The sequence below is a fragment of the Centrocercus urophasianus genome, unplaced genomic scaffold, assembly GCF_019232065.1.
Source record: "Centrocercus urophasianus isolate 14NV4802_14NV808 unplaced genomic scaffold, USGS_Curo_1.0 seq_15, whole genome shotgun sequence".
Taxonomy (NCBI): Eukaryota; Metazoa; Chordata; class Aves; order Galliformes; family Phasianidae; genus Centrocercus; species Centrocercus urophasianus.
The window spans coordinates 41,961,356-42,016,371 of record NW_024884697.1 but is presented as its reverse complement, the minus strand read 5'-3'; the positions used below and the strand labels follow the sequence as shown (position 1 = coordinate 42,016,371).

General features: G+C 35.4%; 2 protein-coding genes across 2 annotated transcripts; both read left to right on the top strand.

Annotated features, from left to right (window-relative positions):
- Window positions 1-13,730: 13,730 nt before the first annotated feature.
- Window positions 13,731-30,891, top strand: LUM (lumican). Its single transcript, XM_042816200.1, has 3 exons — window positions 13,731-14,102; window positions 17,238-18,134; window positions 25,769-30,891. Exons 2-3 carry the CDS (start codon window positions 17,249-17,251, stop codon window positions 25,921-25,923), a joined length of 1,041 nt encoding a protein of 346 aa, XP_042672134.1. The 5' UTR covers window positions 13,731-14,102; window positions 17,238-17,248; the 3' UTR covers window positions 25,924-30,891.
- A 6,664-nt stretch (window positions 30,892-37,555) lies between these two features.
- KERA (keratocan) lies at window positions 37,556-43,189 on the top strand. The gene is made up of 2 exons (XM_042816218.1): window positions 37,556-38,444; window positions 43,017-43,189. The coding sequence occupies exons 1-2, from the start codon at window positions 37,556-37,558 to the stop codon at window positions 43,187-43,189; spliced, it is 1,062 nt and encodes a 353-aa protein (XP_042672152.1).
- The last annotated feature ends 11,827 nt before the right edge of the window (window positions 43,190-55,016 follow it).

The window sequence follows — 55,016 nt, the reverse complement described above, 5'->3', positions numbered from 1 at the left end:
AAATAAGAAACGCCTTGGGCCCTGAGTCTGCAAACATTTACCCACATGAATAGTTCCAGTGTTCCCAGTTGGAGGAACTGAAAGCTACAGATGGGAACTCAGTTTTGGAAGGAAAATAAACAAAAAATGCCATCCACTGCCTGAATACAAAAAGCCATTTTTTAAACAAGCAAACAGCAAAATCCACTGACCTACCTCCATTCTGAACAGTCTGATCCAAAGGGTTGTCCCAGGTAGTGTATCTGGTTCAAGCCCAAAGTAAGGGAGTATAACTAGCAAATTATGATTTCTAACAATGCATATGATATTGTTCTTATTTTCACAAATGTATTTTGGAATTGGTATGTTTTGTCTCTTCTGGCATCTGGCAAAACATGCAGTAGAAGACTTACTGCTTTCTCTGCCTAAATTCAGAAGATTTTTATATGCAACCTTACAACAAGCAAAATTCCAATTTTTTACCCAGCTCTTTTTTTTTGGATACTCCTTAATGACTATTAAGGTGTATCCTTTAAGGTATATCATAATTACACCTTTTGATTGTTTTCATCTAATACATTCAACTATATATTGTACTTGTATGAAAAAGCCTTGAGGGTTTGAATGCTATTTTTGCCAACTTCAGGTTTGGACAACTTGCATTATTACTTCCATATGAAGACTTTAATTGAGATGAATTAGACTAGTGCCTCTCCACATACCAACTTTTTGAAAGTGTTCAAGCCCAATGTAAAGGCATGGAAAATAGGAACCATGTGTGTGCTCTTAAATACATGTTAGGAAGAGATCTTTCAACTGGAAAACTCAGAACCAATTAAACTAATCAAGTAGTATTCTGCTGATGAGTCCTTTCTTCCTTTAATTTCAAGGTATTCAATCTTTGCAGGAATCAAAAGATTACGAAGAATAAACCAAATTCCCAAGTACAGGAAAAAAAGAAGTGTAACTTAAAAATGCATAAAATAAGACTATCTTAGCATGAAAGACAGAATCGTTCTGAATATTTGTTGACTGTGTTAGGAACATTAGACAACAGAATTGCTTATAAAGGCTTATTTACTTCTGAGAACAATCCTTCAGAGTTTTGTCCATACACACCGTTCTAATGTGGATCTGTTGCAATGAACTCTTGAAACCATGCAGCATAACTGAAGTATTGGCTAATGAAGAATGACTGAGAGATCCTAAATCTGAGATGATTTAGAATTTCACTATGTCATCACCAAAATTATGTAAAAAGATTGACATGTTGGGTTATTTATATTTTTCTTGTATCTCCTTCTGCTTATTCCAGCACCAGGCTCATCTGAAGTTGTGCCAACCTCTTGGATTAGTTGCAGGAAGTTAAAAAAAAAAAAAAAAAAAAAAAAAAAAAAAAAAAAAAAAAAAAAAAAGTCAGAATTTCTGTAAAATGGGTAAAGATAATTGCATTATGTTATGGAAAATGTTAAGTAGATGAGCTCCTCACTGCAGTCAAAAGACTAAATGTCTGTGAAGTAATATTATTACCTTTGTTTCCTTTGAATTTTTGAATTTCACTGGCAGAATTCTAACTCAAAGGATTTTTTTTTGTCCCCTACATCTTGGGAAGTGGGACTGTATGTACACTGTAGAAAAATGGAACAGCTCAATGACTTTTGATTACTATGCAGAGCTGAGAAATAAAGAGAGAAAGAATAGAAAAAGAGATCTGGATTGTCATGGTCAGGGCTATCAGAACCTTCTGGTGTGCTCAGGGCCAGGTGCTCAGGTTAAGACACGTGGCATGCTGGTGCTTACAATCCCTGGAAAAGTCCTTAATCATTCCAGACAGCAAGACATTAGTGGGACTTCATGTGGGCTCCCTAGAAAAGTCACTAACCTGAGACAAAACAAGTCTTCTCTGATGGATTTGGACATACAGGACACAATAATGCAGGCTCACACTTATGCACTTGTGTTCTAATCTTGCTTACTCTTCATTGCTTGCCTGCCTCAAAAAACCTTTTTACTAAGACTCAGAAAGAGGGAAAAGTAAACCTCAGCAGGTTTACTCAAGGCAGAAGGGTCTCACCAAAAATCCTTTCATAGAAAGTTTGGGGCTTTCTGTTGTTTTACCCTGTTTATACTGCTACAAACTAACAGGGTTATTCCATTGCTATTATGATAAAAGTTTCATAGCTAGTGCAAAGGTTTAAACACTTAGATACAGAGTAAAATGCTTCTGTTTACCAGCAGAGCTACTATGAATGTGTAAGAGCCAGAGTTTTCATTCTACATTCATGATATTGAAAAAAAAAAAAAAAGGATTTTGTTATACAGCAACTAGTTAGACATTATTGAAGTTATCTATGGAGTATGAAAATGACTTAAATTACAGTGTTGTTCATTGGTACTGCTGTCACTAAGCCTGCATCAGCAATTCTATGTGAAACCAGCTTTTCCATTTAAAAATTATTACTCTGTTAAAATTTGGAATAGGATCTTATTTCTGGAGTAATTTTTTTTTCTCTTTTGCAAGTTAAAAGTAATCTGTGTATCTTCTTCAAAACTTCAGTGCAAGGTAAGAGTGACACATATCATCATGCACACATGGAAACTAAGAAAATTTGAGAAAATGATGAAAATTATTATTTGATACATGTCAAATTATGGATCAGCTAATGTTAGCAGACCTTAGGACCTGAATGTTGATTTTCTTATTCATGGTCTTGGTTATATTTCAGAGTCTAAAGCTGCGTCTGTTCCATTAAACTAAATCATTACTTTTGCCAATTGTGGACTCTAGCAAATCTATTGTGAGGATTTCTCACTCCACAAAAAATGATGGTTTCATGATGGTTTCATTTAAACACTCTGTTGAGAGTGGCAAGTCACAGATCATGACTAGGACTTGTTCTATTCAGTCTAGAGTTATAGAAAGGCTCATTATAATAAATTGATATTATAACAAATGTCTTGTAAATGCCAGAGATACTGTCTGATTTACTGGTGTAGGTACAGCCTAAATGGGAAATTTGATGTCCACCTGCTTATAATCAATACTGTTAGATGGGATGTCATTCACATTTTGTATGGACCTATCCAGATGTTGACAACCCTATTATCTACTCACTACATGAATGGTTTCCTACTTTTTTCTTCTCTGTCAGTTCTTCAGCAAAAGTTTACATCTATATCTTTTCATCTTTGACCAACAGGTAATATCATGAAGTTCCAATCTGATCAAGAGTTCAGTGCAGTTAAAATATTTGACTGTAGTGTTTTAGTTTCCATAACTATGATCCAAAACAAATTACAACTCAGTTTTTGAAGAGAGAAGGAAAGAAATTACCTCTAGGTTAAATGCATACTGTTGTTTCAAAAAAAAGGTGAGGTGCCTTTGAAAATGCTATTTCATTTTGTTGCACAACGCATATCTATATATGCAAAAGTAACTTCAAATATTAAGAAAATACAAAAAGATAAAAGAATGTTTGTTGATTCCAATTCTGAAGCCAAATTGGCTTACCAATTAGCAAATAGACATGCATGTATAGAAATACACAAATACATAATTACCTCAAAAACCTTTAAGTGTTTCCTGAAGTCTGAAAAATATGAAAATGTAAAGAAAAAAAAATCAGTCTGAATAGAGAGAGCTCTAAAATTTATAGGAGGTAAAGAAGAATACTTAGAAAGTGGTATATTATTCTCCATCAAAGTAGGATGAAGAAAATGTTGGTGTCACTTATCCCTTCCAAGGTTAGATGAAGAACAAGTTAGACCTCAAGTAGTTTAATTTCAAAATAAACCTATGAAAATCTATGATATGAATCTCAGAGGCTTCTAAAGTTGTTTTTTTTGTTGGTTGTTTCTGGCCTTTCTAATGTCTATGACTTACACTGACATCTGTTTGAATGCTTTGATTGACTAAACCAAACGAAAGCAAATCACTGACTCAAGAGATGACTTAATGGAAGCAGAGGACTGTTTTCTAAATTTTGATCTCACTTTTGAAAAAAAAAGTCCTCATTATGCCTTTTTTATTATAATATTTTTAAAACATGGTAAGAAAATGGAAAATACCTTTGGGTGATTATATTCTGTTTTCAGACTTGCACATCTCGCTTTGCCTGGCACTGTTTCTTTGACGTTTGTTTGCAGACATTGTGCTGAATACACAGCTAACAGAAGGTGGCAATGAAAACTGTTGGAAAGCACACGATTCAGACAGTTTACACAATGTGAGAATATTGCCTCACTTTAAGAGATTGTCTGTCTCCTGGTCTGGAGCTCCAAGTGCATGATCAGGTCTCAAAACATGTGTCTAATGTCATTTTGGATTACTTAGACATACTTGGCTTTCGCCACTATTTCAGAACAGTGAAAGTTCTTGTGATCCTAAGTCATAACAGCCAGTGATGTGGATGTACTGGACAGTCCAGAGCATATCAGACAGCAGTAGATGTCTTTGTATCACCAACTGACTGAGGGCACCTGATGTTATTAGTAATGTCAAACAGCTCATAATAAAGCATAAGTAGAATTTCTGAACACTGCATAATTCCTAAGACTAAAGGTATTGCATAAAACATGAGGTAAAACCGCTCTCAACCTCCTCTTGGTTAATAGAGACAGGTTAATCACTGGATTGGAATCTGGTGGTTGCCAAAGCTGACTATTTAATATAATCAAAAGCATATTTTGAGCCAATATTTCAGAAGAGTTAACATCCCCAAACAGGAAAAGGATGAGTAAATTCGTCTGGGAGGAAAAAATTAGAAGAAAAATAACAACTATACTTAGAAAGAATTTAAGAGATTGTCCTGAAATACCTTTTTGTCCTGTGATTTTGCAACTGAAAAAAAAGGAAAACTGTAACCATGTTTTTTTTCAGAAGTGAAATGCAATTAGAAGTGAAGGAAAATAAAAAGCATGAGATATGAAGAACGAGGAAATATGACGTATGTATAGAACCACAGAACTATAGTCAGACAATGGTTTGGGTTTGAAGGGACCTTAAAGATCATTCAGTTCTAACCCACCTGCCATGGTTAAGGCTACCTCCCTCTAGACCATGTTGCCCCATTCAATATGTCTTCGAACACTTCCAGGGATCAGCATCCACAGATTCTCAGGGCAATCTATTCCAGTATCTCACCATTTTCATAGCAAAGAATTTCTTCCTCATATCTAACATAAATCTGCCTTCTTTTTGTTTAAAACTGTTATATTTTGTCCTAGCATTACTCTACGTGATGTCCATCTCCATCTTTCCTATAGGCTCCATTTAGGTACTGAAAGGCCACTGAATAACACCAACTCTATCATTGAGTGAAGAGGCCTTAGGCCACATATAAAATATATAATATAGTTAATACATGAAAGTAACAAAACCAGTTTCATCTTTTAATATCTTTTTTTAAAAATCATAAGAAAAAGAGAGCAACATATACATAAAATGAGTGGGATTTTCAGCTTATTTTTGTGAAACATCTAGTTTTTGTGAACATCTAGTTCAATAGGATTACTTGCAATTCTTAGTAAGTTGTCAAGATCAGAGATTTTTAATGAAATTTTACTCTTACTTCATCTTTCAAAATACTTGTTCACAAATGTACACACAATGAAAAAGTGATGACATGAGTAAAGTGTGATTGTGAAGAGAGGGCTGTTTCTCTCTGGTAAGACAGGTCTTAAAAAGCCTAGTAAAGAGACATGATTGAATTTTTGAATTAATTATCTAATTGTAATTCTACATATTCAATTGGAAAAATCACAGCTAACGTATTTATGTTGACTTGAAAATGGAATCACAAATATACCAAAAAACTGATGATTTTTTTTTTTTGCAGTTTTGAAACAAATTCTCTAATTCATGTATCAAAATGGGAAGCTAGGCTGTGTATTTTTTGCTGTTCACAGAAGTGTGTGTTTAGCCGATGCATAAAAATGCATAAAATTATTTGCCATAATTTGAGTTTGTCATAATTTAAGTTTCATTTTGAACGCTGATATGGTTTGAAACATAGCACAGATAAGTTGGTTTTCATCTTGAAGATGCATGTTGAACTCATTTAAAGAAGAGGTCAAATCTGCCAAAAATCCTAAGTCTATGAGACTTCTTAGATCTTTAAGTTCTAGCACAAATTTTCCTTTTGAGTTATAAATGAATCCACTTCCTTTTGCAAATCATAAAATATTTTTAGCATTTTAACACCTTTCTTCAGAAAAGTAAATGATGTCCCCATGATCAGCATCCATATTTTTAAGGAATTCCTGGAACTGGTGATGATTTAATCCTTTGGAGTTTATGAAATTCACAGCTTTGATGGCAGTCTGCATGACATTACCAATTTTTAAAACTTTTGAGCATAAATCTTCTTGATGTATGATGCAGTGATATTTCCTCAAGTGTGACTTACTGATGGCAGTAATCTTAGATTTATTTTATAAGTTCTTTTTTGGCAACCGTTGCCAGAGTGCCAGTGTTAGCTATAGCAGATACATTGAGAAAGTTAAAGAAAATAGCTTTAGTGTATTTTTTTAATGTTTCATTTGAATCAAGAGATTGAGTTATGTCTTTTAATGGCATCAAGTAAGCCATTTCTTCAGTGATGTATTCAATACCTCTAGTGGAAATGGCATTTTAAGCCATATCAGTACTTTCATCTATAATCAAAGCATAACATTAGAAATAAGAAGCATTACTCTCTAAATTTCTTTTGATATATTTTCCTATTTCTTCATCTGGTGATAGTCTGGAGAGACAAACAGATTTAAAAAAAAAACAAACACTTTTTATCAGGATAAATTATATCTGCCATGATTTCCATACATTGCTTAATAAACTCACTGTCAGTAAATGGTTTTGATTGATTTTTTTTGGCAATCAAAGTTGCTACCACATAACTAGTTTTTATAGTAGTCTGTATCAGTTATAACTAAAAATATATATGTTGAGAAGTCTGACCTTTTTTCAGTTCCGTTATTTTGTCTTTGCAAAGGTTTCCTTGATATGCATTGAACTTGGCAGCATGATTCTGCCTATAATGTCTTTTCAAATTGTAATCTTTGAAAACTGATATGATTTCCTTACAAAATAAGCACAGTGATATATTATTTTTATCCTCTAAAATGTACTTATCTATCAATTTTTCATTGAATGCTCCTCCTTTTACAAGTTTTCCTTTTTTTTTTCTGTTTTGTTTTGAAATGATATTAAGTATGCTGAACTACTATAATCGGGTTTTTGACTGCATTTTACTCACCAGGCAGCACAAATGCATGTATTATGTAGTATATATGAGTTTTGATTTGACTGAGTATGTGTGGTGGATATGAGAGTGGAAATTGAGTTAGTTTGGAAGTACATGTCTTTCATAAGCCCATGCTGAGTGGGTCTGATCATTTGGTTCTCCTGTACTTACCATGTGATAGCACTACATATTATCTGCTTCATAACTTTCCTTGCTACTGAGGTGAGACCAACAGATCTGTATTTCCCTATTTCCTCCTTTCTGCCCTTCTACAAGATATTTAAGATATAAGATCTAAGATATATATATTTAAGATATATATAAGATATCATATTTGTCAACTTCCAGCCCACTGAGATCTCCTTATTTGGCCAGGACACTGAAAGTGGCTTGACAAGCACTTTTGCAAGATCCTTCAACATCCTTGGTTCATCCCATCTGACTCTATAAATTCATGGATGTTAAGCAGTGCAGTAGGTAGCTAACAGCTTTTCCTTGGATTGTAAGGCTTCATTCTGCTCCCTTAGACTGATGTACCCTATCTAACCCCAGTACACCATATTACTCAAAGGTAATCCCATGATCTATGTAACTAAATTCCTGGCTGCAGCACCAGCCCTGTAAACATTTGTTGATTCTCCAGATTTGACTGGCTCTTTCAAATCCCTTTCCTTTCACAGGAAAAATCGACGAAAATACTACCTGCACTCCAGAGTCCCTTGCTACTGCTCCCAGGACTAATAAAATAGAAGCTACTGTTCCTGAGCAATGCAGCAAATGTGCAAAGTTCATAAATCTAAATTTGCATATTGTTTATACTTAAAAGAGAAATAGAATAACACTCATGAAGTGGAGGGGCCTTAGGTATGCATAGGTCGAGCAGGTCCTCCTTTCTATCAGTCTGGGAATGAGCCCTTCACTTCTGGGTGTTACCTGCTAGAACACAAGGAAAACTACAAAAGCACTGATAAATAATCCTTACTTTGCTGACAGTCTTATTGTCTGACATTGCCTCAAGGTACAAACCACTGCCCACAGAAGGACAGCACTGAGTATCCCACTATAACTTGCCAGTTCATTAAACCAGTTCCACTGAGGAACTCATAATTTTCAGCAAGGAAATTCTCAGTTTTGATGGGGAAAACTTGATGGAAAAAAAAAAAAGAAAAGAATATACTCCTAAGACTATAATGTCACCAAAACAAACAAAACAACAACAAAACAAACAAACAAACAAACAAAAAAAAACACAAAAAACCCAGCAATAACAACAAAAAAAGTGAATTTTGAGTTTGTAACAAAGAATTATAAGGGATGGGAGGTGTTTTCATCTATGTGTAAAATAGTGATGCATATAGTTGCATCAAAACAAAAAAATCTTTATGAAGAAAAGCTAAGGAAGAAGTCTGATTTTCCTCTACTGATTTTTCTTTTGGTGACCTAATAAGACATTAAGAAATGACTCAGCCATAGAGGCATCTATGCTTTAATGGCGGCATCCCTAGTGGTTTATTATATCTACTCGCAAAAAGAATAAGCAAATCCAAAGGTTGCTATTTCCATTCCTATTTTTTATTTTTTAAACAAATGACAGATTTTTGCACCAAACCAGAAAACTCCCAAACTTTTCACACCTTTGATAATGGGTGTATGTTGTTTGGAGCAAAGATATTTTGTTGGACTTCATCCAGCAGTAACAGAATGGAGACTAATGGATTGAGATATATGGTAAGTCAAGTTAGATGCAACATCCTTTCTGGCCTTGAATGGTAATGATGAGAAGGAAGAAAGACATTGCTTAATGTCTACATTAGAAGATGTTTAGCAGTCATTGACTTTCAAAGGAGGTCTATGCTGATAGAGCACTATTACATACAAAGACTTGGCAATAAGCTAGCCAAGTTTGCCATGTCTTGCTTTTTATTTCCCTGTAAATCATTTGTGCCAGTTAAGATACAGAGCTGTTATTATAACCTACCAACCCCAACTTTCCCAGAACTTAGTCAACTCCTTGACATTCCCTCTTATTTCTTGTATTAGAATTATCTGAATTGGTTCATGTTCCAGGACCAGATGTCTTTATTTTATACATAGACCTGCACATTATAAATGTTAGAACACAGACTATATATACATAGGAATCTGTTTAAAAAGCAGTTACTAGTCTTAGTCCCTACAGTTCTTAACATAAAAGAGATCTGTTCAAACTTAGAATCAACTAAAAGGAATTTTGCCATTGTCAATTTGAGTCTAATTAAGTGCAGTCTGGTACAAAAACAATCTGAAAAGCAGTGAAGAGATTAGCAGTAGTCAAATACAGACACTGTCAAGTCTGAAGCAAAACAGTAAGTAATTTCTCAGAACCTCAAAAACAAAGATACATACTCAACTAAAATATCTGTTGTGGTCTGCTAATATGTTGTACCACTAGTACCATTTTTGTAAATTTCCAAAGCTGTTATTTCCTTTTTAGGAGAAAGGAAAAAAAGGATTTGGATCACCACAAATTTTGTAATGCTTATAGTATGTGTGCTAACAATTTCCATTTAATGTGTAAGTGCGGTGTAGAAGCTGAATAAATAAAATTTCTATTTGGATGAAAGAGAATTTTCAGATGAAGAAATAATAAGCACCTACAGCCTTCAGAATCTGGAACTGAATTGTTTTTAGTGGAACTCATTTGATATGAGTCAGCTTTAAGCAATACTTTCAAAATGCTGCAGGACTTTGCAAAAACATTTAACAAAGTATAACTGGAAGTTTGAACCAATATAATATTTTTGTTCATTCACTAAATATAAGCTAACAGGCTGTATAATTACTACACAGAGATGTGGAAAACATCACACAAACAGCATAGCACCTATCTATAATTAAGTGGCTTGTGTGGTAGTATCCATGGAATGATGTTTTCTCTCAATGGACATTTCTTTACATTCTGCTGCTGTAAAAGAAACCCATTAATACAAATTTGCCTTCATCTCCTCTTGAGAGTAACATTTAATTTTGAGTTAACAGTGTGAAAACCTATTACTCCATTTATGTGGTAATTTGAAAAGCTTCACAAGTATTTTATCTGAAGCTATACACTTCTGTGACACCCTATTTTTAACTTTGGGCACTCAAATCTTTTAGACCGTAGGGAAATTATACTTGTTTTTGAATAAGTACTTATAGAATTGAAATTTATTCATAATTAATATCAGATGTGTGCATTTTAAGTCTAAAAGGAAGCGTTTGTCTTCGGTAATATCTACTAGGTTTCAGTGCATTGAACTTTTAGGAGAGAAAAGAGATAACAAACAGATTAAGAGAAGTTCATGAAGAAGTATGTAGAAGCCATTAAGCAGATATTTTTACTGGAGAGAGATAAGGCAGAAGGGATATGACTGATGGCTGAAGAGTGAGAACAGGGGCATTTTAACTCAAAATACTTGAAAGCTAGATCTGACTTAAAGCAAAGTGATAAGCTCACAGTGAGTTCTGATTTCAGATTCTTTCACTAAGACCTACCAGACTTCTTGGCCATCTCCATATCTGAAAATAAGAATTAACAAGAAAAGAGCCTTGAAATAAAGGATAAAAGGAAAATAAAAGGAAAATTTCTGTTCCCATAACACAAATTAAAGAGAAATATGTGATAGTAGGTTTTAATCATATTTTGACCCCATTTATGAAAAATAAATAAGAAATAAAGCCTACAATTAAATGCAGAAAGAAAAAAAAACCCACAAGATGGCTTTATTAGAAGAACAGCTGCTGTAAACCTGTGAAATACATGCATGTTCTTAAACTATCAGGTAAGAAGCATATTTATAATCAAATTAGATGCTATGGATGAATTTACTCATTATTTTGTGGATTCCTTGGAAATTAGGTAAACTACGCTCACATGTGGTTTAAAAGCTTTTAAAACTGGGGGGGGAGGGAAGGAGAGGAGTCAGAAAAAAGAAAAAAGACCCTGAGCAAAGGAATCACCCACCTGTTTTCCCACTCTGTTGCATAAGAAACCATATCTTCATCATTTGAAATGCACTCCCCCAGATGTAGGTTTATGAGGTGTGTGTTTCCTGAATCAATTAAGCCTTCATATAAAAAGATGCTGAAGGAACAGCATTAATATCAGAGTGGAGAGAAAGCAAAAATCTTATTGAAGTAAAGGAAAATTCTTCTCTATCTTATTCTTGGAAGGCATATTTTCTTTATCTTGAATGTGCAATTTACATAGCTAATGTAAAACAGTCAGCAAAATGGGAGCTATATGAATGAAAATTCTTAGCTGTATATAACCCAAGTTTTTACAAACTGGATTAATCGTAAGTGGTTAATTGTAAAATATCATCACATTTGTTTAAGAAGATGTTTCTACCCACTAAGGAAGGTAGGCATGTTTTGTATTTCTGTTTATAGAATGAGAAAAGGGATGAAGACTGAACCTAGATAAATTGGAGCAATAAACATCGAGTACATCGATATACCTTTGCCAAAAACACTTTGAGCCTTCACTATCCTGTATTCCCAGCAATATGTAATTCTGTTTGTACTGCAAAAGTAAAATCATGTCTTTTATTGAAAGATCAAAATATATATTAATTTTTATACAATAGCGTGCTTGTCTTTCAAAAAGGTTTTTAATCAGAGAATACAAATCCCTGTGGATTTTTGAGTTATCTTTACAACTGTCATGCTGTGTTGATCACCTTCTTCCCTGTACCTTCTTCCCCACAGCAAACCACAGGGCCACTTTAAAGGGCATTCTGAGATATTCTTTTTCTGTAGTCAGAATCCTTTCTTTGTTTCAATTAGATTGTTTTCCGAATACTCTTGCTTTTTTTCCCCTTTGCAATCAAGACTACAGCTTAAGTTTTCTTTGGTCAACTGAAACTAATGAAATAATTTTCAGAGAAGTATCATACTGAGAATGAGAAACTCCATCTGGTCTCCATTTGTCCATGCGCAGGACAACAACAGCTTTGTCCACTTGTACATTTCCAGTCCTTATTCCATGCATATTTCACCTACTTAGCTTAATTCATTATGGCAATTTGGAAGATTTCAAACACTCTTAACCATTTAGCTGATCTGCATCACTCAGGATGTGTAATTATAGCCTGTCACCAGCCTCTGTTTTCTAACATGTAACATGGTTCTCCGATGCCAGGGTGACAGGCACGGTGTTAGAATATCAAAACAATCAAATTCACTCCCTCAGGGCTGCACTGGCATTTGGCACTCTGTCTTGAGTAGTTTTGTTTGTTAATTGTGTTATGACAGAAGTACAGGAATTTGAAGCCCAGGGATCTGCAATCATGGGGCATCTTTCTCACTCTTTGTGAAGGGCACTGAATTATGCCTGACCTATCTCTGCCACCAGTGACCCGCTGGCATGAAGGCCCAGATGTAGCAGTAGCAGTTCTTGGTGAAAGCCCATGACTGGGTTCCTCTGCAGTGCGAGGCCACTTGATTCTCCAGCCTATCTACATCCTGTTCTGTGGCTTTTCTGCCTAGAAGTAGGCAATCTTGTTGCTTTCATGGGCGTGCGAGTTAAATCAAAACTTGTTGAGTTAAAGAAGTGCAAAGGAATGGATTGCAAGAAGTTCGGAAAGAAATCATTTATTCTGTACAGGCGGCACCAGACAAAATAAATAAATACATAAACAGGGCTGAAAACAAGAATGTTTGCACTCTTGTATCAACAGCAGTTATGGTTAAATATAATTAAACATGTAAGATTATTTAAACTGGCTTCTGTATTCTTTCAATATGCTCATTTCACATTTGTCCCATCCGGCTTTAGAACAGAGAGGTTGCATCTCATAAAATGGGAAGACATCTACCCCTACTACTAGAGATAAGGGGAGATTCTCACAGAAACAGTAAGATCCACTTTAAACAGTTACTGTCTCAGTGCATTATTTTTTGGCATTTCCCTGTGAAAATAGCATTCTCATCCAAGCTGTAAGATACATTCTTGAACTACATCCATGGAATAAGAAAGAGACAATGTAAAGCTGAGTAGTTCCAGATTCTGAAAAGCAGGAGAAAACCGTAAGTGCAAAAATGAACAAATTTATAAACTGAGTTTACAGTAACTGCTGGAGAAAAAATACAACACACACACACACACAAAAAAAGCATTCCTGTGGATGTGTTTATACTAAACAGGCATGCATTTAAACACCAAAGAAAAGTTACAGATCAAGTAAATTACTACACTTTGTGGAAGAAGCTTTGAACTCAGTATCTTATGTTGGGTGAAATGATGTAATTCAAAGATAATCCTGACACTTTTGTTCCTGTCCTTAAGCTAAAAGTTTTATTAAGCATATTTTATTGTGGACATACGATAGTTAAAAAAAAAGAAAAGAATGAGTCACTTGGCTAAAGAAGTACAGCAGCATTGAGGTCTGAGTGCTATTTGTTAACTCATGTCTAGCAGTATAAAATAAGTTGGAAAACAAAAGTCTGTTTATAATTTGTTTTATAAAGGAAAATGTTCTTCTGAAATACAAAAAATCTTTGCATAACGCCATGGCTGATGATCTAAACTTTTTCGGATTTGTGAAACACTTATCATTCTCTCATCCCACAGGAACAGCAGATGGGTTGTCCTTGTACAAAATGTGGTATCCACCTGCACTTCATTAAGAGAGCTGCATTTTCGTACATGCCACACCACAAGATCACCATGATGACATAGCAGCTTCAGAGAACAGCGTGACTAGGGTTTTTTTTTCAGGGTCTTTTTTTTTTTTTCCTCTTGTAACACAGAGGATCTGGCAGACTTTTACCTCCTGTCACTGTTTACAGCATATATTGGTCGATACAGTCCCTTATTGCATCTGCTCTGGGAATTAAGGAAAGCAGCTTCAAGGCAGTAAGGTAAGTGCTGCTGCATGTTTTAACTGTAATGTTCAGCTATTTAAATGTAGCTGTAATGGGAATGTGAAAACATGTCAAGATAAGTTTGCCAATTTGTAAATTGAATACAAATCAGCAGTCGTTTAGTGCATTTACTTTTTTAGCTTCCTTGAAACAGCTTCACATGTTTTGTGCATCAATGCTGCACTTTTTCAAAGTGTTTTGTTCTGCTTCAAAAGAAGAGTTGATGTACAGCACAAAGAATTTATTTTAAAAACTACTCATTCCTCTCTTGGTAATAGCTTCATAGAACTCCATTTGTTAAATTTTCTTTCTTAGTTTTATAAAAAGGCAAGGTATTCAAACATTTAAATAATTAATCAAGTAAACAAAGAGAGGAAAACTATAGGCATGTTGAAAAAGTTTGGATAATTTTAAAGCTAATTTTTTATATACTATTGAACCTTTTTTAATATGAACTCTTATGCAAACTGTGTGAAACAATAAGCTGCAGAATTAAGGCATATTTAGATTAATGCTGTTTGAATAATAAACTTTCATATACCTTGTTTCACAGCTTTGGAATTAAAGCAGTATAGGCTCCAAAATAATCTGAATAGTTTGTCTACTCCACTGTAGTAAGCATTTTCCCCAGTTTGTGAATCTGTCATTTGGTGTGTTTTGGCATGCTGCCTGAGCAACTTCACAAATGTTTACACAGGTATTTAACAGCATAATTGAGTAGAACAAACACAGGCAATTAGTTCAAGCATGCCTGTGTTATAAGATCTAAGAATGTATGCTGATGGTATCTTTTGAATGTATACAGTTCAGTGTAACAACCGAGCATGTGCATATCATCTATTTACATTTTACACTTCTGACAGAGAACCACGTAGAATGCAAAACAACAAATAAAATATAACAACACCAAAAATTTGTGTTACTGTGCTATTTCATGTCACATATGTCCACATATGACTTTTCACTAGGGAACTGTCATTTAAATTTTAAAATCTTATTGGTAAAATCATTCAAAATTTTTTAATCTAACTCGAATGTTTTCATGGTAGTTAAACATTGTACACTCTTTAAGTGTCTGCCTCTCATCTGAGTAATAAAGATAAGCATGTTGAATATAACTGGAAACCACAAGAAGAATAGAACTTGAATTTAAAATGGGATGTTTATTCTACATTACCAGTAAGACTATGAAATGATGAGGATGTGTAAAAATGTCATTGTGAGGTCACAGAGTGTAGTCCAAGAGGTTCACTACGTCATATATTTTGAATACAAAGCACTTAGTTCTTCACCTTTAATGTTTAGTATCAAAATAGGAGCAGATTTCCAACCAGACTGCATTGCTGCAACTTCTCTCCTTTCAGAGTAGCTATACTTCTTCATACCAGCAGGGGACTTAAAGTCCCCTATGTGTTCTCATCTCATACAGTAATGAAGAACAGACAAAGAAAATTACACTGATAACTCATATTTCAATAATTCTCTATCCAACAGTTTGTCATTAGCTAAAGCAGAGCCAACACCATGGTAAAAGACATGCAATGCTAGTCCTTGTTCAAAAGACAGCAGCTTAATATCCAGCAGTGAGGCTTCGTGTGTAATAGACTGGACAAGAGAAAATTTTTAAAAATAAATTAAAAAATAAATATATATTTACTTTTATTATATTTTTTATTTACTTTTATATATTTTTATTAATAAATATATATTTACTTTTATTTAATTTATTTAATAAATAAATTAAAATTAAAAAAATTCCTTCCATTACACAAAATCAGTAGGCCCTGATTAAAGTTACTCTAGTTGATTAAACTGTGATGTGGCTTTTATCAACTCAGTAAAAGCAAGGAAATTCAGTTGAAGATGACTTTCAAGCTATGGCCTTGCATTTTAACTTTAGGAACTCCACCACAAAATAGTGCTAACAAGAAGACTGACTTACTTTGCTGGAAGATTGCCTAGGTCTGAGAATGTCTGGTGATCTGTTTAAATGATGCACATGCTGTCTGAAATTATTTGAGAACAAGAGGGTTCTAAGGATTTTCTGTATTTTCTCACTCTGAACAGTAGCTGAGTATTTGTTCATGGTGAAAATCAAAGTAAGCTCACCAACTTCAGTGATGCTAAGCTGATCTTTTCAACTCAGCATCTATCTAGGTAAGAAGAAATATCTGCAAGATACTAGTTTATGCCGATTTTGAGATATTAGTAGAGTTGTATCTTGTGAAGCATCTAATTAGTAAAGCATGTCCTTGAAAAGTAATGTGAGATGACTCACACTGTATCACAGCAAAACATCCCCAAATGTCTTAAACATCTTTTTGCTGTATATGATCTAGAAGGACAACCGTAAAGCAAGTGCTTATTGATCTGTTTATGTAGAGTAGTAATATAAAGTAATTAGCACTCTCATTGTCATATATCAATTTTGAAAGAACGTTTGCACTATGTGAAGAGCTGACATTTCAAATCCAATGTAGACCTGTATTAGAGTACACACATGTACACATATGCAGTGCTGTTTGACAGGTCCAGGAGAACATGTGCTGTTTTTATGAGTTTGTTCTTTAATATGGAATATGGAAGAAGATATCTCAAGCTACTGGCATCTTAACAACACACTATATAGCAGACCATCACTCTGAGTTTGTAACTTTCCTTAATTTAGTTTTCTGAAACTAAATTAAGCCATCACATATTATTTAAGTATAAGGTACTTTAACATATTCGGTGTAACAACGAAAGCTTGATAGAATTTAAATGGCAAAACTGTCTCTAAACATGACCTTCAGCAAAACTGGAAACTTGTGTTCCAAGGTTAGAAGACTTGGACTTTACCATCCTTCTTGCAATTTAACAAATTGCTACAGGATGATTTTAAAAATCTGTTACTTGCAGCAGCAGAATGGCCTGCAGATTCACATTACAAAGGCAGATTATAACAAAATAAGTGCTGTAAAACTGTAATAGTAACACTGCATTGCTAACAAACATTGTATTTTTAATTAATAGCTTTATATAGGAAGTGTTAATTAGTGTTGAATCATAATCTTGGTATATTAAAATTTCAAGTATTGAAGAAAAAACAGAAAATCAGGATTGTAACTTTTTTTATTCTCCTCCACTATACAGAGACAAGACACATGGAAAAGATGACTTTAAACTCTCTACCCATCTTTCTAATATTGATTAGTGGCATTTTTTGCCAATATGACTATGGTCCTGCAGATGATTATGGTTATGATCCTTTTGGGCCATCCACAGCAGTCTGTGCCCCAGAATGTAATTGTCCTTTAAGCTATCCTACTGCAATGTATTGTGACAATCTTAAACTGAAAACCATTCCAATTGTACCAAGTGGAATAAAATACCTTTATCTTCGAAACAATATGATTGAGGCCATTGAAGAGAACACATTTGATAATGTAACAGACCTGCAGTGGCTGATCCTAGATCACAATCATCTGGAAAATTCAAAAATTAAGGGAAGAGTCTTCTCTAAACTAAAGAATCTGAAGAAACTTCACATTAACTACAACAATTTGACTGAAGCTGTTGGACCGCTCCCCAAAACTCTGGATGACCTGCAATTAAGTCACAACAAGATCACAAAAGTCAATCCTGGTGCACTTGAGGGGCTGGTAAATCTAACTGTCATTCATCTCCAGAACAACCAGCTGAAAGCAGAATCTATTTCTGGGGCATTTAAAGGTCTGAATTCACTTTTGTATCTAGACTTAAGCTTCAATCAACTTACAAAGCTACCAACAGGACTGCCTCACTCCTTACTCATGCTGTATTTTGACAATAACCAGATCTCCAATATTCCTGATGAGTACTTCCAAGGTTTTAAAACCCTGCAATATTTACGTTTATCCCACAATAAATTAACAGATTCTGGAATACCAGGCAATGTCTTCAATATCACATCATTGGTCGAATTGGATCTGTCCTTCAATCAACTGAAGAGTATTCCAACTGTCAGTGAGAATCTTGAAAACTTCTACCTCCAAGTCAACAAAATTAACAGTGAGTTAAAATTGCATGTTTTCAATAACATTTAACACAGTCCAGAAAGTAATGGCTTGTGCAAGTATCTGGAATTGTTGTTCAAACAGTCTGAAGAAATGGTGCTGGCTAACCTGTTAGCACACTGACATTTCTCTGACTGCTCCTCATATTAATATTAAAAGACAGATATTTAGCTACCTATTTGAAGGCAGAAAATTCTACTTTCTTTCAAATGTGGTTATTAATGGTCAAATCCTCATCGCACATAAATAAAAATAAATGCATTGAAATCAATGGAGGGTACTTATACAAGTCAGAAAAAAAAAAAAAGATAAAAACCAACTCTGGAAAGAGTTCAATCAGTGTGAAAGATACTCAGAATTTGTAAGTCAACAAAAGATAACAGAATCTCACTACAGTATGTATAACCTTTCAGTGAAAGTACTGGAGGGGAGGACAGGTAATCCATAAGGTACAAAGCAGAGTGAAAAATACACAAACTAGCTGTTATTGGTTTTATTTATTTATTTCCTCTCTTCCTTATCTTCCCCCTTACAGGCAGTATATTTCCAAATCCATCTTGAAATCCTAAGAGCTGCCCCATTGTTTCTTCTTTCCATTCCTGTTTTCCACATCATATAGTCAGGTATCAAGCTTGTCTCCATTTAAACAAGATTTGAACAGAAATTCCTTCTGAAGTCAGTAACCCCACCTTGTATGAGACTGTGGAGGTTTCTACTGAGACAAGACTGCCTTAATCATGGGGTAGGAGGGAGAGATACTATGGAAGTGAGCAGGCCTCACCCTCCCATCAGACACTCTCCAGCTACACTTCTGTAAGCAGAAACCTGTCATGGAGAGGCAGTATGGTCAGAAACAACTGTGTTTCTGTTGAGGGCTTACATCAACCTGCTAACTAATATTAACTAAATCAGAAACTCCTACTGTTTACCTGTAGCCATCAGGTCTCTAGGATATCACTGTTAGCTAAAAGATTTAATTTTTCTTTATACAGACTTGCAACAAAATATTTTAATGCGTATCATACCAGGCATAGGGCAATAATTTTTTTTTTTTTTTTTTTAGTCTACCATGTTTCACATGTTCCTCAATATTTTGATTTTTTTTCCTGTATCTCATTTCCTTGTTTTGATGAAGGAAAACAAAAAATTAATGCTTCCCAATGAAATAGCAAGTATAGAAACCTATAGTGCTCTTTCAGATACTCTTCTGTTCCTGAAAAAGTTGATGATTTTTAATTTCTCCTGTGATAAATGAGGCATTTTTCAATGCTTAGACCAGCTGTTCTGAGCCTTTTTCAAGAGACCCAGGTACCAAGTTTGCTTTCCACTCACATTTCCAAGGTCTTCTGAGCAACGGTGACAGCAATTTACTTCTTCAGTGAAAGCAATGTTTCCAGAACTCTAGTCAGTGGAGAAGCTGATGGAGTGAGGTGTGAATGCACTGGCTACTGCTACACTTTCATTGCTACCATATGGAATGATGCAAGAGATCTCTGATTTGTTCTTTTGGCTGAATAAGAAAGTGTAGAAGACAAATTTCTTTGACTATCTAATTTCAAAGGCACAATATTATGTTCCCCAATATGCAAATTAACAATGTGGGGCATTTTGGTTTAAGAAGGTTGCTGATACAGAGTGAGCAAACCCTTTGCAATTCTTTTCTCATTAGATCTGACCTTCATGTCTGAGTGCTACATCTTTCTAAAAATTCAGTTGACTGATCTTTGACCCTGAAACAAATGACCAGTTGCTTTTAAATAAAATATTCTTGTTTTCCTGAGATTTATGTAAGGTTGAAGGTAAACAAGGAAAGCTTCCCATCCATACAATGGCCCATAATGCTGATATTATGTGAGAAGGAAACTTCTCTATTACATGTAATGATAGCTTGTCCTGAAAGGTTACTCAATTCAAAAGGCATAATTTCTTAGATTACACTTGCATAACTTAAAATTTTCACTTATTTAGTTTTTCATTTGCTGTTTCTCTTTTTCAGTACACTGAGGACTATAAATTAACATTTGTCTGAGAAAAAGCCCTACCCCATTTGATATTACTAGAAAGAAAGGAAATATTTCTTTAAATCATTGTCCCTGAGTTTTGTTTTGATTTGATGGAGAAATTATGCATTGACATATCTAAAAAATTATGTATTAGGAAAATATCCTCATGTGAGTGACTTTGAGCTTGGTGAACAAAAGCTGATAAATGTACCCTCCAAAAGATTTGAAACAGAATCAGTTTCATTTCAGTGTGTTCTGTCTTCATCCCACTGTGAGAGGAGGAGGAACAGGCTAACAAGTAGGATAGCAAACTGGAATAAAGACAAATTCAGAAGAACTCCTTTGATCTCTACTAATAAACTGAAGCATGTGTGAAGTCCATGTTAGGTATCAACAGTATGCCCCATCACCTGTATTTGAACAAGTTGGATTTCCAAGCTAGTATGGGACCATGATGAGTTTATAAGTCTTTGCTCTATTCCTGTCTCAAGCCCAGAATGGAGAAGATTGGAGTTTCTGTTTATTTTTTCTGTTGTTGTTGTTGTTTGTTTGTTTTCTTAATATCTTTTTTAGTAATTTCAGGCTGAAATTTTGTGCTTTGTAGTAACAATTGTTTGCTCCTATGCTGTAAGATGCCTTTAGGTTTATGTATGTATTTATAGTATTTGTTATTATTGATTATTCAAGGCAAAAATCCCTCTGCAGGTATAAACATCAAAGAGAATCAGTGATACAAGAAGAGAGTTCAAAGGCCCATATTTCATTTGCAAAAGATTAAGAAAAGAAGTGCTTCCACCTGAAGCACTAGCAAGAAGATATTGTAGGAATGGAGCATAACAAGTGGAACTTGAAAAGTTTTCAGAGAACAGTCGAAGACACATTCTCATAGAATAATGAAATTATTAGAGTTGGAAGGGACCTCTGAAGGCCATGTAGTCCAGCTCCCCTGCAATGAACAGGGACACCACAGCTAGACAAGGTTGCCCAGGGCCTTATCTAGCCTCACTTTGAAAGTCTCCAGGGATGGGGCATCAACTACATAACTGAGCAACCTATTCCAGTGCCTCACCACACTCACTATAAAAGATATTTTCCTTATATCAAACCTAAATCTACCCTCTTGGAGCTTGGAACCATTTCCCCTTGCTCTATCACAGCAGACCCTGTTAGGAATCTGTCCCCTTCTTTCCTGTAGCTTCCCTTTGGATACTGAAAGGCTGCTATCAGGTTACCTTGCAGCTTTCTCTCGTCCAGGCTGAGGAGCTCCAGCTCTCTCATCCTGTCCTCATAGAAGAGGTGTTCCATCCCTTTGATCATTTTGTGGCCCTTCTCTGGACACACTCCAACAGTACTGAATACTCCACTTTCCTCAACGTGCTGGCCATGCTTCTTTTAAAGCAGTCTGGGTTATAGTTGTCTTTCTGAGCTGCGAGGGCACATTGTTGGCTCATGTCCAGTTTGCCAACCACCAGTAACCCCAGTTTGTATTTTTTTTGGCAGGGCTGCACTCAATCCTTTCATCCTCCAGCTTGTATTTGTAATGGTGGTTCCCTTACCCAGGTGCACGATCTTGCATTTGGACTCAGCTTTCTGCTGCAGTTCTGGCTGCATTTTGCTGCAGTTCATTGGCTGGATCAGTAGCTGTTCCATGAATTCAATTACTCTAAGCATAGCTAGTTGTAAGATGCTTTGTGGTCTTCTATCTGGAACACCACACCAATCTCAGAGTGTTTTTTTACAGTGGTCTGTGCAGAAATGACTCAAATATGCTTACTATCGGCTTACAAGCCAGCAAGGATGATGAGAGCTGCTGATCCCAGTAAGCTTTTCTGCTGTATTGCATGCCTTAACAAGAAGTCTTAGCATAGTTAGTTTTCCTCAGCTTGAAGCTGCTTGTGCTCCTGATTTAAAAAGTGATATACCTTTGCTTAGCATACAGTAAAATAAACAAAAAGAATTTTGTGTAGAAAATAAATGTATGTATGCTTCTATTTTGGTCCATCGATGAGAGCAGAAGATGAATCTGCTCCTTTTGATATATATTCCTTTTTATTGTATTCCTTTATATATATATTTATTGTATTCTGATTATTTGTTAAAATATCAAAATTTCTTAAGGGGACAGACACACTTAGTGAGAAAATAGCTGTTCAGATGAAAATCCAACTTTTATCCAATCCTTGTAACTATCTCTGTGTCAGATTCAAGCAGGAATTCTTTGTTGGCAAAATATGAATGTCACGCTGGTGGCAAAATTCAAGTTTCATTGCCTCTGAACATGGATATTATTAATTCAGAAACATTTTTAACAGGAATATCTGCAACACTGATCACTGTAATAAAGGGGGAAGTAAACTAGTGATGTTTCAGTGCTTCAGTCTCTTTGATTGAGGTTCCCATGCAGAACATCTAGATAATAGAATATCAGATGCAGTCCAAGTCCCACTTGTCTAATCTTTTTGTATTGTAGACAATAATTAGAATCCAGATATTTTTAATATGCTTCTAACAGCTGAAATTCTACGAACTGTATAATAAATTGATACCCACATGAAAAAAATGCATTTTTGCACTGAGTAATGAAACCCAATACCACTGAACTTCATGACAGTTCCTTTGACTTCAGTGAAGACTAAATCAGAATCTATTTCCAAAGTGGTTCCAATCTCACAAGCAGTCTGCACAGCTAGATATTTTAGTAGCACTGATAAACTTTATGATTTACATGTATAAGGTTTAAATATTCTGAGTACCCAAATTACATGTACATAGCTTATATTTTAACCAAATGTAAGACCTTGAACTCAGAAGTAACAATAAGAAAAAATATGAAAAAGGAAATTCAGAAAGCTTTTATATGTGTGGCCTTCAACGAATGTGTAATTACCATGCCATTTTATTTTCCATGAATGATAAGAAAAGGAAAAAGAAATCTATATTAGAATTCATATTTATTAAAATCTTTACAAGTTACACCAAATTACCTGGAAAGATCTGGATGTAAATAATTAACGGTATAGTCTGTAGGCCAAGCAAATTTATGTTTGCATACAACAAATGCCATACAGATCTAATCCTATATCTTATTTTATATGGTTATATCCCACAAGAATTGACAGTTCACTAGAACTGATACATTCTAAACTGGAAGAAAATTAGAATTGATCTGCAGACTTAATATTATTAATATTATGATTTTGACTGTCCAATGACTGTGCCACCAAGAACGTCTTTTATTTTCTCACCTGTTGCAATTTCCATGATAATAAATAGGCATTATCTTTAGCTCTCATCTTTCTAAAACAGGGTTGTACAATGCACAAAATCTAGGAAATTGTTTTGAATTTAGTGTCTAACTGGTGTACAAAATCAAACATTTTTGAAACACATTTCCTTAATCCTCATTTAAAACTTATGGAAGATACACACAGTTTTACTATTCAACATCATATCTCTACCTCTTCTATCTCTAAAACATTACCTAGACTGTCATTCTTTAAAGATCTGCCTTTATGGACAAATATACACTTATACCTAGTTCACACTGGTTCATTTAATCAATGAAAGCACATTACTGTAATGTTAGTTCTGGAAGAATTCGAGTTAAAGTGAAAGACCCTCCATCTCCTTTAGTACAGCATGTTTTCTCAAATGAGATAAATAGTCATACAGCAAAGATATAAGAGCTGCTGTTTTCAAAAGCCCACTGGTAGTCAAAAGGGTTTCTGATTTTGAGAATTATGAGTTGCAGTCCTCTGCAACATGAAAGCATTTTATAGCATTTAATTGATTACAAAAGCTGTAAGAAGACTCTCAGATTTCTTCTTCAGTATTGTATGAATCAAAGTGAACACAGATAAGAATGAAGGACCATCTTTGTAGAATTACACAGTGTGGTATATAATGGGTACTAGGCTTATTTGCATAGATTCTCTCTTGCGAACGGACCTTTTCTGCATGATACATGTGTCGGTTGCTTTGAAAGTAATGCCTCTTATTTAATTTCATGAAAACTACAACAGATACAAAGGGCAGAATAAAGCCATTTGACAGAGAAGATTCTCAGCTACAAAACATTATTTTTCAGCATAGTCACCACCACCAACTGTGCAGTTTTTTCAAGAGATGAACAAGAGCCTGAGTGCAATGCTTGTAAAAGTCTATACCAGTGGAGGTGACCCACAGTTGCTGTTACCACTGCTGAAATGGACCACCCTCAGCCTCACTGTGCTCACAGCCACTGTTTGGTATCCATTAACATTCAGCAAACTTTGACAAATGTCAGTGGGTTCAACGTTTACTGCATAGAGGAATTCAGTGGCACCCCTTTACTTCATCCACACTTCCATGTCAGATGCCATTACGTCAGACTGCCCCTCTGCTGCCATATGTTGCACGGCAACACAATGTAATGGAATATTGTTGGGAAAGTTCAACCTCTATTGCTGTACCACCAACATCTGCCTCTGATGTCTTGAGCCAAAATAATAAAATGGGAGGCATTACTTTTGGATCGTCCCTTGTATATGTGTGCTTATTTATATTGAACACAGAATTTTTCTGGTTTTTTGTTTTTTGTTTTGTTTGTTTGTTTGTTTTTTTTTTTCCAGTTAATATTGTTCATAAGATACCAACTTCATTCAAGGTCTGCTGTATTTCAACTGGATGGAGTCTATATATAGCATGATACATAAATTGCAATAAATACAAAAATTTTTCAAATATGTTTTATGTTTACTTACTTTGAAAGCCTGCTATTCTAGAAAGGTTCAGCCATACAATTTCAGCATAATTCCTTCCTTGCTCATAGGCCAAATTATATTTTGAAAATAGTAAAGCAAAATTAAACGTTCAGAAAACGATACTTAACAGAGAGACTCTGTCGACTGCCTGTTCTTATGGATAAGGCCAAATCACAGTTTCAGTTGTTCCAGAAACTTTATTCAAAATATTATGTAGCACTGTTTCACATTTCCATCATAATGCACTCAGCGTAAGAGATTATTCCCTCTGCATCCCAGACTGTACTGATTCTTTGTTTTTTTTTACTTTTCTCTTCCCTTCTAAGTGCCAGCCTGAGTCTGAAATTCTTAAATTCTGAACTTCTCACAGCTAGAGTGAGGAACATCTTCAACACTTCTGACAAGGGGAAATTGTCTCAAACTAAAAGAAAGGAGATTTAGATTGAATATAAAGAAGAAGATTTTACAGTAGGGTTTGTGAGGCACTGGAACACATTGCCCAGAGGAATGGTGGATGATCTATCCTTGGGAGACATCCAAGATCAGGCTGAATGTTGTTCTGAGCACCCTGATCAGCTGTAGGTGATCATTTCCTGCTCATTTCAGGGGAGCTGGAATAGATGACCTTCAAGAATCCCTTTCAACTCAGAAGACTCTATGATTCTATAATACAGACCTCTCAAGTTGCAGTAAACTAACAGGGAATTTTATCAGTGAAAACACATTAAATATTGAAAAAATTTCACTGGGGGTTCAGATTGGTTATTTAGGAAAAGGTTTTTCACTGAGATGGAGGAACGGACTCCTCAAGAAGGCTACATTTTCCAAGTTCTATTTGTCCTAATTCTTCATGTTTTTTCTCACTCGTGTACCCTTTTTTTCAGAGTTCCCATTGAGCAGCTTCTGTAAGGTTGTTGGACCACTGACATATTCCAAGATCACACATTTACGCCTGGATGGAAACAATCTCACTCGGGCTGACCTGCCACAGGAGATGTACAACTGTCTTCGAGTGGCTGCGGAGATCTCACTGGAGTGAGATGCCTCAGAGTCTGCAGTTCCCTTCTATGGGCCATTATTACAGGAATTGCATCATGATAGCTCTTTAAATTTAGGATACGTCTTAAAAAAAAGTCAATCTGCATATTATCCATTCTGTTTGTTAACATTTAGCATGCACTTGGCAACCTTAAGGAAATGTGTGCATATTTTTACAAAAGGTTGTTATTTAGAAAGCACAAGAATGACCAGATGTGGTGCAAAATATGCCTTCATGTGGTTAGTTAAGTTGAGGGAAAACACTCAACCTGATAGAAATCCATGTTCAAGCATGCAATATGTACCATCTGGTACCAGACGTATGTAGAAGTCAGCTGGGTTTCATCAGAGTGCTGAGCAGTATGGGCTAGCCTGTGTAAATAGAGATTCTCCCTGCAAGCAATCCAGCATTCTTAATTATTCATGTCCTTCTTTTGTTAAAGTGATTTAACAATATAAAAGCAGTTCAAAAATGTATGAAAATATTTTTCGGAGCTATTACAGTATGAAATGAATAGAATATGTGAAGAATAACAGGGAAACAAACATTTTTTTCAGGTCAAAAATTGTTTTCTTTTTGCATACTTTCATTTAAATTTTCACTGAAAGATTTTTATCCATTGCTGATACAATTGTTATTTCAAAATAAGTCATATATACAAGTATTTTTATTCAATTACTTGCATGCTACTTTTAACCAGATTGTAGAAAATAAAACATAGTAAATAGTATTTCTGTGTCCATATCATTGCAAACAGTGTTTCCATCTTTTATAAAATGAAAAGAAAAAAATCCTTCAGGTTAAAATACGATAATCAAAGCCATTCTATTTTGCAAAATTTATTGTAAGGTTAAATAAACTGTTTTCTCTACTTTTAAGTTTCAATATGTTTATAAAGTTACAATTTTACCTACTCCACCCCACTTGCATTAGCCATTAAGTCCTCATCTTCTTGAGGCTGCATTATGAAACATCGTGAATTAATTTGTAAGCGCTGTCAAAAGAATAACAAAATCTCTCAGAAGCAGCAGGCAACAACTAAAATGCAACCCTAGCTATTCATGACAGAAAAATAGTAATGTACCTGGGAATGATTAGTCCAAATACTGTCAGCATCTCGGAACACGCACTAGAAAAAGTGCTAGTAACTGAGAGTCATAAATGACTTGCTTGCAAACACAGATCATCCCATGGGTGATATTTAGACTATTAAGCACTCAACCAGAAATTCTTGGAGTTTCCATAGTAAAAGCAGAAAGTATCATCTAAGAAAAAAAAACCAGACAGGATTTAGTTTTAGCTAGAGGTGAAGTACGTAGTGTATGTTCTGTAATATCCATTAAAGATGTTTAGAAACATCCACAAAAGGGGTCAGGAGGTATCTTACAGGTAAACTGTCTTCTCCTTTCCAAGCTGTCGCTCTTCCTCTCTTAATATACTGTACTCCTCAGACCAATAATTCATTGCAGTTTTCCACTGCCAAACAGTGGGACAGAATCAGGGCTGCACAGTGAATGGGCAAGATGGCAAAGCAAAAGTTGCAAAAGATAAATTCAGGCTGGAAATGTGAACAAATTCTTCACAATGACAGTGTGAAACCCTGTTACAAGTTGCCCAGGGAGGCTGTGGACCCTCCGTCTTTTGAGATTTTCAGAAAATGGGTGGGTACTGCCTTGAGGAACAGCTGTGGTTTTGAAGATGGCTTAACTTCTATAAGGAGGTTAAACTGAAGTACCTCCACTATTTCCCTTAAACTTATTAATAATTTATACTACTCCAGGAATACTGGTAAGTAATGGGGAAAAATATCAGTTTTAACCAGCTCAACAGTTGAAGAGTTTTGCATTAAATTCACATGGAAAATTTATTGTTTTGAGTTCCAGTCCATAATTCAGATTCCCTGGATACTCACAAAATCGTAACTCAGCTAACATTTGGAGATAGATTCCATAGGTAAAAACTGTGGAAACTCTCCTCTGATGCCCAGATGTCTGCAGCTGGCCTGTTCAAGTCTGCTCCCATTCTAACACGTGTGAACTACTCAGTGCCAGCAGTGAAGTCAGAGGCCCAACCCATCTAACCATCCCATGTGCAATAGCAGTGGTAAAGATGCTTAGATGTCTACACAAAAATAGAGTCTGTACTAGGAGCTATTATCCCTCTGAGCAGAGTGCTCATGAGAGACATCTTGGTTCCAACTTTTTTTGCAGATTTATACATTAGATGAAAGACTCTCATTCTGCAAGAAAAGAACTTAATTAATAACCTATACAAAATTCACGGATAAATACCTTCTAAATTTTAGTACGCACTGTGAGCAGTTAAAAATCAGTTGACAAAGAGGAAAACAAGAAAAGCTGAAATTGTGCTTTAGGGCACTCATCTTGAATGAAGGAAAGTGGCTGAGTAAATAATAATTTTATTATGCAAAGCACAACAGCCTAAAAAGAAAAAGCTGGGCACTCCTTACCACACAGTAGTCTGCAGAGTCAGAAATTAAGCTGTGCTTATAAGCAAGACATAAAAAATTTTTTGTCCATATCTCTACCTTGCTGTAACTAAAAAGTGTTTCTGAGATACAGGGATCTTCCTGATGAAAACAACTTGAACAAGTTCAGAGGTGAGACTGAATCACTCAAGACTGTGCTCGATGAATCACATAAGCTCTTTGCCCTGAAGTCTTCAGTTTGCATTCTCTAAATTGCTATTAGTTAGATAGCATTTGTGGATCCTTAAGGTTCTACATATACAGAATCATGGAGCTGTTTATTTCCTCAAGGAAGACCATCCTCAGTGACATTTTGAACAAGTGTCTGAATTCATTACTAATAGCAGTCTAATAATACTTTCAAGTGTTCATGAAAAAAATAGCACACGATTTAAGAAGGTTTATGAATTCTGCCTATGCCTCCTGTCAGATTTTGTGATAAGGGTTTACTCAGAATAAGATTATTCTGATTAGCATGTAGGCTATGTTTTTAACATTGGAAATAGCTGTAGAATCTCAGCAGTGGAGATGTCAAAAAACAAACATTTTGTTCACAATCAGACTCTCTAAATCTTTCCCAAGAGACAGGTATGAATGTTGATGAGAGAAAGTAGTTAAGTCTGGGATACCAGTGAGAATGGAAGCACGTTTTTCTTGTCACAAAACATAACCAGCTGCTTAGTAATATGGCATTTTCTAGATTTAAGTTTCTAGCATTCAACAGACATGCAAAAACTCACATATCTTATATCCCTTGTGGACCTTCTTGATAGCTGCACCCTGGGGCATAGCTCATCGTGGTATAAGCTGCCTATAATAATGTATTTTTTTAATAGATGGACAGGCTCCTTGCTGTGATTGATGCACCTATATACAGAGAAAGACACTGCTATACTAGTTGTCAGTGACTTAGAGAAGTTCTATGCCAGAAGTTGCAGCTCCTATTATCTTTGCTATTGTCCATCTATCAGTTCTTGTATTGCTTAGCCAGCATGTGAAACAACTGAAGAGGTGATCAAATTATCTTGGAGCCTTTGGACATGCAAAGAAAACAGGCTGTTAGATTTAATTGTATGGACGGCTAGGCTGTGTAAAAGAACATTTTTGTGTCTTGTAGCATGAGGTAGTGTTCAGGACAGCAGTGCTGTCTGATCAACCTGACTAAAGGACACATTCCAGAAATTACAAAGACACTTTGAAATATACTGAATAGTGCCTGTAAAAATATCTAGTTCTGCTGAAGATAATGCCTTTATTGAAACATGCATAAGACTGCAGACAGAAGTACTGTAAGTTTTTATAAATGTCATACCTTGTAAACCAAAAAAAATAATAAGCTGTCCACAAGATAAAGAAGGCCAAATGCTGTCTTTCAAAAATTTGATTTTTTATTTTTTTCCCATGAACTTTTTGATATTTCATTGTGTATCTCTGCTATGCATCTTATTCTGTCAACACATTTGCAAGGTTTCTTGAACTTCACATTTAGACTTAATGATTAGGACTATTTTACTGTCAAATAAATAAACATGAAAGCTTGTGAGTTCTCAAAAGAATACCAAACTTATGTCCAACATCACATTGATTTTGAGAAATATTTGTGATTCGACGTATAAGAAAAGAGTTGTTTTTTGTTTAGGTAATAAAAGTCATCTCCTGCAGGATTTTTCAGGCCCACCCGAGACTCAGAAGATGAGAAGTGTGCTGTTCCTAATGAAATCCACAGCCTTGACACCAAGTGTATATTACTCTTACAGTGCAGAAAGGCACTAGGCATTTTGTTCTGGAATTCACAGCAGCTGCTGCGATTAAGTGGAGAATCACTTGATTCTCCCATAGAGCTAGCTTTCTTAAAAAAAAAAAAAAAAGTGGTGTTGTGCTGAAGTGCTTGTTGAGGAGACTTTAATCTACACTATAAAGGCATTGTTTCAACATGTTCTATATGAAAGGATAATCGGTGACTGAAGTATTCATGCTGAGCAAGACTGTAGCTTCAAGTCAGGACTCTGGAAGAAAACATGAGTACTTTGGAATTGCCAGCTGTTGAAAATTATGTCTAACCAGACTATTAAAAAATCACATATTCTTCGTTCAGTATTTCCCAAAGAGTATCTGCATTAAAAATTAGACCAAAATATATTACAATTAATGGAAATTGAAGTACAGATTACATTTTCACATACTTATGCCATTTGGATTTTCTTTCAAAATACTAAAAAAGCACCTTATCCTTGAATTTCTCATCTGCCAGAATCACTATAGTAGAGTTTAGTAGAGTTTTATTATAAAAGGACTACAATATTATTTTCATTAAGATGTGGGGGTACTGTTTTTTGAATGGCTTGCTATTTCTTTCAGAACACAGAACTTTCTAGAAGTCTGAGCTTCTCAGAATTCATCACCTTACTATGGGAATCTAAAATGAAGAAGTGTTCAAATTATTTTATATTTCTTTAACAACAGAACTAAATAAAAGAACAAAAGAAACACTAATACTGTGCAGCCTGTTTTCGCTGTATTTATGTGACCTTTAAATATTTAATCTGATATTTTTCAAAACTGTAGATATAAATAATAGTCACTGAATGACTAATGCATGCTTTAATTTACCATTAGTTGCCTAGCAAATATTAATCATCTAAATAGTTACATGCAGGCCCAAGAACTCAATGTATATTTGTAATTTACAAATGCATAATTTGGATATTTAATTCAAGATACATTTAGCATATAGGGTTGCATATCTAACAATTTAAAAATCAAGTCTCTGATATTAACATAGAATATATTTGTTTCAGTGTTGAAATTGTTGAAAACTTGAAAACAAATTAAGGTAAGAGATGAACAGCTACATTTACATGACAGGTAAACTAAACCTAGCTAACCAAGGTAAAAACCAGATCTTGGCATCTTATTGTGGAACTCTGTTGTGTCATCATGGTGAAGAGTTCAAAACAGAAAGAAAACAGACATCCAAATCATTCCTTAATGAAGCATGTTTGGAAGAGATCTGTTCATCCCATAGAAATTGAATTCTTTTCCATAGTTACTTGGTTCTGAAATTTGCTGCTCTGCAAGGATGTCCTTAAGCTGAGCTATTCAGTTCTCGCTGGAGGTTTCACAAGGGAGTTCCCTCATAACAGAACTTGTAGGTTGAGATAAAACTATTTACAAAGATAGCAAAAAGGAAGAGAATAATAGTTATAATAATATATATAGCAAGTGAAGCAAAAGAAATTGCTCACCACCCACTGACTGATGCCCAATTAGCCCCCTGGTGAGCAGAAGAGATAAAGATTGACTCCCATCTCCTTCAAAATTCCTTCTTCATGATATTACATGGTATGGAATATCCCTTTGGCCAGTTTAAATCAGCTGTCCTGATTCTGTTCCCCCCAGCTCCTTGGGCCCTTAGCTGAGAATGGCTTTGGCTCTGTACTATACTGCTTAGCAGCAACACATCGCTGTGTCACCATCATTGTTTTTCTCCTAGAACCAAAACATAGCATTATACTAGACACTCTGAAGAAAACAATTGGATCCCAGCTGAAACTAAGACACTATTTCAAGCAACAGAAACATATCAACAATACATGCCAATCTTCAGAAATGAAAGAGACAGGGGAACCCAAATAAATGTAAACATGTGGTTTAAGCAGGCTGCATGACAGTATGGAGCTGCTGAGTACGTAGTGAAAACTGACTGAACTGAGTGTGGACTTTTTTTCTTCAGATTTTTGAAGCATCTCCATCTCTGTAGTCATCCTGAAGGGAATTTTAAAACATTTTACAGGTAACCTGATTGTCCTTTGGGGCATGGCATATAACACTTTAGTAAAGCAGTAATGAAATTAGGCATACTGGATGGCAGTCTTTGTTAAATGAAGAAATCCACAGGGTGAATTAGATATACTTGCAGTATATTCTTGGCTTTGCTGGTAATGATCTACACACATGCCTGATGTTTAACAGACCTTGCTTCATACTAAATCTGAGACATATGGCAGCCATTATTTAAAGAAAGCAATGCATTTCTTCCCTGTCAGCAGTGTCAGTACTGAAGCAGAGCAACTGCTCTTACAGAAGTCTCAGTTATCCTTATCTCCTGCCTGTAAGTCTTGATAGTCTCTGTTTTTTAGCCCTTCTAGTCTTTGTCAAGCACATGAGTTGTTCCTATTCCCAAACATATCCACTACTCTGCTCAAGAAGATGTTACTACTCTTTGCAGTTACTGGTGCTCCTCACTCTCCTTTCTTTTTTCTTTTTTTTCTGACAGTCATTAACAATGTGAATTGCCAGGATAAATATGGAACAAAAATCTTATAATCATTTCAGACATACTCCTTAAACTGTAATAATCCCAACAATTTATTTTTAAAAGACCTACAGAATCCACAGAATGACTATTCATGGGATTTTTGTTGTAATCATATTTGCATTTCCTTTTATTATCATGCAGATATGATCTTGGAGATTGTTTATCATCTCAGGGACATTTTGTGCTTCACTGATTTTTTGACTGCCCAGCTTCACAGCTTAAGAATGACTCTTGTTGAAAGTAAGGCCTTGGAAAGTGTCTCAGGTTGGATCCTCAAAATGTAAAGTCTCCCAAACCATTAGTCATTTTTTAAAATCTTGGCCATGATCTTTTATTAGCCTGTAAAAATTTATCACCATATATTGCACCCTTTAAATAATTAATAGCAACTCCAGATGATGGAGAATCATGCAAAACAAATGTATGAAGGAGAATTTGTGGGCAGTCTTGATGGTTTCTCGGAAGGTAGGCCTTTCTGTGATATCTGTTTGGGCACCCAATCATGTGTTCCCAAAGCACTCTTTCCAAAATGTTTAAATGCATGTGAGAATGCATATTATAGTCAACATAGGCTTTCTCTCCTAATTTTGAGGACTTTTCTCTCCATTTTTTTTTTTCTGCTGTTTGTATAAAAAAAAATAAAAATAAAAATAAAATAAAAAATCTTGTTAAAAAAATCTTGAAAATAAACTTGCTGTTTTTTTTTCTCCTGGTGAATCACAGAATGGTTTGGATTGGAAGGGACCCTTATGATCATCTAGTTTCAACCCCCCTGCTATAGGCAGGGACACCTCCCTCTAGACCAGGATGCTCAAGGCCCCATCCAGCCTGGCCTTGAATGCTCCCAGGGAGGGGGCATTCCGAGCCTCACTGGGCAACCTGTTCCAGTGTCTCACCACCTTGACAGTAAAGAATTTCTTCCTAATATCCAGTCTAAATCTGCCCTCTTTCAGTTTAAAACCATTTCCCCTTGTCCTATGACTACATGCCCTTATAAAAAGTCCCCCCAACCTCCCCCCAGCTTTCCTGAAGGCCCCCTTCAGGTATCGGAAGGCTGCTATAACATCCCCCTGGCGCATTCTCTTCTCCAGGCAGAAGAGCCCCAGTTCTCTCAGCCTGCCCCTGTAGAGGAGGTGCTCCAGCCCTCTGATCAACTTCAAGTGAGTACAGGTCCTCCTCTGTACTGGCTTGAACAGCTCAATGAAATACCTGGTCTCCAAATCCTTAGAGGTCACGTCATGACATGCTTCTCCTTTGCCAAATGGCAGTTTACCCAAACAGCTCCACTGTCTGTCAAGGTAAGCTACAAGTCCCTCTGCCTAGGACTTCTGTGATAGCATCATAAACATCTGTACATGATCAGCAGGTTAAAGGAAAAATTCAGACCCTCCTGAAGCATAAGAATAATGAATCTTTCTTGTTAAATGTGCAACATCTGGCAGCTTGCAGTGGAGTGTCACAGCAGATATCTGCCACCATTACTCACTGTTTTAAACTTTTCAGTTCAATGTTTGTGAAGGTCTTGACTCATTCCTTAATGGTGAACAAATCTAAAAAACTCTGTATCCATTCTATATTCACTTCATGAAGATTTAACACAAATGCAAACCAGATTTACGCGGTGCTGGCTGGCTTTGACAAGAATCACAGATATACTTTTCATCGTCCAGCCTCCTTAAATCAATTGTAACTGAACTCACAACTATTTTAACATTCATACTGTGGTGCTTTTCACCTCTACCCATCTCCCTTCCATGGAGTTCAGCTGACCAGCTCTCTGGTCACTAGCATGTAGCACGACGACTGCTGCAGGAGGAAACATTCTAAGGCCTAGTTCTTTAAAATGGCAGTCATAATGAGAAGGTTAGTATGGCACATTTAATTTTTTGCTTATAAGTAGTATATCTGCTTAAAGCTAGAACTTTTATTTTTAGGCATAGGTGTAAATGTAAGAGATGGTGAAGAGTCTGGAGTTCTAATGGAGTGAAGCACTTAAGCACTTGTTTTGTTTTTAAGCCCGTACTTAGGCTACATCAAAATAGTGGGTAATAAGGATGTATTTTTTTCCCTAAACAAAAGCAAGCTAGTACAAATACGTACTTGTCAACAAAAGTTTAGAATGTTACAGGCATGTTAACATTAGCCTTACTGAAATCAGTGGAAGCTGAAAATGTACTTAAGGGTTGATTTCCTTTTATTTATTTATTTATGTCATTTTTGCAAAATAAAAGAATGAGGATTAAAATGAAGATTAGGTTACTAGATATTTCTAAAACCTCTTTTTAGACATTCTGAATTTGGGAATCAAAGTATGAAGTATTACGAAATAAGTTATTGGAGATTTTGTTACTAAAAAAAATTAGATTGAACTGAATTAAGTTTATTATATGTTTTATGACAAACATAAACTCATAAAAGCTTTGAGGATGTATTTTACATTTGTAGCATTTTCATTAACTTTTCTTTTAAAATACTTATGCTCTGGCTTTGAGCCTGGCTAGTTTTTATGATATTTATCTGTTACTTTTTGTACCAGAAAAGAAAACAAAAATCTCCCCAAAGTATTTAATGTGAGAAATATGCATCTATGCTTTAGAAAGTGATTTGGCTGGAAAGAGTTTACTTTAGATCAGTGATAAAACAAGATAATTAATTGGTGCTTACATAATTAAAAACAGACCTCACTGCAGGAGGCACTGTGGAATATGATATCTCAGTAGAAATATATTCAAAAATGTCTCAGAAGAAAAAAGAAAAGGCATGTTTTAATCCTTAAAAAAATGAAAATATATGTTATTAAAAAATTCTTAGCAAATGCTTTTGCTATTTTCTTCCCCTAATCAAGAATTACATCTTTAAATGGCAAGGCAGCATCTGCATTTAATCAAAATCAAATAAAAGATTTCCGTAGGAACAGATGGCACTGTTTTTAATGCTTTGTGGCCAGTTCAGGTATTATGAGAATGAATTATGATGTAAGCAAGCTTTGTGTGTAAAGTATAATTTGACAGAAGTATTGAATAAAGGAACACTTTGTGTTACCTGTTTCATCTAGACCAGATCATCTCATCTGCTAAAATGTAAGAATCAAATGCCTTAAGCTCTGCGGCTGCTTGATGTTAAAGTCAGGATTTCCTGCCTTTTCTTGTCTAGGTGCTGAGGTGCCTTAGCTATTTTAGGGGTTAAAAGCTGTAGTCACTGATGCGTATATATTAGGCTGTATTCATAGAACACGGCTTGTAGCCTGACTCAAGCTATTACAGCCTAACAGCAGTGACCAATAGAAAGGGGAGATCCAAGAAAGCTGAGGTAAGCCCAAAATCTGAAGCAACCTCAAATTAGGAACAATAGCTAATAAGGTGTGTATGGTAATACATCTGGGAATGTTAGCACATAATTCAAGTTTTATATGCTATTAATTCTTAGGACAGGAAGCAAACACAGTGGTTAGCAGCCAAAGGCTGTAACAGTGATTTCTAACTGGCTGCAGACAGCTTCAGGAACTTGACTTACAAGGTAAACTACTTTATATTTATTTTAAAAATATTATTTTTATTATGATATCATATTATTATGAATATTTACAGAGTAAGAAGGTACCATTTCACTATGTAAATTAAATATGTTATGCTTTAGAAATATTTTCTTTGCCCTGTTTTGGAATAATTCCAAATAGCAGATTCTGAGACTAGAAGATCTGTAGAATGTTGCACTTGTTACTGATAATAACAAAATTGAAAACTATTAACTGGCTGCATATGATATGCTGCAATTAGCTGAGCTGTTAATCTGTAAAAGCTAAGCTGTTAATGTTGCACTAGACATAGGAAATAATTCTCTCTTTACTTAAACGTTCTTTTTCTTCCAGAACCAATCTCTATATTTTGACCAGAAATCTCAGCCCTCTCTTGCTCCTGCATTTCAAAAAGCAAACTAGATAATAGAGTTTGTGAAGCACTGTTTTTGTGCTACATAAATATGTCCTGTTGGAGCAAATGATCATTGATGATCTTGTTCATTGTTTAATGGTGAAAAGGATTAGCAAAGCAAGTAGTTAAGTAGGTGAAAAAGTTACAAAATGCAAGAGTGTACGCAAGATAATTCAGTTAGCACTTGCCTTTTTTTTGTAATTTAGATCAGGCATTTGTTTTGCTTCTTTGCTTTAGAGAAGAAAGTTCATAACTTTGAATTTGAAAGAGAAAGGGAGGAAGGGAAATGGAATACTCAAACATATTCCCTCCAAGCTTTTTAAGAACATGCCCAACAAACAGCTGTTAAAACATTCTTTGATCTTTCACTTTTATGTGATGAAAAAAGATCTGGAAAATCTAATCCAGATGCCATTATAATTTAGAAGAGAGGTAAACCAGAAAAGATCATATGATTAATTTAAAAGGGAGTAACACAGACTACAAAGGTATTAATATCATCACAGTATTGATAGCATTATTGAAGATGATAAGTTACATAAACTAGCTTACACAGAAAGCTCTGTGCAGGAGATTCTAAAATAAATACATTTATAAGAAGGACTGATTTAATGTCAGAGACACGCTCCATTCTTTTACATCTTTGAAATGATCCCTGCATGAACATCAGTTAAATTTGTAGCCATTGTGAAAACTAAGTTAAATCAGGAAAATGTTCAACATATAATGCTGAACTGTCTATACTTCATATTACTATTTAGGAAATGCCATAGGTGACAAAATTTGGCTGTTTATAAAGGAAATATTATTTGCAATGTAATAATGCTTTGTTAATTTGGTATGCTGTTAGAGAGTTCTCTTGAGACAACTAATTGTTTTTTTCCCCTTCTAAGGCAAATGATGACTCTAAAAGTCTGTCCAAGTCTTTTGCTATTATTCATAGTCCATTCTGTGTGGACTCGAACTGTGAGACAAGTTTATAGTGAACTGGATCCTGAGCATTGGTCTCACTACACTTTTGAGTGCCCACAAGAGTGTTTTTGTCCTCCTAGCTTCCCCAATGCATTATACTGTGATAACAAGGGACTTAAAGAAATACCTGCAATCCCAGCAAGAATTTGGTACCTCTATCTTCAAAACAACCTGATTGAAACAATTTCAGAGAAGCCTTTTGTTAACGCCACTCATTTGAGATGGATAAATCTGAACAAGAATAAAATTACCAACAGTGGAATTGAGAGTGGTGTGCTCAGCAAGCTGAAAAGGCTTTTGTACTTATTCCTTGAAGACAATGAGTTGGAAGAGGTGCCAGCTCCATTACCTGTGGGCTTGGAACAGCTAAGGCTGGCTAGAAACAAAATCTCCAGAATCCCAGAAGGAGTCTTCAGCAATTTGGAAAATCTCACTATGTTAGATCTGCACCAAAATAATTTGTTGGACAGCGCTCTTCAAAGTGACACCTTCCAAGGACTCAACAGTCTTATGCAACTCAACATAGCGAAAAATTCCCTCAAAAAGATGCCTTTAAGCATCCCAGCTAACACACTGCAGCTGTTTTTAGACAACAACTCCATTGAAGTTATCCCAGAAAACTACTTCAGTGCAATACCCAAAGTGACTTTCCTTAGGCTGAACTACAATAAATTATCTGATGATGGCATTCCCCCAAATGGGTTTAATGTTTCATCTATTCTAGACCTACAGCTGTCTCATAACCAGCTCACTAAAATTCCACCAATCAATGCTCATCTCGAGCACCTTCACCTTGATCACAACAGAATCAAAAGTAAGTGTGTATCATCAGCGATATCACCAAGAAGTAATTCTTTTAAAATGGCTGCTTAACTTCAGAAAGTACTTGTTGAAAGCAGAGATTAAAAATGTGCAATGGGTTATAGGGAAATAAGCAAAAGGACCTCCCAGAGGCCAATTTTCAATTCTGTTCTAAACTATGACAAACAAATATGTGTATTTGAGTAATACCAACTTTTGAAAAATGTTCACTGGGATAAAAAAAAAAAATTCCTTGTAAGCAGATCAGAAGTAGGAGGTTTAAGGATTTTTTTCCATTTGAATTTTGATATATACACACCAGTGACCATTTTGTGAGAGAAAATTAAGTTTTCACGCAAATACGATGAGAGTAAATGAGCAAGAAACAACAATAAAAAAATGAGGGTAATAGTTTGGGATGTTCAGTGCACATCTGTATAACTGTCATATTTCCAAGGTTTGTGAGAACATTAGAGTAATTAGAGTACCAGAATCACTATATTTTCAGCTGGTTTGATAATCTCTTTGTCCACCTAAATTATCTATAGGGACTCTTAAAACAGAATAAAGTGTAGGTTGTAGTCAACACAGTCTATTCTGGATATAACTAAAGTGTGGCTATTGAATGTTTCAGTTCTGAATATCCTCCCCATATTTCCTTTGTGTGTGTGTGTGTGTGAATAAAATGCTGACTTCCAGATTTTAGTCTTCCTTGATGAACAGTCTTTTAATTGACTTTACAGAAGCTTTGTCCCACTAAGGTTTACCTCTTCAAACATCACCATATAAATGAAACAAGGTTTTATTCCTAAGGCAGTAGAAGCTTTTCAAATCCTAACTCTGCTTCTAACAACGTTTCCAGCATCTAGGTACACCAGGAATGTTCTGGTAAGGTATACCAGGTAGAGTATCTGCGTACAAGTCCTGCATATCATAAATATTTCTGATTACTGATCTGCAGCTGCCTTTTGCTAGCCAGTACAGTAAGGTGTTTCATGCCAAAGGACAAAATCAAAGTGGTCGCTTTCTAATTATCACTGCCAGGTCTCCACATTAGTCTTCTTGTCATGATTTAATTGAACAAATTGTTTTCTATGTTGTGTTACTAAAGGTAACAATTTGGCTTCTGTATGAAAGAAAGACATATCAAAGGAGGATAGCTACTAATCATTTAATTAATTCTGGATTTTGGAAATCAAATGCATGAAAATTGATAAATACAGAAGAATTTTGTGCAACTGGAACCTTTTTAAGTGGTCTGCAAGAAGCCTAACAGTTAATTAGAGTTAATGCTAATGACATGCTGCTACAGAACATATTTCTGTGCCCTCTGGTTACAAAGGGATTTATTTTAATTGCTTCACTTCAGGGCCTTAGGTGTAGACTTTATCTCCTGTTACTTTAAATGGACAGTGAACTGAAATCATTGGAATGTAACTTGCCCAGTTAAGATGTGTTTCGTGTTTAGGTAGCAAAGAAGCATTTGTGCAGCTGCCAGATTATTTTCCTTTCTTAAGTTTTAAAGTAAGTTTAAACCATAAAAAGTAACCTATCTAGTATCTGTAAACTGAAGTCTCATTTTCCAATGACACATGAATATCCATGAGTCTAAGTCACAATGATTTTCCACAAGACTTATATTTCTAAATGTCTTTACCACTTTTCAAATTGAACATCCATTACTTAAGCTCTTTGAAATTTTTCTCTCAATAATTTTTTCCAATGAAGTTTTATTCTTAGTGGCCATGTAAAAAGTAGTCAAACACATATATTAAAAAACTAATATATTAAATAAAATACTGGTATTATCTAAGTTGTATTACCACAGGAGTGTAATTGTTCAAGAGGTACTATAATGAACATAGGCACCATTGCACAGTGCTTTGATGTGTATTTTACTGCATGCAAGGAATTTAATTCTGTCAGGCAGGATAATTAAGTTGTGTCATTGGTCTGCAGATTGTTCTTAAGCACAAGAAGACAATGGTCTGTCATTATTTCAATGTAACAAATATAAAGAACTTGAAAGAAAAGTAATTGTGAAAGCTTGGACCTGATTTTTCCATAAAAAATCCATCTGAAAATTTACTTATGCATGCTTAGTGTGACCTCTTCTACAACATTAATTCTCAGATCGTCCTGCATAGTTGCTAGTAGCTATTTTCTTTCCTCTTGGTTGTTCATAGTTATACTGTTGGCACCGCAAGAGTTCAGACACAAAAATTTGTTTGTTAATATTGTTTGTCCACTTTTTATTGCACCGAAGCCCAGTGAAACCAGTGGTAATCCGGTCTTGATGAAACCAAGATTTTGTTGTGTCCCTTCACCAAGAATCCCACTGCACTACAAAATACAATAGTACACAACATTTGGAAGCGAAATCAACATAAAACAAAAATCAATCATGGCTACACCAGATAAGCATCACTCCTGTTTCATCATTAAATTATAGCTGCTTGCATATTTATTTATGAGGTACAAATGCAAGGCTGTGAGATGTCAAATCATGGGATAGAGAGTGTTAGAGGAAGCGAAAAGAGGTGAATGCATGAAATGACAACGTAGAGAATGAACAATGATAAGCAGATGGCATTACAATGTTATCAAAGGAGTGATAAAAGGGAGCAAATATTAAGTTTCCCTGGGGGAATGTAAGAAGGCTGAGCTAGCTCCTTTGAGATAATACTGTTCCATGCAAAGAAAATGGGAGAACTCCTTGGGCCAAGTAGCAATGCCAATGTCTCAAAATTCATTTTAGGATATTTGGAAGAAAATGGTCTATGTTCTAGATCCTGTCTAATTGTCAGACTCCTGAGATATCACTGTTACTGGCTTTCTTGGTGAAAGAGCCCAGAAAAATACAGATAGCTGTTGTTAATTAATACAAAAAGAGGAAAGGAAGTCCAACAATTTGAGCATAGTAGGTGCTGCTAGATGCTGTAATAGTAGAACAGCCACACACTCCCACTCCTATATGTCCTAATACATCCATCTTCTATATCAACTCACTTTCTAAACGTTAAGATGTTATAAATTTATACTGGAAAAAGAAGCAGGATCTTTTGTAGCTCTTCAGCAGATGTAGAGTATTAGCCAGTAATGAGGAACACTTCAGTTTTCCCCAATAGCAGCTCCAGAGTCTCAGTGTAAATATTATGCTACTTGTCAATAATACTGACCACAGATGAATTTGTCTTATTTAAAATAACCATCCAAGATTTTAGTATGTGCTTTAAATTAGTCATTTAGTCCTCCACAATTCCAGAGGGAAATTCATCCTATCTTTAGGAGACACTAATCAACTTTTCTATGCGTCCAGTTCTCTCCAGAGTTTGTAAATGGAACTAAATGGTTTGCTTAGACTGACACTATGAATCAGTTCCTTTGAGGAAACAATACTAATGTAACTTGATTGCCCTGTCCCTCCTTTTGCTGGCAAAATTCAACAACAGACCTACGAACCCAGGATTGAAAGACATAAAGGCTTTTACTCCTCTGATAATTTGGGTAGGATTTACTATTTATATGATAACAAAACCACTTTATACCATATATCATCAAGAAATCAATTTATAGATGGTTTTCTCATATTAAGGCTGGAATAATTAGCCTAGTGAACACTATTCCACTGTGATATTTCCTAGATCAGAGAACACAGAATTTTAGAATTCATTTGAAGCCATCTTGTCTTCTAAGGACAGCAGTGCTCTTTGGCTCTTTGAAGTGCATTGTGACCTGAAAAGACAAATATTGCCTGCTATACGGTATTGATTCATTTGCAAAACTTTTTATAATTGCTTCCATAATTGCTTCCATAACCTTATTCTTAAACTTCCTGTTTCATATCTTCACACAAGAAAATAAATTGTACTTTGTTTCTTCCAATGCTATCAAATGTCTTAGAAGAATATTTAATGCATTAATCAAATTTCACAACATATGCAAAGAGATTTTCTTAGAATATTTCTGATAGACTAGCTAGATGTATATATCCAGTCTCCATGACAAAGTCTTTCAAGACATTGCCAACATCTGGGCAGTATTAGAAATACTACTTTTCTCTTTGAAAAAAAACCAAGAATCATGTTTTTTGTTGTTGTTCTTGTTGTGGTTGTTCTGTCATAACTTCAAATGAATTTGGAGGCTGTAATCAGAAGATATGTGCATATTATTGCATATCTCTGAAGAAAGATCTTCAAAATTCCTCAGCATTAGCTTTGTTCTGCCTCCTGACTCTGACTCTGTGAAGTCACAGTTATGTTTCAAAATATACTTACTGGTGCAATTGTCTAAGCTAGTTGGTTTTGTCTCTGTCCAAGATGAGATTATATGTCTAGCACACTTTGTTCACAATTATAGCGTATAGCATATAGTTAAATATGTGATTCACTGCTCTAAATTACATTATCTCAATGTACATTTCTACATTAACAAATGTAGATTTGTTAATTTGGTGTTATTTCAACAAGAGAAAGTGACTCCCACACAAACATTGGTGCAAGGTTGTATTCTTTTTCTAAGGACATTTTAGTTTCAAGAACCCTCCCCCTGGAAATTCACTAACATGTGTGATCTACATTTTCAGGTGTCAATGGTACTCAGATATGCCCAGTCTCAATTGCTGTAGCGGAAGACTACGGTCTTTATGGTAACATCCCCCGCCTTCGTTATCTTCGCTTGGATGGAAATGAAATTCAGCCTCCAATTCCTTTGGACATCATGATCTGTTTCCAGCTACTTCAGGCTGTTGTCATATAAACATGATGCTATTTTATATAAACGTAATGCATAATGCACTCTTGTGCTGTGAGAATGCTAAGATACAAGTTTTGCTGGAATGAAACTTGTTTAACTCAGAAATCAAGAACAGATTTATTTTGACTCTACTTTGTTCTTTGCTTGCATCTTTTCTGCAGCTGAAAAGATTGTTCTTCTTTTAGAAGAGATTTTGAATCTACATAAAACATTCTTAACACTTGACCTAAGAATTCCTAATGCAAATAGGTAGAAAATTGTCAGTTGTAATTTCCCAAATATTCCAAAGCAAATTCTTATTTACTCTATCTTGTCAAATTCTGCAATGTTTATCCTATTTATATCACTGGTTTAGACAAGTTATATTACCATGTATTTGTTACCTAGTAACTAGCATAAAGAATTTAGGTGCACTCAGCTAAATACTTGTTAGAGAAATCACATGTAACATGAATACTAGTTTATCAGAACTGTCACTGTCTTTTTTAACTGCCTAACAGTTATCAGCCATTTCACGTGCAAATAACTCATAAATTGTCGTCCTGACTGATAATGATATTTTTAAGACATGAAACATGTGAGACTCAGGATCCAAAGCATCATACTGAGTATTTATTACTTGATAGACTCAATCAATGTAAGATTTCAAAATTGAAGCTGGACAAGGCATACAGGATGAAATCTTGCTCTATCAAAGTGCCAATTTTCTGCTGTTTCATTCTTCAGTATTGCATTTCTAATTTTGACACCATTTCTTCCTTCATGGCCATTGAGTATTTGGTTCATATTTTGTTTCTATAGAGACAAAACCAAGAAAAGTAATGATGATCTATTTCAGAGTAGGTGTTTTACAGAAATTAGAATGACAATATATCAGTAATAAACATAAATTTAAGAAATTAAGAGATAAAACCCTCCCTCCTCCGACTAACCATAACTTATTTACTGAAATTTGAAGACAAATATTTGCATAGGAAGTATATCAGTTGAAGTAAATACAACAAACTCTGGGCAGTGTTTAGCTATCTGCTGACTCATATAAATACACATAACTCTGGACTTTAGACATGTCCAGTTATTTAGATTTCAGTAGCTAAAAAACAGCATATTAGCAGGCATCTTTATACAAAATCTGGTTGAGTGTGATTTTTTTTGTTGTTTGGTTGTTTCTTTTTGTTTCGGTTAGTAAAATAATACTGGGATTTCAGTACAAAACTCAAATATTTGAGTCAACTATTCACTCTATTCACTGTTAATTTTTCTTATTTCTGATAGCCAGCATAACAGACATCAGTCATATTATTTTATTTTTCTTGTATTTGTAGATAGAAGCAATTAGTTGAATACATTTCTAACAATTTAAGACTGGCCTCAGTAACATCAGTTTAAACTATATATGTTGTATAGTCTTTTTCTTTGAAGAGATGAACCATTTCCTTAAAAGCAGATCTTTAAAAGCATTGAGAATTTCATCTTCTAACCTTCAGTCTCATATTGTTTGAAAATCAGGACTTATTGCACTCCTTGCATACATATATATAAGACCCAGTACAGAAGCCAGATATAACCCAGTACAGAAGCCCACAATAGAATTAATTTATTCAGAAATCCTGTTCTGAAAACTGTTCATTTTATATGATTGCTGGAAAATTTTAGCAAAATATTTTCTGTACCTCTACGTTCATTCTATATGAAAAAAATACAGATCTAAAGTCTCTATAATATGTATCCATGTTTACCTATGTTCTTTAGTAATAACCTAGTAATTCGTTTTTTGAAAAAGAAATAATTTTGGCGACAGTACTACTAATTAAATTATAACAATCATCATCTGCTTGTACTTGGAAATGAATTCCTACTTCCAACAAAGAGAAAATAGTCTAGTGTAGGTATTCACAGGTATGTATGTGCATTGTCAACAGTTCTAATTTATGATATTGCAGAGTATCCTTATGCTTAAGCCAGGGATTATGACATTTTAGGCACTACGTGTATATTAAAAAAGACTAACCATTCCCAGTGAGATGTCAAGATTAACTAATAGAAGTAAATAGATAGAAGGCCAAGAGAACATCAAGGCAGTCAGCTTTCTTGGTAGGGATATAATGTGCTCTTCAATGAAATCACTGCTAATGGTTGCTTTCAATCAGATGGGCTGATATCAGTAGGTTTTTCCAATCTGTGACATATGACTGTAGGGTGAATAGCCTTATGAATTAGTTCTTCAAAGGTCAACAATTGGAACAATCACTTTTCACACGCAGATTGAATCTAAGTATCTGTCCTTTTCAAATCCCAGTTAATTTCAGTGAAGACAAAAGTTCATGATAGCTCCGTTGAAGAACATTTACTGAGCTGAAGAGCTGCTGCTGCCAACTGTTGTGTCCTACACCTTTGATACATACAGCTGATTTTGCATCTGGAAACTGTTTAATGAAAAGAAAACCATAAGTATCCTCATTTAGGCTAATTTGTTCTGCCTTGATTCCATCTCCCAGAAGCAGCAGAATGATGTATAATTAAAAAGAGCTTTGCTGCTACACTGATCTTCAGAAGACAAATCAACACTGATTGGGGATTGGGCAGATTTATTGCATGCATAAACTCTATTTACAATAGTCTTGGTGCTCTATATATTCAGAGGATATGGGTGAAATTTCCTCTCAGATTGAAATAGCAGGTCTAAATCACAGGATTTTTTACTTACATCATTGAATTCAATCTCAAACTTCTGGCTGGCACAAATCAATTGTGCAATAAGAAGAAACAATGGGGAACTAAATGTAGGCTTTCAGCCACACTTCATCTAATTCATTTGTTATGCCAGAACACTATAAAAGAAACTGCAAAACACTGTCATTTTCCCTATGATGATGGTCTCTCAAGCACTGTGAAATGCATACTGTGCTTGAAAGTCTGATACTGATTATTCCTAATCCAATATTCATTTCTCACTGATATCTCCTGATTCAGAAATAACTCAGCCTCTTCCACTGCAAGGGGAAAGGAGCAGAGCTCTCATCTTTCCAGTCTCAACCCACAGCTGCCTCATAAAGCTGACATTTGTTTTCCTTCATTTTCAATGTGCTCTGATAATTATTTTGAGCAGGTTATTATTTAAAGAAACAAAGATATATACAAGAAGTATGTGAAGTTCAATACAAAGCAAGTCACTTTAAGGACAGCATGGTTGTGGCCAACAGCTAACCAATCCACAGACACCTAATGCTTTGCCAGAAATGCACATTAGATATGTTTTAATTCTGAAATTATGATAGTTAACACAGATGTGCTGTCACTTAAGCTCAGGGTACAGATGGTTGTGCTGTAAAGCAAAGCAAAGAACCGAGAACTTCAGGAAGTGAGAAGAACCCAGACATTTCTCACACATCTGCCAGCCTGATGGAAGGCTGCATGCTAGATCTATCAAAAGCCTTTATGGTTTTATAATGCAGCTGGCTCTGTAGAAAGACAAGTCTTTTATAGATGTTGCCAACATAGTTAAAAAGTCAGCCATATGCACAAGTTTTCCTTCTCTGTACTTCTCTCTGGCATTTTCTTTTTCTTTCTCACTATTTCAAACAGCTTGCTACCACTTTCTTCTTCAGCATTTTTAATGAAAAACACCACAACAATCATCAGACCACAGCATCTTGTATGACGTCCAAACAAAGAAGCACATACAATTAGAGGTAAAAATTTTGAAGATGACTAGCAAGTTCATGATGTCTGTGTTTACTAACTCCAAGCTATATCCAGTATAACCTCTAGCATTCACCCTTGTTGCACCCAGACGGTTTCCAATGTTTGCCACAAACACTTGTCATTTTTTCAGACTAGAAAGAATATTTCCTGGTACTATGTCCTAGCCAGTTTCATCATCTATTTGGAATTAGATTAATAACTATATTTCTGTATTGAAATACAGTACAGTATTCAGTGCAGTATTCAGTACTGTATTTCAGTATCTGAAATACAGATAAATGGAACCACTTATCTCACTTCTGCAATGCATGGCACAGAAATTTTGGTATTGTTCAAGTCAGCTAGTAAACATCTTCCTCTTGTTTGAAAGTCTCCTCCATAATTGCTTATAATTTTTTTTTTCCAGAATTGCTTACTCTTTTAAACAGAAAGGGCAAGTCTACAAGGCATCACACTGTATGCATAATGATACTCTGGAGTACTGCTGAATACTTCAGATCAGGCATCCAGAGCAATATAATCCCTTGTGCATCATGCCCCCCCTTAGCTAATTTTCCTTCTTCCCCATTAGTATCATTATTATTGTCTCTGTGTCATATTCTTGCTCTGGCAGAGTTGGTTCAAACAAACCTCTGCTGTAACTTTTTCCCAATGTAGTTGTTTCTCATATCCTTTGCACTGTTGCAATAGTGCGGATATATTCCTTGCTATTTTTGTCTTGCTTTCTGTAGGATATGCATCAGACTAACCTACCTCTTGACCAGCTTGATTCAGTCTTATTTCTTCTTTTTTTTTTTTTTTTTTTTTTTTTTAAGATTAACCATGTTTATGCATGCTGCACTAATTTTGTCTGGTTCCTGGCAGCTTAGTCACATCTATATTTCTCTAGGGGAAGTGCTTTCCAGACTGCTGTTCACGTAGAACTGCAGAGCAGTATACCCTGCTGTGCTCAAGATTCACACCTCCTCCTATGCACGTGCATGGACCCAGGCTGATGCTGTCATGTCAACAGGGTGTCTCTGGAAATCTCTTTTCCAAGGCTTTTGTTTCCTTTGTTGGTTTATTTTTTATTTTTTATATATGAGAATTAAAGAAGAAACTGGAATCACATCTTCCATGAACAAAAGCTGTTCCTAATTAGGCACTAACACAATGAAATTTGCATGGGGAATCAGCACTGCTCAGTGAAACCAAGCTTTTTCAACAAATCATTTATTCATGAAAATACTCTATCACAGTCTTTCTGAATTGTTAGTGAATTTATAAAAATATGAAAATAGTTCCAACAACAGGGGAAAAAAATACAAAAGTGCTTATGTCTTAAATAACAATTCTCTGCTAAGACATTAATGTAGCACAGTATGCTGTTCCCCAGGTAATAAAACCCTGGAATTTGTCTGCAATTGTACTCCTACTACTAGGAAGTCTGTTCTCAAGAAGAGTAATCTCCTTGTGATGCTCTGCTTTGTTTCAGGACTCTAAATAAGCCACTGAAACTCTATATTGGCAGTGGGGAGAGCCTCCATGGTATTATGGGATCTAGGCTCAGATCCAGCAGAGAATGAATTGGATTTAGATTTCTTCCTCTGAGGAGGTTGTTTGAGTGAGAAGTTCACTTGATTTTGTGAATCTTAACATTCTCTTTTTGTAATGGCTGGCACTATTCCAAAAAGACTGACAGGAAACCATCCTGAGATTGCTCAGTAGCACAATGGCCAGGAGCTACTCTACTCAAGTCCTAAAAGTCCTCCTTCTAAGAAAGCTGCCAGGGAGAGATCCAGTGCAGCCTTTAGCTTCTTGGCCAAAAGTAAAAGCTGTTGATGAAGAGGGCGATAGTATTTTGGATCCTTCAGTAAGGTAGTCATTTACCTATTTGATCTGGTTTGATTCAAGTTCCCAAACACTCAATTCAAACTACAACATAAAAGCATGGTGTGAGATTTATCTTCCAGTTCAAAGAGAGAGAGAAAAAAAAAAAGTTAATTTGCAGTCAAATAAACAAAAATATTTTAATATTCATCTGCCCATCAAATGAACCAACTGAAAAGGCCGATTTTCTCTACTTTAGCCAGGATTTCAGTGTTTTCTTTTTTTTTCTCAATTGTTTCTTTCTGTCTGGAATCAGAAAACAGACTTCTCAGGTGTTGAAGGACATTGGTAATGATTTTCAGTAGCAGTATTATGTATGCTCTTATTCTCCTCAAGGCATTAGAAAGAGTTGTGCTCACATTTTCATACTTTTATGAGGTCTGCATACAGATCCCCTTTTGTGTGCTGTTTCAATGTCCTTTGTTGTCAGATTTGTGCAAGACGCCTGTGCTGGAAACTGTTCCCAGGGATCAAAGTATGTCTGTGGTGCCTGCTTTCTCCATATCTAACTTCAGTCTCCCTCTTCTATGACATACCTTCTCCTTGCTTTGGACTGCCTGTTGTAAGCATTACAAAGAACAATATGAAAGGACATAAGGATCTTGTTTTCCTAAGAATAACTCATGCCTTTCTTACTAGAGTTGTCATAATGTTGTACTCACAAGATGGAATCCTGTTCTCTGGGCATGCAAACTAGTTGCCTGCTGCCTCCTCCAAGCAGATCTGCTTTGTTACTTGTTCTCTAGCAACTGCTCATGGTTAAAAAGAATAATAGTCTTTAGCAGAGATCCATCACTTACCTTCTGAAGCCCTGTAACCTCTTATTTCTAGTGGTTCAATATTACCTCAATCCTGGGATTTTTCAGTGTTGGTAATTTTGAAGAGTGAAGTAGGCTAAGTCCCATTTCTGCTGGAGGAATGTCAGCCTCCAGGTTTTTTGTCTGAAAAGTTTGGGGCAGCGACCGGCACCTCACGTCTGTGAAAAGGTTGAACTGATTGGTAGGAATCAAGATAAGAAATGGGTTCTGCTGTAAATGAAGCTTGTCACATACACTATTAATTCAGCACAAGACAGACGGCAACAGTGACATAACTGGGGCAAAACGTCAGATGTACATATAATTACGTGTATAGGTGAGAAACATGAAAGATCAGTTTACTCTATTTGTCAGAGAAAAGCAATAATGAAGAAGAAAACATTTAGTTATTTATTTATTTATTTTCAAGCTCTAGAAACTTGGAGGATCCCAGTGCACTGAAGTCCAAAAGCCCACCTGATGCATTCTGCTTGGCACATTACATCCCTATAACTGTTTTACCAACATCAGAAAAAAAACTAAATGCTTGCTGTAACTGTTGTTTTTGGTTTTTTTTTTTTTCTGTCAGCAGTTATACAGAACTGTTCGCTGACATAAATTTTCTTTTATGACAGACCTTAACTTTAATTAATGTAAAGAAGAAAAATTTTGGAGATAACTCCGCTGCCTCATCTGTATCAATGTCAGCAAACATTTGCCTTTAGGAGGGCGCTGCATACACTCTGGATGCAAATATACTTCTAAGGTAATTGCCTCCCTCCTTTTCATGTTTCCTTCAAGGTGTAATCCACACAGATTGGACTAGGTTATAGTTTAAGCCAGCAAGCAGCACAGCACCACAAAACCTCTTGCTCAATCTCCCCAGGTGGGATGGAGAAAGGAACTGCAAAGTAAAACCCATGGGTTGAAGTAATGATAATACAACAATATAGTAAGGAAAGGACTAATAATAATAATAGTAATAATAATAGAAATACAGAACAAATGATGCACACAAAATTGTTCACCACAAGCAGACCAATGCCCTAGTCCCTGAGCAATAGCAGCCCAACACCAACCAATTCCCCCACTTTTACTGTTCAGCAAGACACCATATCATCAAATCAGAGAATGGCCTGGGACATATAGTATGGGACGTTTCTGGGGTCAGCAGTCCCGATTCTGTCTCCTCCAAGAGTTGTGCACCCCCAATTCCTTGTTGGCATTGCAGTGTAAGAAGCTGAAAAGTTCTTGACTTAGTTAAGTGAGTACTGCTCTGCAACAATTGAAATATCTGCATATTTTCAACATTATTCTCATCCTAAATCCAAAATATGACACCATACCATACTGGAAAGAAAATTAACTCTATCCCAGCTGAAGCTAGGGAAAATTATCTAAATGTATGTGAACTATCTGGAGAAAAGATACCCTAGTTCTTGCACTTTCAAACACTCAAAGGAGGCTGGAAGATGAACAAAGGGAAAAGGAAGAAAGAATATTGATTTGACAGAGGGACATTTCGTGGTAGCCCATAGTGACTGGAGGCAATCCAGGACCCTTAGATCAGATGCTTAAGGTTTAAAAGAAGGGGAAAAAAATCAACCTAAAATAGGAGATGCATCCTTATAACATTTTGAATTTTAAGTACTCAAAGGGCTTATAAAACTGTACATTCTCCAAGTGCAGAAGGACTAACAATTCTCTGCCATCGGTAAACTGAAGAACAGAATTATTAGCATGATCAGGTACACCTGGCTCAATGGTATTTTGTCACTCAGACCCTGCCATGATTTCCAGCAGCTGTCTCATGAGCCATGATAGCTCGGCTCATTGGTGCAGATGGTAGGGAGAGCTTTGGGAACCTACAAAATAATCTTGAGTAGTTAGCAGCTACAGCACAAAACCAGAGGAACTTCAGAGAGGAGTAATAATGCAGAGTTGTTAATGCAGAAAGCAAATCTTTTTTTCCCCTACAGTTTAATTGTACAGACTGACACAATTGGCAGGGTTTTCTGGTAATGTGTCATGACTTGTCCTCTCTTGTTTACCTTGTCAAAGGCAAATAGTACTAAAGAGCTTGTGACATTTTTTTCTACACTGACATTTGTGATCCGCTTCAAACGATAATCAGTTGACTCTTCCAAATCTCCAGAAACTGTTTAAACACAACAGTTCTGACACAGTCCAGCAGTTGTAAGTCCTGTTGAAAGCTCATGTAAACATACCCTTTGTTTAGATTTTAAAAAAAAGTCTCTCCTCTGAAAGTTGTTACTGTTTTCAAGGAAAATATAGCAAATAATTGTGCAGTTTTCATAATCTCTTTTGATCATTTCAGAAACCATTTCCATAACAGTGCTGATGAATGTGTGTGCCTTATTTAAAAGAAAATAAACTTTGAGCAACTATATCTTATCATTAATAGATAATTTGAAATGTTTTAGATAAATCTTTTCACACTGGTTTGCTAGAAGCCACATTTCACACTGAATATATGCACCCTATTACTATGAAAACACTTCCGTTTATAAATTCTACCTGTTCTCTGTGTGTGAACATATATATTTTAAGACTGGTTTCACATTCAAAAAAATATCTGATGAACTGTGAATCACGCAAGCTAGTGACCTCAGTCTATTTGTTTGCTGGGGATGCACATTCCTAGTCTTTCAAGAGTCAACTGTCCAGAATCTTTCATAAGAAAAACTCTGTCTTTCCCATCTCAGTGGTGGTAAGGCAAACAGATGCAGAATTGTTTTGCAAGCAGAAACCACTTTCAGAAATGTTTTTTAAAAAAACACAACCCTATAAAGTAATAAATCACCTTCTCCCTAAGTTCATAAATTGGCAGTAGAAATTTATGTGATGCTGGATGATGAAACTCATTCAAATTACTTCCAATTGCATATATTTACAGTATTCCTACAGTGTTTTTAGGAAAGTTCCCCAAAAGAAAAGGAAGACAACTCAAAACTAAGAATACCACTAAAATATATTAAGATACAAAAAACCTTTCTCCTAATTGAGAACTATAACCAAGCAATTTAGATGAGTTAATTTTTGGAGATGCGAAAAAGGTCATCTTTTCACAGAAGAATTAAAACTGTAATGGTAGAACATTCATCATTAGTGATAATTTTTAGAGGTGCTCTAGTTGGTATGAAAAGATGTTTATGGCAGTCGACTCTGTAGCATATGTTTGTATGTAAGCACAACTTTCAGTGAAACAAAACAAAGATCAAGGACTAACAGAGAGAGAGAAATGAAAACAAAAACAGGGAAGGAAAAGAAGAGAGGGTCTTTGGTAGAAGTGCTGTATCAGAGTGAGAAGGAAAATAAGGTTGATTTGGAACAGAAGGAATCTTGAAAGAAGCTTTATTGGGCATCTGCTTTGTGTAAAAGAATGGGGAAAGAATCTTGAAGAGCTCAGATGCATTTTGGGAGGAAAATTGAGAGCTCAGAAGCTATTGCTCCACAATGCCTCTTGTAGTGGTCCTAAGGCCTTTCCTAAAACTTGAGATTCACTATATCTCAGTGTAGTCTATCTTTACTTCTTTTAGGAACTGGCAGGAAAGCAATTACATTCAGTAACAGTGTCTCATGTTTGTAATAATGTCCAAAGTGCCGTGATTAGTAAGTAATCCAACATTTGAACCCTGTCCAAACACAAAGAAACTGTGCCGATGTGAAAACAGCACCCATGAGTTTTCTTCAGATCATGCATTACTATATTTTGTGCACTCTCTCATGCTGATGTGGAATTGCCTTTTAGAAAGAATTCCAGAAGGAATATAGTATTATGCCACAACCTTGAGTTTCATTAAAGATTTTTTGGAAACCATGTGAGGAAGCAATGTCAGCTGGCAAATCAACTCTGCGGTGTTCTCAGGCTTAACCCTCATCCTGTAAACCATATGCTTCTCCATGTGCTTAGTTTTATCAGCTAATGCTTCAAAAACTGGCTGATATAAGATCCGTGGTCTACTAATTTTCAGTGGCCCTGTAACTTGTGTTTTTTTTTTTTTTTTCAGGAGCACTGTGGCCCCTTAAATGCTTACAGGTGCTGAATCAAGGCTCAGATACACTACAAACTCAACAGTTTTTGACTAGTCTCTGCTTAACAATATGCAGTGGAAAAGTCCAATTTTATTCAAGGAATGCCAGAAAAAAGGAGGTTTAATGCTAACAGAGAAAAGTCAACATTGGATGGTTGTAGAAAATATGTTTCAAAAAATTCTAAGTCCCAGCATTGGTTAATCATACCATTTGGGGCATCTCTACTCTTGTAAAATGGATGGCCCTGTAGATGCATCCTGTTCATGAAAGGCATATAATGGGATAATTAAGCCAGATTAATATGGATCAAATTCACATTGAAATTCAGATTTCAGAATATCAGAAATCCCATTCATAGGTATTTTGTTTGTTTGTTTGTTTTTTCACTGGAAGACTTGTTATCTAAATATTTTTAAGGCTCCTATTGTAACTCTTGCATAAAAGCCCTATACCTTCAGTATTACTTTTAGGCTATAACTTAACACAACAGGAATTTTATTTCAATGCATAATCTACTTAAGAGAAAAGAAAAAAGTTGTTCTGGATCAGGCATTCCCTCTCCAAATCTCTAGATCTTCTTGCCAGAATCCCACAGAGGTACGGTTCTTCTTTGTGTCAATAATACATGATGAAGTGACACACACGCTCTTTTCAATATGCTGTTACCCAAATAACTATATGTCTAGTAAGCAAAAGAAAAATACTGCATAAGACAAAGGGTAGAAGAGGAGAAACAGCAGTGAGTAAAAGATATTATGAAATGATGACTTTCATCAGAATGGCTTTACTTAGAGAAAAATGAAGTTTTTAACCATAATCAACGCCTCAAACTATTCCAGATATAATCCAAGAGAAATGAAATGAGAATGAGATACATGAAATCTTCTGAGTTTGCAATAGTAACAGCTGTGCCCAGAGAACTTGGGGAGATTGCTATTCAAATATGTCTATTTTAAATAGCATCTTCAATTCAAGCATACATCACTCTCCATTAAAACAAAGACAAAATCCAAGGCTAAGCACACTGTACAAACTCTGTGATCTTCAATAAATGGTCTTATAATCAAGCATCATGTAATTAGTGCAGGAACTGAATGCCAAAAATATGTTGTGATTCTATTAAATGTACCCTTAAGGATTTGTGAAAAAGAATAAATATTCTAGGACTGATACCCATTTACCCTGTTCTGTTCCACATGAAAGAAATTATATTAAATCAACTGAATATCTGGAAAGAATTAAATCATCATCTCTCATTGGCAAGCCTAAAGGAAAAATTCACAAGAAAGCACAGTTTTACATAATAAAAGTTCTCATGTTTCATGGAGTAAAAAAGGAAAAAAAATTACTGCCAAAGGGAATGGGTTTGGTTTTTTTTTTTTTTTTTTTTTTTTTTTTCTTCT

Bases quoted from the DNA above. Each gene is read 5' to 3' on its own strand.
- LUM (XM_042816200.1), top strand. From the start codon at position 17,249: ATGGAAAAGATGACTTTAAACTCTCTACCCATCTTTCTAATATTGATT. The intron at 18,135-25,768 runs GTGAGTTAAAAT...CCTTTTTTTCAG, and splicing joins CCAAGTCAACAAAATTAACA to AGTTCCCATTGAGCAGCTTC.
- KERA (XM_042816218.1), top strand. From the start codon at position 37,556: ATGATGACTCTAAAAGTCTGTCCAAGTCTTTTGCTATTATTCATAGTC. The intron at 38,445-43,016 runs GTAAGTGTGTAT...CTACATTTTCAG, and splicing joins TGATCACAACAGAATCAAAA to GTGTCAATGGTACTCAGATA.